The sequence below is a fragment of the Equus caballus genome, chromosome X (genome assembly GCF_041296265.1).
Source record: "Equus caballus isolate H_3958 breed thoroughbred chromosome X, TB-T2T, whole genome shotgun sequence".
NCBI classification, from domain to species: Eukaryota; Metazoa; Chordata; class Mammalia; order Perissodactyla; family Equidae; genus Equus; species Equus caballus.
Genome location: NC_091715.1, coordinates 102,177,013 through 102,249,101, shown reverse-complemented (window position 1 = coordinate 102,249,101; position 72,089 = coordinate 102,177,013). Strand labels below are relative to the sequence as shown.

General features: G+C 39.4%; 2 protein-coding genes and 1 long non-coding RNA gene across 8 annotated transcripts; 1 reads left to right on the top strand and 2 right to left on the bottom strand.

Annotated features, from left to right (window-relative positions):
* The first annotated feature begins 16,144 nt into the window (after nucleotides 1-16,144).
* LOC111771524 (uncharacterized) lies at nucleotides 16,145-26,141 on the top strand. Its single transcript, XR_011435039.1, has 3 exons — nucleotides 16,145-16,280; nucleotides 16,746-16,869; nucleotides 25,871-26,141. It is a non-coding gene; the product is annotated as an uncharacterized lncRNA (long non-coding RNA).
* A 13,551-nt stretch (nucleotides 26,142-39,692) lies between these two features.
* BEX3 (brain expressed X-linked 3) lies at nucleotides 39,693-41,552 on the bottom strand. Of its 4 annotated transcripts, none has more exons than XM_023633644.2 (3): nucleotides 41,113-41,373; nucleotides 40,638-40,722; nucleotides 39,693-40,305 (listed from the first exon to the last, which is right to left on the bottom strand). In XM_023633644.2, the coding sequence occupies exon 3, from the start codon at nucleotides 40,272-40,274 to the stop codon at nucleotides 39,936-39,938; it is 339 nt and encodes a 112-aa protein (XP_023489412.1). In that variant the 5' UTR covers nucleotides 40,275-40,305; nucleotides 40,638-40,722; nucleotides 41,113-41,373; the 3' UTR covers nucleotides 39,693-39,935. The 4 variants fall into 4 exon arrangements, with proteins under 4 accessions (XP_023489412.1, XP_070114478.1, XP_023489413.1 ...); XM_070258377.1 differs by having other exon boundaries at nucleotides 39,693-40,256; nucleotides 41,113-41,186; XM_023633645.2 differs by lacking the exon at nucleotides 40,638-40,722 and having other exon boundaries at nucleotides 41,113-41,402.
* A 14,787-nt stretch (nucleotides 41,553-56,339) lies between these two features.
* On the bottom strand, nucleotides 56,340-58,961 carry TCEAL9 (transcription elongation factor A like 9). 3 transcript variants are annotated; one of them, XM_005614377.4, is made up of 5 exons: nucleotides 58,845-58,961; nucleotides 57,969-58,100; nucleotides 57,609-57,859; nucleotides 57,418-57,483; nucleotides 56,374-57,069 (listed from the first exon to the last, which is right to left on the bottom strand). In XM_005614377.4, the coding sequence occupies exon 5, from the start codon at nucleotides 57,010-57,012 to the stop codon at nucleotides 56,698-56,700; it is 315 nt and encodes a 104-aa protein (XP_005614434.1). In that variant the 5' UTR covers nucleotides 57,013-57,069; nucleotides 57,418-57,483; nucleotides 57,609-57,859; nucleotides 57,969-58,100; nucleotides 58,845-58,961; the 3' UTR covers nucleotides 56,374-56,697. The 3 variants fall into 3 exon arrangements, with proteins under 3 accessions (NP_001296343.1, XP_005614434.1, XP_023488991.1); XM_023633223.2 differs by lacking the exon at nucleotides 57,609-57,859; NM_001309414.1 differs by lacking the exons at nucleotides 57,609-57,859; nucleotides 58,845-58,961 and having other exon boundaries at nucleotides 56,340-57,069; nucleotides 57,969-58,017.
* Between the last annotated feature and the right edge of the window lie 13,128 nt (nucleotides 58,962-72,089).

The following is a 72,089-nucleotide window of genomic DNA, read 5'->3' as shown; positions in this document are numbered from 1 at the left end:
TTCCTGTGGAGGGGATTTGATGCTATCCAGTAAAATTACATAGGTATTATAGGTATTTATTCTTGGAACCAGGAATCACTCTTCTAAGAATCTATCTCACAGAAACAATGCAAAAAGACAAAAAGGCATAAGCACAAAACCATCCCTGGCAGAACAATTCATATCAGCAGAAGACTAGAAACATGACAGATGTCGACCCATAAGGGACTGGTTGAATAATCTAAGCTACATCTACATCCTAGAGTACCATGCAGCTATAAAAGCAATGAGGACTCCCTCTCTGTACTGCTATGGAGTGATCTCCAGGATACACTGTTTAGTGAAAACGAAGGTGTAGAAAAGTATGTAGAGCTGCTTCTGTCCAATACAGTAGCCATTAGCCAGACATAGCATTTAAATTTAATAAATGAAATTTAAATAAAATTGTAAACTCAGTTCCTCACTAGGATTCACCATATTTCATTCTGGACGGTGTAGATACAAAACATTTTCATTTCCACAGAAATTTCTATTGGACTGCATTGATGTAGAATATGCCACATTTTACCTATGAACAGAGGTGAAGACTAATATACATGTTATATTTGCTAATATTTTAAAAACTAGAGGGATAAACAAAAACTGATAAAAATGATTACCTATAAGGTGATGGAGGAACAGCCCAGGATGGAAGCCAATGATGTATATATTCTCTTAAAAATATATCTATATATAATATAATTTTAAAAAATCTCTTAAAACAGTGTTTTTGGTTTCTGGTCTGGCATGTAAGAAGTTGGAAGTTGACATACTATTCTAATAAGTTTAAAAGCCGAATAACCTGAAAAAAATCAACAACTCTTCTTAGATCCATAAGAGAAGTGAGGTCCTAAATATCAACCTAAAATTCTGTACCCTGTGAAATTATCCTTCAAAGGAGAAATAAAGACTTTCTCAGAAAAACAAAAATTGAGGGAATTCGTTGCCAGTAGATGTGCCTTGCAAGAAATGTTAGAAGTTTTTTAGAGACAAGGAAAACGATATAGGCCGAAAACTCAGATCTACATAAAGAAAGGAAAAGCACTGGAAAGGAATAAGTGAAGGAAAAATAAAAACTTTTATTTTTTTAATTCTTAACTGATCTAACAAGTAACAATTTGTTCAAAATAATAACAGCAGGACTGTATTTGACTATCCACATTTATGTATATACTTATGTATAAGTGAAATAAATGACAGCAATGATACAGGGATAAGAGGGAGGAATTAGGATCACTTGGTTATTATAAAGTACTTGCATTACCCATGAAGCTGTATAATGTTATTTGAAAGTGGTATACTGCAAACTCTAGGGCAACCATTTTAAAAAGTATAATGGATATGCTAAGAAAGGAGAGAAAGTGGAATAATATAAAGCGTTCAATTAAAAGCACAAAATGCAGAAAAAGAGTGGGAAAAAATAGAAATAGAGAACAAGGGCAATAAATAGAAAATAGTAACAAATATGGTAGATATTAATCCAACTATACCAATAATCACTTTGAACATCAAAAGTCTAAATGGGAAGGTGGTCAAAAGATACAAATTTCCAATTATAAGATAAATAAGTACTAGGGATGTAATGTAAAAATTGATGACTATAGCTAACACTACACTATGACATATAGGAAAGTTGTTAAGAGAGTAAATCCTAAGATTTCTCATCACAAAGAGAAATTTTTTTCCCTTCATTCTTTTCTTTTTATTGTATCTATATGAGAAGATGTATATTAGCTGAAACTATTGTGGTAATCATTTCACAATATATGTAAATCAAACCATCATGCTGTATGCCTTAAACTTATATAATGATGTCAATTATTTCTCAATAAAACTGGGAAAAAAAGATTTATCCTTTATCTTTACCTTCAGGGGAATCATTGTATAAATGTGGATATCTTTCAGTATGGCTCTCCACTTTCAAGGGTCAAATCTCTTCCAGTTTTTGTCTGCTTATGATCATTCTTCAGAATAGTCAGTTTTTTTATTATTTCCAGAGTTTATAGTTGTTATCTGTGAAGTTAGTCTAATAAAAGCACTAAAACAGTATAACCAAAACAAACTAAAAGGTCTAAATGTACCAATTAAAAGACAGATATTATCAGAGTGGTCCAAAAAGCAAGACCCAACAATATGTTATCTACAAGAAATCTACTTTAAATATAATGACACATACAGATTAAAAGTAAATAGATGGAGAAAGATATACCATGCTAACACTAGTTAAAAGAAAGTGAGAGTAGCTATATTAATTTTAGACAGAGCGGACTTCAGAGTAAGGAAAGTTATCAGCGATAAAAAGGGCATTACATAGTGACAAAGGGATCCGTTCTCTAAGAAGACACAATGAGTCTTAATGTATATGTGCTTAACAACAGAGTGTCAAAATTTGTGGGGCAAAAACTGATAGAACTGCATGTAGATATAGACGAATTCACTATTATATTTGGACATTTCAAGAGCCCTCTATCAAAAATTGACATATTTGGCAGGCAGAAAATTAATAAAGCAATAGTTGAACTTAACAGCACCATCAATCAACTGAATATAATGGACATCTATAGACTACTTAATCCAACAACAGCAGAATATACATTCTTCTCAAGCTCACATGGAACATTCCTTAAGATAGATCACATTCTGGGCCATAAAACACATTGAGCAAATTTAAAAGAATAGAAATCACACAATGCCTGCTTTCAGACCACAATGGAATTAAACTAGGAATCAATAACAGAAAGATAGCTGGAAAATACCAAATACTTGGAGATTAAATAACACATGAGTCAAAGAAGAAATCTGAAGATAAATTTAAAAGTATTTTGAACTAATGAAAATGAGAACTTATCAAAATTTGTGGGATGCAGTGAAATCAGTGCTTAGAGAAAAATTTATAGTGGTCAACGCATATATTAGAAAAGAATAAAGAACTAAAATCAATAATCTAAGTTTCTACTTTAGAAAACCAGAAAAAAAGGAGAGCAAATTAAACCCAAAGTAAGTAGAAGAAAAGAAATAATAAAACTCAGAGCAGAAATCAATAAAATTGAAACAAGAAATCAATAGAAAAAAACAATGAAACCAAAAGCTGATTCTTTGAAAAGATCGATAAAATTGATAAGCCTCTAGCCTGGCTCACTAAGAAAATATAAAAGAGGACACAAATTACTAATATCAGAAATGAGAAAGGGACAACACTACAAATCCCATGGACATTAAAATGATAATAAAGGACTACTATGAACATCTCTATAACCACAAATTTGATAACCTAGGTGAAACAGACCAATTCCTGAAAGACACAATCTGCCAAAACTCACACAACAAATGGACAATCAGAGTAGGCATATATCTATTAAAGAAATTGAATCAATAATTAATAACCTTCCAAAACAGAAAGCATAAGGCCCAGATGGGTATGCTGGTGAATTCTACCAAACATTTAAGGAATAAATTATACAACTTCTCTACAAACTCTTTCAGAAGATAGAAGCAGAGGGAATATTTCCTAATTCATTCTATGAGGCCAGTATTACCCTAATACCAAAACCACACGGAGACATCACAAGAAAAGAAATCTACAGACCAATGTCTCCCATGAACACAGATGTAAAAATCCTCAACAAAATATTAGCAAATCAAATCCAACAATGTATAAAAAAATCATTCACCATGATTAAGTGAGATTTATACCAGCTATGCAAGGCTGGTTCAAAATTCAGTTAATGTAATCCATTACACCAATAAGCTAAAAAATAAAAATTACACAATCATAGCAAGAGATGCAGAAAAAGCATTTGACAAAATCCAACTCCCACTCATGATGAAAACTCTCAGTAAACTAGGAATAGAGGGGAACTGCCTCAAATTGATAAAAAAAAATCTACAAAAAACTTACAGGTAACTTCATACTTAATGGTGAGAAGCTTGAAGCTTTCCCATTAAGATGAAGAATGAGACAAGGATGTCCCCTTTTACCACTACTTGTCAGCATTATACTGAAAGTCCTAGCTAATGCAATAAGACAAGAAAAGGAAATAAAAGGTATACATATTGGGAAGGAAGAAACAAAACTGTCTTTCTTCACAGATGACATGATTGTCTATGGAGAAAATCTAAAAGAATCAATAAAAAACTCCTGGAACTAACAAGCAATTATAGCACGGTTGCAAGAAACAATGTAAATATACAAAAGTCAACAGCTTTCCTATATACCAGCAATCAACAAGTGGAATTTAAAATTAAAAACACAATAACATTTATATTAGCACCCTCTAAAGTGAAATCTTGAAGTATTTTTAATGAAACATGAAGTATAAATCTAACGAAATATGTGCAAGATCTATATGAAGAAAACTACAAAACTCTGATTAATGAAATCAAACAAGAACCAAATAAATGGAGAAAAATGTCATGTTCATGGACAGGAAGGCTCAATATTGTCAAGATGTCAGTTCTTCCCAACTTAATCTATAGATTCAATGCAATCCAAATAAAAATCTCAGGAAGTAATTTTGTGGGTACAAAAAACTGATTCTAAAATTGATATGGAGAGGCAAAAGACTCAGAATAGCTAACACTATATTTGAGGAGAAGAACAAAGTTGTAGGACTGACACTACCAGACTTCAAGACTTACTATAAACCTATAGTAATCAAGACAATGTGTATTGGTGAAAGTATAGTCAAACAGATAGATGGAACAAAATAGAGAGCCCAGAGATAGACCTACATAAATATAGTCAACTGTTCTTTGAAAAAGGAGGAAAGACAATACAATGGAGCAAAGATAATCTCTTCAACAAAAGGTGCTGGAAAACTGCACATCTGCATGCAAGAGAATGAATTTAGACCTTACACTCTTCACAAAAATTAACTCAAAATGGATCTTAGAGCTAAATACAAAGAAGGTAACATAGGAAAAAATCTAGATGACCTTGGGTATGGCAATGAATTTTTAGATACAATACCAAAAGCATGATCCATATAAGAAATAACTCATAAGCTGGACTTCATTAAAATAAAAATCTTCTGCTCTATAAAAGAAAATGTCAAGAGAATGAGAAGACAAGCCATGGACTAGAATAAAACATTTGCAGAAGACACATCTGATAAAGGACTGTTATCTAAAAATACAAAAAGAGTTCTTAAAATACAACAATAAGAAAACAAACAACTCGATTAAAAAATGGGCCAAAGACCTTAACAGACATCTCACCAAAGAAGATACACAGATAGGAAGTAAGCAAATGAAAAGATGCTGCCCGTCATGTATCATTACAGAAATGCAAATTAAAATAACAACGAGATACCACCATACACCTGTTAGAATGACCAAAATCCAGAACACTGATAACACCAAATGCTGGAAAGGATGTTGAGTAACAGGAACTCTCATTCATTGCTGGCGGGAATGCAAAATCGTATTGGAAGACAGTCTGGCAGCTTCTTAAAATCTAAACATCCTCTTACCATGTGATCCAGCAGTCACATTGTTTCGTATGTACCAAAAGGAGCCGAAGACTTGTTTGCACACAAAAAACCTCCACGAGGATGTTTATAGCAGCTTTATTCATAATTGCCAAAACCTGGAAGCAACCAAGATGTCCTTCCGTAGGTGACTGAATAAATAAACTGTGATACATCCAGACAATGGAATATTACTCAGCGCTAAAAAGAAACGAGCTATCAAGCCATGAAGACATGGAGGAACCTTAAATGCATATTATTAAATGAAATAAGCCAATATGAAAAGGCTACATACTGTATGATTCCAACTATATTATATGACATTTTAGAAAAGGCAAAACTATGGAGACAATAAAAACATCAGTGGTTGCCAAGGGTTATAGTAGGAGGGATGAACTGGTGGAGCACAAAGTTTTAGGGCAGTGAAACTACTCTGTATAATACTATAACGGTAGACACATGTCATTACACATTTTTCCAAACCCATAAAATGTACAACACCAAGAACAAACCCTGATGTAAACTATAGACTTTGGGTGATAATAATGTGCTAATATAGGTTCTTCAAGTATAACAAGTTTATCACTCTGGTGGGGGATGTTGATAATGCGAGAGGCTATGCATGTGTGGGGTAGAGGGTATATGGAAAATCTCTATACCTTCTGCTCAATTTTTCTGTGCCTAAAACTGCTGTAAAAAATAAAGCCTTAAAAATAATAAAATATATATGATATATATTTGCTGGCTCCATGCGGTAAAAAGGTCAAGAAACAATGGCCATTCAAGTAGCAATGAGCACTTCTAGTACCCTGATTGAATCCTCTGAGATGATTTCCCACTGAAAGGAACCAGGCTTCCTTGGAGAAATGGCTGATTCCAGGTGTGGGGTAGAAATCGTATCAGATAAGTCTGGACAAAACTATCATACCAGAAAGCATGTCAAAAAGACTCAGAAGCCAAGCTGATGGAATTCCCACTGCCCAAACATAGAACATTTTGAACATCAAAATGATTAATGACTGCAATGGATTAAAAAATATCAGGGGCCAGCCCCAGGGCCGAGTGGTTAAGTTCGCACGTTCCACTTTGGCGGCCCAGGGTTTCGCTGGTTTGGATCCTAGGTGTGGACATGACACCGCTCATCAAGCCATGCTGAGGTGGTGTCCCACATGCCACAACTAGAAGGACCCACAACTAAAAAGATATGCAACTATGTACTGGGGGGCTTTGGGGAGAAAAAGGAAAAAAAATAAAATCTTTAAAAAATATCAAATATAAACATCTATGAGTTCATGATGACACTCCAACAAAAAGCAAAACCAAACCAAACCAATTCACTGCTCACCTTTGGAGGATCCTAGTGAAACAAACCATTATTTTGAAAAGTGGAAATACTGCAAAAGAATTACACATTCATCTTTCCCTTCCTGTGTGAACCAAGTTCAGCATAACCTAAAAGTTGATGAGGTTAAGTTTCTTTTATAGAAGAATTTCAGCTAATGAATACAGAAGAAATCAGAATTAGAACATTACTATTTTGCAACCTTTAATGAAATGCAGACCCAGGCAATGATCTTCAGAGATTGCATAAAACCTGAGGTGAAAAGATCATGGGAAACTTTATAATCGCTGGATCAGGCTGAGAACACTTGAACTCAGTGATCAATCTTAACATCACAAGAGGAGAAACAACTAGACACAATGAGCCCAATGGTGTAATACCATAGGAATAAACACCACCACATCTAAGGCACTTTTGCCAAAAACCCTGAATCTGAACAAGCCTCTGAACCTAATTATCAACTTAAAGGCAATATGAGGGGCCAGAGGAATAGAATAAATGACATAAGCTGATACAATCAGCAAAATCCAAAATTCAAACTCCACAGGACAAAGATCCAGTTTCTTCAGCAAATAAATTGGAAGGTTAAAAAAAGGATGGACCTTCTTTAGATTAAAAGAGACTAAACACTTCATAGAGAGTTGAAGAGAAATTAAAACAGTAAAGTTAAAATTAAAACCACAATGATATACCACTACATGCCCACCAGAACAACAAAATGAAAAAGATGGAAAATACAAAGTGTTGGCAAGTTGGAGAAACTGAACTCTCACCCTGTTGGTGGGAACACAGATTGGAACAACCACTTTGAAAAACTGCTTGACAGTGTCCATTGAACTCAACACATACTCTATGACTTAGAAATGTCACTCTTTAGTATACGTTGAAGAGAAATGAAAATAAATGTCCATTGAAAGATATGTGGAAGAATGTTCATAATAAGTCAAAAACTTAAAAATACGTAAATACCCAAAATGGCTACATATACTGTGAAATATTCACATAACGTAATACCATACACCAATGAGAATTACAATCTACAACTGTAGACAACGATAAGGTAAATCACACACACCTTATGTTGACTGAAAGGAGCCAGAAACAAAAAGTACATGCTGCGTGACTGCAGAAATTTTTCTTCTAACCTCTCAATAGAGTCTAGGGAAGGAGAGGATAATCAACACCTTATTTCTTTTTATTTGAAGATGCTAGCATCTTCTTCTATTACCTGAAGAGTAACCTCAGAGAAGGACGAATCCTCTGAGTCCTTGAAAAGTGATTCACTATACACAGGAACAAGGCTAGTGCCATGTGTGACGGACAGGCAACTGGGTGTGAGACAGGAGACACTCCTGGCCCCAGGGGCAGACCTAACCCACGAACTCTGGGTGACCTCGGGTAAGTCACCACACCTCCTCTGGCCTCACCTATCAAAGGGGGGTCAGACCAGCCCTGCTCCCCAACCAACAAAAACTGGAGCACAGAGCGATGTGATTCCCATCTGAAAAGCACTGAGTTCATAAAAGGGAAAAGAATCCACCATGGAAGTCCAAGGAATTATTTTAACAGCCAAGTTGTCTAATGTATAGTAACTATAATGATTATTCCCTTTTTCTGTTTTTATAATTATTGCCCTTGACAAAGATTCTCTCCCTGAGCAAACTCTAGCCAGACTCTTCTTTGCCATCTTCTCGACTAGGCCTCAACTCTGGCTAATAAAAGTCTTGAACAAAATACTAACATCGTTTCTAACAGCTCAAGGCCACATTCCTAAGATGACCCTAAATGTCCTTAAAGTGATTGCCTGAGAAAACTCAAGGCTGCCAGAACAATTTACTGTTTGTTCCAGCCAACACGTGAAGACAGGGCCTCTGTCTCCCAGCCTCTGTGGGAGGGTAGAAATCTAACTTCAATACGTGCCACTTAGCAAACCCAGATGGGTTTCACATAGATGAACACATCCTTCTTGCTTTTTGTAATTTTTCATTTCCCTGACTCTACTGAGCCCCTACTCACCCCCCACCCTATTCCCTCATACTCCCTTTAAAATGTCCAGTCATGTCTGTACAAACTGAAGTTGAGAACAGTTCATGCTGGACTCTTTTCCCTGTTGCAATAGTATATTACTGATTAAAATGTGTCCTTACCACTTTAACCAGTAGGGGCTGGATTTGTTCATCTTTGACACACTTTTGTTTCTATAATTATTACCTTTTAGTTTTTCTTAAATAATTACCAGCTGGTAGAGGGCCCTTGGAAAATCTCAAAGGATTTGTCTCTAACCTTGTAAAAGAGTGATGTTAAAATAATTAGGTTTATTTGATATATTATACTGTGTGGGAAGCATTGTCAAATAAGTGATGATAAACCTTCTTTAGGTTATATTTGTATGGATATATGTTATTAATATAAATATTTCAAAACTGTATGAAGTTCAGTTCCGTTGATGTCAATACCCTTGATGTTCATGATGTGTTCAGCATCATGTTATCAGTCATAATTCTGGTTATTATGTTAAAATATTGTATGTCACTGAAATAAACAAATTTCCCTGTCAATTAAAAAAAAATACCAGCTGGTAAATGGCAAAACACCTACTGAAACATAGTTTCCACCCAAAGAGATATGGATGGCCCCAATTCAACACCATGCACGAGCATAGTTCAAAACAAGTCTTTTTCTTCTTTCTAAGCGTACTGTTTAGGTGTGGGGTCTGGACAAAGACTGGATCCAACACACAGTTCTGCCACGTAAAAACTGTGTGAGTTTGAATACTTTTACTTCATCTTACAGTCACTCAATTGCCTCATGTATAAAATGGGGATTATGTAGTACTTTCTGTAGAAGACAAACATTTTAAAACAAGTATTGCTTTGTGTTTTGGTCTTTACAAGGATATATTTGAATATCCATCACTTGAATAATTTCTACTGCAGAGACATTGGGATACCTAGCTCTCCGTGATCTTAGGAAATTGAAAGAACCTCTCTGTGCTTCAGTTTCCTCTTCTGTAAAACAAGGAAAACAATCATCCCCATGTCATGGGTTGTTGTTTTGAGGATTAATCGAGTCAATACACAAAAACACTTACAACACTGATAAGCACACAGTAACAGCTCAACAAACATTAGCTGTTTTAAACAAATACAAGAGGAGATTTTTATAGTTTATAGTTTGTATGTGTGTTTAACAAAGCTTAATAGTCTTATGACTGAATCCTATTCACCAAATGATGCACGTTTTAAATCACTAACTTTCACTATAACCACTAGTGGATGACCTAACTCATTATGATGAAAACGTCTCAAAAGCACTTGGAACAACAGGTCTCAGGAAACAGCGCCACCGTTTCTGCACGTGGCGGAACAAGAAGGTGAGAGCTCATCCAGGATCCTGCCTTATCCTCACAAACCGCTCACACACAGCCACCGCAGGTCCTGCCTGCCCCACCTCCTACATGCCCTGTCCAGGGCCATCCCGTCCTCTGCACACTGCTGCAGCACTGGGCCAATCCACCCTCGTCCCTCCCCCGGACTTCTGCAAGATCCCCCTAATGGTTATCCCCACAGCTCTCCTGTCCCTCTCCAGTCCATGCTCCACAGTGGCCAGAGTCACCTTGTGAGCACATGAATCAGAGCATGTCACCCCCATACTCTACTCCTCCACCCTTAGAATAAACTCCAAACTCCTTACACAGCCCAAATGATGTGGCTCCTGTCTGCCATTTGACCTCATCTGCCACCATCTGCACTTTGTCTGCCAGGCTCCAGCCACTCTAGCTTGTCATCTGCTCCTGGAACACCTGGAGCTTTCCCACATCACAAGGCCTCTGACCAAAAGGCCTGTCCAGGCCTGGCTGACTCTTGTCGTTCAAGACTCAGTTCAAATGTCACTACCAGAGAAAGAGCTTCACTGACAACCCATCTACAATAATCTCTGTCCTTGTCATTTCTACTCTATTAATGTTTACTTTCTTCAAAGCACTCATCCCCACATGGAATTGCAATCCTTATTGATTTATTTACCTGCTCATTGCCAGTTTTCCCAAACTAGACTCAAACTCCAGGGACCCTGCCTGTCTTGTTCTCTGAGCTGTGACCTCAGTGCCTAGTTCAGTGCCTCACACATAGATCACTGACTTAATATTACATAAATGAAGGAAGTGCTACCTATCTGACATTCCAGAGAGGACAAAGATATTTAAAGCTGCATTGCAGAAGAAGTTGACAAGGAAATTACACATCAAAGGATTCAAACTTTTAAAAAGTGTTTGTTGCAAATCCATAGCAGTGCTTTTTAAACTTGGATGAGTACCAGAAACAACTGGAAATATTACTCAGAATGGAGACACCTCCCATTCCACTTCCCTGTTTTTGCTTCAGCAGACCTAGGGTGGGCCCACAAACCTGCAATTTTAACAAGCGCTTCCTGATGATTTTAATGAAGTGGTCCAAGGACCACACTTCGAGAAATCCTAACCTAAAGAGCTGATGTTTGTGTGCTATTAATTTGATGTCTACCACGCAGAGTTCATGATATCTGGGGTGTCTCTGTTAACGTAATTACTCTAAAGTTCACTGATTCTTCCTCCCACCTACGACCACGGATTGCTTTCCCACATGGGATCACACTTAAACTCCAGAGTATTCCTGGGTGGTCGGCAGCAGTGCGTACTGTTATCCTGCTGTATAGACAAGGCTGATGGAAGGGTAGTGACTTACCTAAAGTGTCCCAGTGATGGGACCCTGTTCTCCTCACTCTTGCTCCAGGAACCTGTCTGCACACGCGCCAGCACACTTGGTTCTTCTCTGTCAGCTCCTGCTTCTGAGGCTCAGAGTCCACGCCCTTCTCTGATGGTCCACTGGAAGGAGAGTCAGGGGATAAGACGGCACATGGACTGGAGTAAAGTGAGAGGAGGGGAAAGCACATGAACACGGGAAAGGGGTGAAGGTGGCCTTGTCTGTCCCCACTTGTCCACTGGAAGCTGTGCAATGATGCTTCGCCTCTTCCCCAGCTCCATCACACAGCCCCACCCACACACGCAGTGACACTGAAGCTCATACATCACAGAAATGGGGGCTTATCCCTGCTGGTTGTTACATGTCCAAATATTCTCTCTGGTAGTCATGCTATTATGTTATGTCAGAGGCATCACACTGACAGAATGAAGGAGGGAATGCTGGAATGGGGAACTAACATTTGCTGAGGGCCTACTAAATGCCACGTGCTGTAGGTTGCTATTTTCAGACTTTTTCTCTTCATTTTCTCAAAGTAATGCTCTGAGGTGGGCATCATAATTTCCTCCCTACAGAGTAGGAGAGAGTCTCAGAGAGCAAAGTACATATTCAAAGAATTCTAAAGAGGTGTCAAGTGGACATAGAAACCAACTTGAAGGGGCTTTCACTGGCCAATTCTGGGACAATTTGAGCATCAAAATAAATAATTATAGCATCAGATGGTAACCCTTTGAGCAAAATAGGAATTTAAGTCATACTGATATAAATAAAAACTATATACAAATAAGGAGAAAAAGCTCTACCTCTAGTCAAATTTCAACAAATAAACTTGCAAGAAATGAGGAAATTAGAGAAGCAATATTTGACAACTATCATAGTAAGAAATGCTTCAGGCTGGAATTACAAAACAAGGCTGAATCTGCACCAAATTCCACAGCAGTTACTGAGTCACCATGGTAACCATGCTGGCCAAGCTGGAATAAAACAACCACCACTGTGAGTCGGTTCGTATTATCTGCTAGGAAGTGAACAGGACGGACACGACCACAGTAATTAACCTCAAGTATTCCTCACAATAAACATTCCTGGCAGCTTCAGCAATACACATATAGATATATACATACTCATATATGTACATGCTCTCTCCTGCTATCTGTCTCACCACCCAAGAACCCAGGAATTCAGTGAGGTGAATTTGCTGGGGGGCAAAAAAGAAAAACCCCACAATTCAACTGGTTCAATTCTAACTACACATATAAAGTTGAAAGTTACCATAACTATTTTCTTTTAGTGATTGATTTTTCTGGAGAAGACCTGTAAAACTGTCTATGTGACGTTTTTCTCCTTAGTTTCAGTACATTGCCAATAATGTCTAAACGCTGATATAGAAACACAGTCAGATGCATTTTATGCATCAAGTAGCATTTCTTTCCTAGAGCAGCCTTTGCTTTCGACCAAAAAGATCCCCCAATGGCTATTGTTAAACATTTGGCTGCTGACAGTTTAGTGAAAACATAATAATTGGGACCTGTAATCACAAAATAATGCCATCAAAAAGTATGAAATACATATGGATAATCTGTGCACAGAGGTGCAAGTCCTGTTCACCGAACATTACAAAACACTGCTCAGTGAAATTAAAGAAGACCTAAATAAATGGAGAGACAACTGTTTTCAGGGGTTGGAAGATTCAGTATTGTTAAGATGTCACTTCTCCCCAAATTGATCTATATTCAATGCAATCCCAACAAAAATTTTAGCAAATATATATTTTTAAAAAATTGACAGGCCAATTCTGAAGTACATGTGGAAATGCAGAGGACTTAGACTATGAAAAACAACTTTAAAAAAGAAGAAGAAAGTTGGAGGATGAATACTCTCAGATTTGCAGACTCATTATAAACCTACAGTAATCAAGACAGTGTGCTATTGTAATCAAGGTAGATAAGCAGATTGAAGGAAAAGAACAAAGTGTCTAGAAATAGATGCACCCACATATATGGACAACTGATTTTCGAAAAAGGGGCAAAGGCAATTCAGTGAAGAAATGATAGTCTTATCAACAAATGGTGCTGGGACAAGTGGATATTACATACACAAATATAAACTGTGATCCATATATCAAACCATATATAAAAGTACACTCAAAATGGATCACAGACCTAAATATAAAACCTAAAGCTATCAACCTTCTAGAGAAACACAGGAGAAAATCCTTGTGACCTCAGGTTAGGTGAAGATTTCATAGATGAGTTACCAAAACTACAATTCATAAGTGAACTAATACATAAATTGGATTTCCTCTAAATTAAAATTACTGCTCTCCCTAAGACGCTGTTGAGAGAATGAAAAGACAAGGCACTGAGTGAGAGAAAAATACGTGCAAACTACATATCTGACAAAGGACCTGTATTCAGAATATAGAAAATGTATCAAAAGTCAATTAGAATAAAGTAGACACTACAATAAATAAGTGGGGGAAAATTTGAATAGACACTTCACCAAAGAAGATATAGAAACAGCAAATATGCACATGAAAATATGCTCAACATCATTAGGGAATTTTAACTTAAAACTACAATGGGATACCACTATACCCCCATGAATATGACTATAATTAAAAAGACTGATCATAGCAAGCATTGGCAAGGTTGTGGAGGACGGAACTCTCATACACTGCTGGTGGGAATGAATGGTATGATCAGTTTGGCAGTTTCTTAACAATGTTAATCTTACATCCTCTATATGATCCAGCCACTGCACTCTTAAGCATTTACTCGAGAAAAAGAAAACATATGTCCATGCAAAAACTTATAGACAAATGTTCATTGAAGCTTTAATTTAAAAAAAATTCAAACAAATTGCAGTATATCCAGATACTGGGATACTACTGATCAGTAAAACAGAAGGGACTATTGATACATGCAACAAAACGGACAAATTTAAAATAAATAGGCCAAATGAAAGAAGCCAGGCCAAAACCAAACCAACAAAAAAAACTTTATGATTCCATTTTAATAAAATTCTAGGACATGAAAACTAATCTATAGTGAGTGAAGATCAGTGGTTGCCCCAGTACACAGCAGAGGGGAGGGGTAGGGAGGCCAGGTAATAGAGAACTAAATCTGTTATGTACTGGGAAAGTAAACATAACTATATTTAAGAGTATCTGGTTATTTTAGGAGATATGACTGCGTATCATTATAAGATACTCTATTTTTGAAAATATAAATTCTTATAACTGACATTTTAAACTAACATTTGTAAAATTTCTGGTTTCTTAAAATTTTTCATTATAGAATGGATAAAAATGTGGCTACCAAGGAAGAAACTATATTACAATCTCAAATTGCTAGGAAGACTTTCTAACCAAATGCATACTTCAACACCCATCTGAGAGAAACATGGGAATCACTGAATAATCTTTACACAGTGAGAACAATTTAGGTATATTTACTCCAAATGCACGTTAAAGATCATGTTCTTTTCTCAGGCTGAACAATTCACTGCTTTCAGAGAAAAGAGGGTGTCTCCATGATGGGCCTCAAGGGTTGCTACAAAGCACGTAGCTGCTGATGGAATGACATTCCACCTGCTAAACCTCTTCTCCCATGATGAGATCAAAGTAGCTTCTCTCCTTTGAGGCTCCTTTGCGAACCTCACAGGAGCGATTCCACAACATGCTTTCGTTCAGATCTAGGAACTCACTTGGGCCGGGCCTCATATCCTACCAGGGATGTGAAGTGTCGGGGTCTCCTGAGGACGGCCGCCCTTGAATCTGGAGCAGATGGTTCAGCAGCCATCAGGATACAAATCCTTAGAACCTGCCTCCTTCAAACGCCTGATAGGAGCTCGGCCAGTGGCATGAAGAGCTGCACAGGGAGAGACAGATCCAGCAATCACTATGCTTTCCTGGAGTAACAGTGTGCCCCGCAACATGCTAGGCACTGGGTTAGTGACAATGACACTGATACAAGTGGGTAGAGATCCTAACAACTGGAACATACAATGGGCTTCTCATCAGGGTCTTTTTTTCTCTCTTTTCCTCCCCTATCCCCTAAGAACAAAGTTAAAAACAATAACAAGTGGCCGGAATTCGAACAGGCATTCACGGTCCCGCAATAACCACAGGGCCATGGGCTTGCTCATGTGTTGTCACTGAACGCTCACAGCGAGCCTGGGGGTTAAGCATTCTTACTCCGTTTGACAGAGAGGGGAGCTGGGGCCCAGTGAGAGCCAGTCCCTGTCTTACCTCCCGCGCCCCTGCCTTTAGAAGGAAAGTATCTCCAGGGCACTCTTGGGGCAGGACGCCACACTCGCTGGGACCGTCGGGACCCCAGTGCCTTTACCCACGAGCCCGCCGGGGAACCAAGTCCCAAAGCGGGAAAGAGGCGACCTGGATCTGGGTCCCTTTGTCTCCCCCACAGCCCAGTGCGGGGACTCAGCACACTCAGCTGAATCCCGAACACCTCAAGGCAGGAGTCTGCACTTCACGCCAGGCCATTTCTGTCTCTACCGTAAAGTCGTCACGGTCGCCATATTGACGTCAGGTTTCTATGGCAACCATGCCACGCAGGCTTATCCTCCACACCGGAAACCCCTCCGCATGCTCCTCCTCCCCTACGCCTTTAGCTGAACGCAAAACTTCTTCGCTCTTCAGGCTGCGGTCTGAGAAAGCAGGCTATGAGAGGCGCTAGACTGGAATCCTGGCAATTGGTGAAAATCTGCCCATGTTGTTGGAACAAAGCATGTCCCTGTCGTCAGGAATTTTGTTTGCTTTAAAGAGACAGTATGGGAGTGTTATCAGTACACAGACCCCGGGAGGTGTCCTAGGGTTCTTGGAGATGGGATAGCCTAGGAAGGTGGACGCGTAAAATCACACGCCATGCTAAGTGGCTAGCCATCTGTGGAAGAGAACTAAGAGACTGTCTATAATCATGCGACTGAATGATCTAGGAGCATGCACAAAAAATGTCATTTAAGCAATTTGGGAATTATTTCAACGAAGCAGGCCTAGAATATTATAGTTATTTAGTAGGCAGAAATTTAGTCAATTGAACCATACATTGGTTTGTCCTGAGGGAATTGTGATTATCCATTCTTGATAATTTCTTCCATTTGGAGGGGCATTCATGACCTAAACACTTCTAGCCTCTCTCTACACTCACTTCTCTATCGCAGGAATGACTTACTCAAGTAGTGAGATTGGAAGGAGAAACAAATTACAGAGCCCCGGACCTCTGCCTTCAAAACTCTTGTTGATAAGTTGCCTTTATGGAGCACCTGTTCTGCTTTGCCCTCGGAGGTGAGTCTTACAACTGGCCCACAGCTCTTCTCCCCTTTCTGTGTCTTGCTGGCTCCCAACTATTCATATGGTCTTGCTCCAAAATGCTTGAGGTTTTAAGGGGCCCACCCCCTGCTTCCAAATATATCCCTGCTCCATTTCTGAGCTCTAAACCAACTAAGAAATGTGAAAAAAGAATAAGGAGAATAATATATTGACTTTATTCTTTATAGAAGTGATATTGGAGAAAGTGGCTTAGTTCTGCAGGCGAGGCGTTTTCTATTAATGAACCCCAGAATTAATCAGAATTGTCCACTCAGCAGTGCTGTATTGGGCCTGTCACAAAGGCCACAAACTGCAATGCATATCACTCTGCTGTCTGGTGAAGGAGCCCTGTCTATGTGTGCTTGAGGAAAAAACTTCCCTTGCAAAGCTATCCCTGTATAGGAGAAAGTGTTTCAGGATGTCTTCTTTAACGAATACTTCTGAAAGTGAATAAATACTCCTTATTCTTATTGCATACTCATCAAGCAAACTTCTGAGGATATGGCTTTTCATGTGACTGATTGAACAGTTTTGAGCAACAGCCTCTTGGTGTATTACCAGGCATGATTGGTATAGAGGCTCATTTTATGGCAGGGTATTGGAATTAGATTCTAAATTCCAAGAGTAGGGTGAAAATTATATATCACAAAAATTTTCATTGGAGAGTTCTTCAAGAAGGAATTGAGGAAATGTTCAAAAATCTATACCCACACATAAATCCAAACGCAGACTAGAGCTAAAAGTGGTAACGAAGTTCTACTAAGCCTTCAAGGATAAGAGAATCTCTGTCTTATCCAATGATTACAGATCACAAAAAAAGAGGGAGAGTTCAACAAAACCGCATGTTTTGGATATCCATTTCTGCTTAACAAAATGCTCTCAAAACAATAGCTATTTATAATCTCTCAGGATTCTCTGGGCGGACTGTGCTTAACTGGGTGGTTTTCTGCTCCACGTGGAGTCTGTCACCTGGGCTGCAGTCATCTGGACGCTCCATTTGGCTGGGACATCCAGGAGAGCTCACTCACATGGATGAGGATTGGTGCTGGCCTCTTCTGGGGACTCAGCTGGGGCTGTTGATCCACCTTGTTGAGAACCTTAGTTGTAGCCCAGAGAGCCCTCCCTGTGCAGGGTTGCCAGATTAAATTTAACCCAGTTAAATTTGAATTTCAGATAAACAAATAGTAATTTTTAGTGTAAGTATGGCTCATGTAATGTTATTTTGTTTATTTGAAATTCAAATTCACCTGGGCATACTGTATTTTTATTTGCTAAATCTGGCAATTCTAGGAGATGAGCCTGTGAATCTGTAAGTTTAACAATCATTTGAGAAGGCTCTTCCAGTGAGGCAGGTGTGAGGAAAATAAGCATCAGATTGACAATGAAAACATAATGGTGATACCTGATGTTGGGGGAATGAAGGGGCAACGGACACTCACATACAATGTTGGTGCCAAATGGGCATATTTGTTTTCTGAGGCCTGTGTTATTATGGCTTAATAATTTGAATGGCCTTTGATACAGAAGCCCTATTTCTACCAACGAGGGAGTTGCAGGTGAGCATTTAGAAAAGAATGATTCTGACCTGCATCCAGGTTAAGGTGCCCTGACTGAGGGGACAGTTCAAGGAGCCACATGAGTTTCCTGCTCCAGGGAGGAAAGACAGCTATTATTTATGGACCGGATGGTTGATCTTGGCCCAGCTCTTCATTCTTCACTTAGTGGCTGGATTTAGTCTCAGGACAACCCTGGTAGTGAGGTTTCTCTATCATCTCTTCATGGATGTGTGTGACTATAAAGTATGTGCTCCTGTGCACAGAGTCAGATAGCAAAGAGGTTGCTCCCCATGCCCACTGCCAGAGCCAGGGATGGGACCTGGAAGGCTGGGAAACTTTAGTTGCTGGTGGCAGAGCTTTAGTGAAGGTATCAGGACACAGTATGCTGAGGTGCTTAATCTCTGTTCCCACTTTGTTTACCTACCTGCACCAGGGAGCCAGGCTTGGTGCCTCTTCCCCCTGCTGCAGGGGAGGTTGGTGGCAGGGCTGGAAGCAGAAGCTGTCTGAAGCCAGTATTTCTTCTGTCCTTTGTGAGAACTTAAACTTTTGAAACAATTGTGCTGCTTGCACCTAGTAGGGAAGGGAGGGCCTCTGAGGACAGAGACAGGGCAAGGAAAGGAGATTTCTCCCAGACGGAGATGAGGTTGGAAGTCTACAGGTCCCTCCTGGAGTAGGAACCTTAGTACTTCTCTGTACCAATGCTTGAGATGGCTCCATCGAGTCTGGGCATCCAGATTGCCTGTTTGGATTGCCTGTGAGACAGATTGTCCTGTTTGGGTTGAGAGATGGATGGCACGGGGTCAGGGGCCTGAAGACACAGAGCCAGCTAGGGCAATGGTAAGCTGAGCCATGTGCAGTGTGGACAGATGAGTATTGATGGCAGGGGCCTCCCCAGACTGTATGTGGAGGATAAATTCCCACAAGTGGGACTGCTTTGTCAAAGAGCATGAGTATTTAACATTTAAAATAATTATTGTCTAGTTGAAATTTAAAATCTCTTAACTAATATATATCCCAACCAACTAAAAGGTGAGAGCATGTATTTATCCAGTAAACAATAATGGGCTTCACAACATTATTAATATTTGCTAATGTGAATTCCTGTAATTGGAACGTTAGATTACTTTTCATTTTTCCCTTTTTTCAATATAAATGGCATAGTTCACATGTGCTTTTCTAAATGTAAACATAATGGTCCAATTTTATGTCTCAGAATATGGCCTGGAATAATTCTAGAGTTAGACAAGAAAACCTGACCAGTGACTTTGTATTTATGCTGCATCCTGTTTATTGAAATTATGGCGTCATGAGAACTCCATACACTTCTGGGAGAGGACAGATTGGTGCAACCTCTTTGCAGAGACATTTGACAACATCTATGAGAGAAGAACGTGAGGTCCTGTCAGCGCTGCACCCTTATGTCTGGACTCTAGAGTCCCAGGCAGGTGTGAAAGCATGCTCATGGTAGCAGGGCTAAAAATAGCAAAACAGTCCCAAAGTCACCTTATTAGGGAAGTCTTAGAAACACTATTTTCAGAGAATAAATTTCAATGTTATACATAAATATATTACTTATAGTCAGAGATAAAAATATGTAAATCACTTAGGTGTTTTGTTTGTGTTTCATGACTAAACAACAAATTCTGGATGGAGGATCCCTCTGGAAGTGAGGCAATCAGAGAATTTCACAGGGGCATTTACTTTCTCTGATGTTTTCCTTCATAACCTTGGTTGTGTACATGTTTGCCTATTATAATATTTACTATACTTTTTTAAAAGTCTGAAATATAACATATTTGACATGAATAAAGCTCTAATGGACTTTATCTCTAATTAGCAAGTAACCCATTGTCTATTTTGAAAATGTACAAAATGTATCCAAATACCAATGTCTATATATTCATAACTTTCAACCCCACGATGCACTAGTAACAACTGTTATCTTGGTAGTGTATTTTCTCCAGTTAGCATCTACACCCAAACTCCGTGGCTGAAAGCTACACCCATTTATTAACTCACGGATCTGTGGGTCAGAAGTCTAGTACAGCATGATTGTGTTCTCTGCTCAGGGTTTCATGAGACTGGAATCAAGGTGTCAGTGTAGGCTGGATTGAGGTCTCATCTGCAGGTTCTGGGGAAAATCTTCCAAGATCGTTCTTGCTGCTTGCAGAATTTCCACGATCATTCTTGTTCCTCATGGCTGTTGGACTGTGGCCCTCATTTCCTTGATGGCTGTCAGCTCCGGGTTCTCTCAGCTCCTAGAGGCTACTCTAATTCCTTGCCATATGGACCCCTCCCTTTTTGAACTAGCAACAGTGCATTGATTCCTTCTTGTACTTAGAATCTCTGATGTCCCCTCCTGTGGACAGCTGGAGAAAATTCTCTGCTTTTAAATGGCTTGCCTGATTAGGTCAGGCCCACCCAGATAATCTGCATTTTGCCATATAAGCTAACATAATCATGAATGTGATATGTCTTCGTATTCATTGATTCTACCCACACTCAAAGGGGGTGGGATTATACAAGGATGAGGATCATTGGAGGTCATTTTAGAATTCTACCTACCACGTGGAGTTTCAGACCAAAAAAGAAGTCATGCAACCTTCAACTATTGATGTCAAGATTTAAACTGAGTTTTCTGACCCAAAGCTCAGGCCACTGCTATAGAGCATCATAGTGTTAGGGCTGAGGCCAGCACATGAGGAATGACTCTCCTAAGGTTCTGTAGTCAGGGATGTGTCTGGTCTCCTGATTCCAGTCTTCTGTCCAGCATCCACAATATTTTGCTCTATACTGTCTCTCCTACCTTGGAATCAGTGGGAAACTGCTCTTCCTCCAGTGTCAAACTAGATGATAAACTAAGGGGACAGGAAAGCATATGCTTTAACAGGAGATGATACGGTGATTTTTTTCTCTTTCCCTAACTTCCACAGGTAACTCATCCCATTACTCAGAACTGGCACCAAAGCAAATACATTATGGGGATATTGCTACATTTCCAGATGCTTTCTATGGCACTTATGCTCTTTGGTTTAGGTCAGTGTCATCTCCTCTCTGGGAGGGAGGAGGCTGGTGGGCCAGGACTGATAGGTGTTGAAGTCCTACCGTGTCCCATATGTACCTTACAGGTCTTCTCATTTACACCTCAGGGCAGACTGTGAGAAAGGTATCATGAGTTCCACGTCACAGATAACCAAGCTCAGCCTCATGGAGACTAAGACCCTCACCAGAAAATGGCAGGTTGGATGAGGTTCTGACTCTTGCCCTCCCCACAGTATAACCATCAGCTTCCCATTTAGAAGGTGATAGTTTTATACTTCCCCGGCATTGTCTCCTCATGAGTACATACTCAACAACCTCTTTTGTTCAGGAAGAGAGGTGATTAAATCTTTCCCCTTGGGCCAAGAAGCCTAGCTGTGGGGTCACATGAATTGACTGGTCCCTGAGGTCTCTCCCACACCCAGTGATCCCATTCCACTGACATCAGGCACAGGCATGTGACTAGATGTGGCCAATGAAATGTAAGAGGAAATGGAGTGTGCCCCTTCCAAGCAGAAGTGTTAAGACTCATTGAGAGTTTCCACCAGTACTCTTTTTCCCTCTGCTTCAGCAATGTCCCAGATTTCTTGTGAGGTAGTTTAACTTGTTTAATCCTCCAGTAACACTAGAATATGAGAATTTAAATGATGATAGGAATGCTTGGGAAAAGGGAAGCTAAATGGCTTATATGCTTATACCCAAATTTGGCCTACTAGATGATCAATTCAAGTCTTATGCCCTAAAACTGAGTCAGTAGCCAGGAGAAAGTACGTGTCTTACTTAACATCATGTAGAAAATAGTCAGGGACCAATGTTTTCTTCCTTTTGCTCCATTGCTTTCTCCAGAAGACTCATCATCATGCCTTCTACTTCTCTTGGAATTTGTGTTCACTGTGCCACAAGATGAACTCAGATACCAAGTTAGTAGGCACTCCTGATGTGAACTCTCCAGGAGCACCCCAAAAGAGGTCAGTAAAGGTACACTGATTCCATGGAAACAGTGTAACAACTTTTCCCCTATCCCACTTCCATTAGATAAGTCTACAACACAGAAGTGGCACCAACTCTTATACACAATGTGAGTCTGTGTGTGTTTAATTTTCCCTCCTGTCATCATATTTCCAGAAGCTCTTTAGAACATAGTTATGCCTTTTAGGGCTATGTAGTTTAGCTTAAAGTAATCTTGGAAGCAGAAGTTAGGAAGTGGAGTGGGAAGGAAACTAACACTTCAGGGGCCTGCTCCTGGTCAGACACTGTGTTAGGAACTTTACATACTGTTTCTCTAGGTTTTTAGAACTGTTCTGTAAGTTAGATATTAGTATTCCCTGTTCTAACTCATTCCTCCCCCAAGGAATGCTCTACTAAGCCTCATAGAAGTTAAATACAGGGGCTGGCCCCGTGGCCAGGTGGTTAAGTTTGCACACTCCTCTTCGGCAGTCCAGGGTTTCACTGGTTTGGATCCTGGCCAGAGACATAGCACCACTCATCAGGCCACGCTGACGTGGCATCCCACATGGCACAACCAGAAGGACCTATAGCTAGAATATACAACTATGTACTGGGGGGCTTTGGGGAGAGAAAGAAGAAAAAAAGATTGGCAACAGATGTTAGCTCAGGTGCCAATCTTAAAAGAAAAAAAGCAGTTAAATACATTTTCCAAGGACACATGCCTGATAAGAGGCAGCATGGTTATGGTAATCCAGGGTTGTTGAACTTCAAGGTTGGATTTTACCCTGAATCTATGCACATAGAGTGGGTAGTAACACTTACCTTGCTCTAGAGCAGGTTTTCTCAACCTCAGCACTATTGACATTTTGGGTCAGAGAGCTCTTTGTTGTGAGGGCTGTTCTGTGCATTGTAGTGTGATGTTTAGCCTCTACCCAACAGGTTTAAGTAGCACCCCTAGTTGTGACTACCAAAAATATCTCAAGACATTTCCACATGTCTCCTGGAGATGGGGAATCATGCTGGCTTTGGCCTTACATGGGAAAGTATTTCCCTTCTAGAAACTCAAGATGTTTTTCTGGATGGAAATGACTTTATTCTCTGGTCCAGACCTAGCTGGCTGAGAAAGAAGGCTGGTATGATCCTCTTTGACAGGTGAGGCCACATGTTGTGAGGTAACTTACCCAAGGTCATCGCAGAGTTGGGAGGTGAGGTCTGCCACCAGGATCCAGGGAGATCTTTTGGCTGGTACTGCAGGGTCTTGTCCAAAATGCAGAGAACTAGCTTTTGATCCAATGTAGCACCTCACCTTTCAAGGGTTCAATGGAAAAATGCTTCGCTGAACTTATCTGCAGGGAGAAGTAATGGAACATGACAGCAGGTGGAACAAGAGGAAACAGGGCAATGATTTTCTTCCTTTTCCCCAACTCTGCCAGGGGAAGAGAGCAGAAAATAGCAGATTTCCAGGGGCTTCTGTCTTTGTCCCCTTTCCTAACCATTTGCCCCCACCCTTTTTGACAGTAGAGGAATGTGGACAGAAGTCAGGAATCTGGGGTTCCCTGAGAGGGAAGCAGAAAGATGGAAAGTGCCTGATAACCAGTATGGTGCATCAGGAAACACAGGTACTGGAGCCCATGCCCTGGGAGTTGGTTCCTCCACCAAGCTCTCAGTCTCCCCCTGTTTCTGTTTGCAGTGCCATCACTCTAACACATAGCAATGAAGCTCACACATAACACAAATACATATTTCCTAAGGCAGGTTAAGAGGGGTGAAGTAAGTGACTTACCCATGAGACGTGAACATCACAGAGTTACTGTTTGGGACCTGGTATTGGGACCTGGGGAGATGATCTGTCTGTCTTGTTCCAGTGTCCTGTCTAGCAGACAGAGTATCTCACCCTTCAGGAGCTCAAAGGAAACACTCTTCTCTCATGTAAAACAAAGGAGTAAGATAAGGGGACAGGAAAACATGGGGAATAGGGCATGGGGCAGTGTGACTTCATTCTCTTACCCAAAACTCCACTCATGGGATACGTGACTCCATTGAATGGAAATGGTGTAATCACCTTCTCCCCTTCCCCCAGCCCCATCAGGGCACTCATTCCACCACAGAGAAATGACATTGACTCACGGTCAAAATATAAACGTGTGTGTATTTTCCTTCTTCTCTCTACATGCTCTCCGGATCATGCTGCCCCTCAAATGTATTCACATCTGTAGTTCACTCCAGCCCCCTCCACTGCTAGTGGGGCAAGGCTCTGCTGGATTCCTGACTCTGGCAAGTCCATCCTCAGAAAGTGGGAGTCCCTCTTCCTTTCCCTTCAAATGTACTGCTCAGCCTCTGTCTTCACGGGCCCACTGAGGCTGGAAGGAAAAGGGCCGTGGCCCCCTGTCAGACAGTGCTGTGCAGTTCCTGCATTCCCAGGCCGTGGATGCCTGCTGATGAGCATCTTTGTGAGCCCAGTGGATCAGTCCAGGAGAGCAGGGAGGTAGCAGGGTCCTCCTCTGGGAGAGAGCTGCTTCTGGGAAAGAGTTGGAACTCATGGGTTCTGTTTGGTCCAGCAGTTTTAGACATGGAGAGAGTTACTCAGAAAGTAAGGCAGTTCGTGGGGTAGATTGTTTTAAAGGAATTAATCTAAGTCTCCTGGCAAAGTAGGGGAGCTGCCTCTGTTGGGGGCCAGGTAGAGTGCTTCTGAAAAATCCCCCTGGCACCCCAGGAGCAATTGGGAAGGAAGATAGAGGGGCCTTGGATGAGTCCTCTCCTCGAAGTTCCTGGGGGAAGAGGAACCCCATGTCCAGCACAATCCACTCAAAGCAAGAGTAAGGATTTATGGTGCAGCCCAGAAGGAGATAACTGCATGCGGTAAAGCAGTGACTGCACACTTTTAATGAAAGCTGTGGCATTTCTCTTCCCTCCTGATGTGCTGGCAGAAAAGAATCACAGGTCATTTTTTAGTACAAAATGAGGAGCGCCAAATAAATCAGCCAGTGAATAAAGTTCCTAGGAAAACTAGCAGTAGCTCCTCCACCCAAGGCTGAACTGGAAGCCAGGTGTCTGAGGAGCAGCTCTGAATGCTAGCTTCTTAATCAAGGTTCCGGAGGGAACACCATGGACAGGTAGTAATGAGGCCACTCCGTTGCCAGGTCAACAGACATTGACCTCCTCTGGTTGGACTCCTTTCAACCTCTGGCCCAAATCTCCTGTTACTGTGAACTTTGAGTGAAACAGGAGACAACAACCTGGAGGGTTTGTGGCTGTGGGAAGTCTCCTCTGTCAATGCTTCAAAATGATGAATTCCCTGCTGGTGGCAGAGTGAAGAGAAGGCCTTTTTTGAGTGAGAAATCTGTCCAGCATAATGAGTGGTTGGTCAGACATGATTCCCTATCACTGTTTCAGGTTGCAGCTAATCCTTTCTCTTCTGCTCCTCATCACATTAGCATCACGCTTGGCGTTTCAAACGTGGAAACAGCTTCGGACAACTTAACTCCAGGAGACGCAGCCTCTCTAAGATGAAAGATTCTCAAACTCAGTTGACGTCTGCAACCAACTTTCAGAAGAAAAGAACAAAGAACAAACTGAAAGAGGGAAGATCGTGTAGTCCATTGCCATTGCCTTTCGGTATTGAATAGCTGCCTCCGGCTTTGCTCACAGAACCGTGGATCTCCACACCATCTGGCATACGAGCAGAAAATACAAAGATACAGCGAATTTCCTTGTCTCTGCCTCTGCATATTTTTGTCACAATCTTCCTAGAAGTTTCTCGTCTTGTACAGGTGTTGTAAGTAACCTTTACTGTAAATATCCTTTACTATGTGACAGGGATTGTGTTAAGAGCTCTCCTTGCATCATCTAATCCTCAGCACAAGCCTATGAGGTAGGCACCACTCCTATGCCTGTTTTACCAAAGAGGAAATGGAGGCTGAAGGGGCTTGTCCGCAGCACCAGCTAATTATAAGTGGCAAGACTGGGACTCAAACCCAGACCAAATGACCCCCAGACACACACTCTCAACTCCTAGGATGTTCCCTGGTGGGCAGGGAGTGTGATAGCTCGCTGTAGTCCTGGGGGTACAGCTTGGGGAAATGGAATGATGGTCACCTCAGTGTTTTCTTAGCTTAACACGAACTCCTTTAAGGCTGTAGCCTGGTGCAGAGGCAAGACAGCCAAACCTCTTAACATTTCTAAGTAGCCTGATGACACAGTTGCATAGAGTAGAGGGATTCTTTACACATCACAAATAACGTTCTTGTATTTTTATTTTTTAAGATATTCTTTGAAACACATTTCCTTGCAAGTTCACTTGGAAGTTGTTTAAAAGATAACAAAATGTAGGTTCTTTGGGATTTTCTATGCAGGCAATCATGTCATTTGCCAATAGGGACAGTTTTATTTTTTCTTTTCCAATTTGTATGCCTTTCATTTCATTTTCTTGCCATCCTGCAATGTCTAGAACTTCCAGCACTATGTTGAATAAGAGTGAAGAGAGCAGACATCCTTATCTTGCTCCCTATCTTAGAGGGAAAGCACTCAGTCTTTCACCATTTAATACAGTGTTATCTGTGGGTCATTTGTCCATACTCTGTATAAAGTGGAGGAAGTTTCCCTCTATTCCTACATTATTGAGGGTTTTTTTTTTTATCCTGAAAGGGTTTATATTTCTGCACCAATTAAAATGATAATATTATTTTTTTACTTGGTGGATTACCTTGGTTGGTTTTTCAGTGTTGAATCAGCCTTGCGTCCCTGGAATAAACCCCACTTGGCCATGATATGAACATGTCTACACTCCACATATTTTGATAGACTGTGTTCTCATGATTATTACTCAGGTCAAAAATATTTTATAATTCCCTTTGTGAAGTCTTCATTGATCTTTGGATTATTTATAATCATGTTTGAATTTCAAATATTGGAGGATTTTCTGATATCTTCCTGTTATTTGTTACTAATTTAATTCAGTTGCCAGCAGTGACCATATTCTGTATGATTTTAATCCTCTTATATATTTTTTAAACTTGTTTATACTTAGAATATGGTTGAATGTTAATGAATGTTCCATGTTCACTTGAGAATAATATTTATTCTGCTGTTGTTGGTCGAATTGTTCCACAAATTTCAGTTAGGTCGAGTTACTTAATAGTGTTGTTCAGGTTTTGTTTTTTTAATTGATATGCTTTATTTTTTAGAGCGGTTTTAGGTTTAAAAGAAATAGTAAATTGAAAGTACAGAGAGTTCCCATATATATCCCTCCCCCCAACAATTTCCCCTATTGTTAACATCTTGCATTAGCTTGCTACCTTTTTTAAAATTGTGAGCCATTATTAATACATTAACTAAAGTCCATAGTTTATATTAGGGTTCACTCTTTGTATTGTACATTCTGTGAGTTTTGACAAATGCATAGTGACATGTATCCACCATTATAGTATCTTACAGAATAATTTCACTGTCCTAAAAATCCCCTGTGCTCTGCCTGTTCATCCTTGCCTTCTTCCCTCTGAACCCCTGACAACCACTGATCTTTTTACTGTCTCCATAATTTTGCCTTTTCCAGAATGTCATACAGTTGGAATCATATAGTATGTAGCCTTTTCAGATTGGCTTCTGTCACTTAGCAATATGCATTTAAGTTTCGTCCATGTCTTTTTGTGGCTTGGTAGCTCATATATTTTTATTGCTGAATAATATTCCATTTATGGATGAACCACAGTTTGTTTATCCATTCACCCTTTGAAGGACATCTTGGTTGCTTCCATGTTTTGGCAAGTACAAAACTGCTATAAACTTTTGTGTGCAGACGTTCATGTGTTAACGTTCAGGTTTTTATATCCTTACTAAATTTTTGTCTAACTTGCTCCATTAATTATTGAGTGAGGAGCATTGAAATCTACAACTATAATTGCAGATTTGTCGATTTCTCTTTTCAGTGTTGTCAGGATTTGCTTCAATCATAATGAAGCAATATTATTGGGTACAACATATTTAGAATTTCCGTGACCTCTTGATAAATTAATTCTTCTATCATTATAAAAATGTCTTTCTTCTTCTTTAGTAATCTTGCTTGTTCTGAAGTATTCTTGTCTAATATTAATATAACCACTCTGCCTTTCTTATGATTATTGTTTTCCTTGGTATATACTTTTCTACCCATTGAGTTTAGCCTATATGTGTCTTTATACCTAAAGTCAGTTTCCTGTGCAGAATATATATTTGGGTCTTGCTTTTTCATCCAGTCAGGCAATCTAGCCTTTTAAATGGAGTATTCATTACGCTTATGTTTAATGTAATTTTCACCAGAATTTGGTTCAAATTTTCCATTTTGTTATTTGTTTTCTATTTGATTGTGTCTCTTGTTTGCATTTTTTCCTCTTTTCCTGCCTTCATCTGAATTACTTGAACATTTTCAGTAATTTATGTTTTCTCCTCTGTTTGCTTGTTGGTACACTTTGTTTTATTTTTACTAGTTTCTCTGAATTTTACATACTATATTTTTAACTTATTGCTATCTACTTCCAAATAATAATTTAGCACTTCACATATAAATATAAGAATCTTACAACAATCATATTCCATTTTCTTCTCCCTTTTGTGTTATTTTTGTCATATACTTTATTGGTACATATCATATACATTCCATAATATATTTATCTTATTTTAGTTTTAAAAGTAATCTGTCTAAAATATTGAAAATGGAAAAAAAAGTGTATTTACTTACATATTTACCATATATGGTGTTCTTTATTCCTTTGCACAGATTCAAGGTTCCATCTGGCCTCATTTTCCTTCAGTCTGTAGTATATTTTAAAAAAAAATATTTCTTGTATTTCTGGTCTACTGGCAACAAACCATTGCAGGCTTTCTTGAATACTAAAGTATTTAATCATTATTCTGAAGGCTGTTTACATAGAATATCAAATTCTAGTTTGACAGTTTTGTATTCTTAGCACTTCAAATATGTCTTTCCATTGTAACCTGGTTTGCACTGTTTATGATAAGTAATCGATGCATTGTGATTTTTACCTGTGTTTTCCTTTATGTCTTGTGTCATTTCTCCAGCTGCTTTTGTGATTTTCTCTTTATTATTAGTTTTCAGATATTTTGTCATTATGTACTTTGGTGTGGTCTTACTTCTGTTTATCCTGCTTGGCTTCATTAGTCTTCTTGAATCTTTGTGATTTTAGTTTTCCTTAAATTTGGAAAATTTTCTTTCATTATTTTTCAAATACTTTTTCTATTCCCTAATTATAGATATAGTAGATATCCTGATATTGTTCCACAGATCACTAAGGTAGCTCTTGATATTTTCTATTTCTATGCCAGCCAACTCAATGATCTTTTCTTTTGCAGTGTCTAATTTGTGGTTAATATCAAACAAAATTTTCATTGAGAAATTGGATTTTTTTAAATCTCTAAAAGCTTCATTTGCCATCCTTTATATCTGCCATGTCACTTTTCATTATATTAATATTTTCCTTTAAATTCTTGGGTATATTTATAACAGCTGTTTTAAGTCTTTAGATGTTAATTTCACCTTGGATGCTGCTGTAATTTCTGGGTCTGTTCCTACTGACTATTTTTTTTCTCTTGATTATTGATCACATTTTCCTAACATTTTTGTATTGCTAGTAATTTTTTATTAGATGCTGGACATTGTGAATGTTTTGTGGTTGAATATTTGGATCATGTTTTGTTCCCTTAAAGGGTGCTGGATTTCATTTTGGCAGGCAGATCATCTTCTCTTTTGCTTACCTTTAGACTGTATCAGGCATGTTTACAGTAGGTTTTACTCTAGGGTTATTTTATTACTAATCCTAAAATAGTTTCCTTCTGAGAACTGAATGCCTTCACTGTTCAAGGAGGACTCTACAATTTGGCTGATGAAAACGGAATGATTTCCCACCTGTGCAAGCTGTGGAAATTTTTCAACTTTAGCTCCCCAGTTATTCAATAGTTGTTGCTTGCTGGGTTTACATATGTGAATAAGGACAAATATGCTAATTATTTTGTAGAATCTTCACTATCCTTACTGATATTTTTCTGATAATACTATTAGTTACTCAGAACCTTATAGTATTCTTTCTCAATACGATTGTGTATTTTTTTGACTTGTCCTTTTATTCTGATTTTTATTTTTTACTTTATTGGTGCATATAAAGGATTATGATACCATCCTGATGTATTGATATTTTTTCTTTATTACATGTCCCTCTTTATCTATATAAATACCCATTGCCTTGAATTATACCTTGTTTGATATTTAAAAAACAGTACCAGCTTTCTTATAGACACATTTGCATAATATACTGCTTAACATTCTCTTAGGTTCACCCTTTCTCTGCTCTTTATTTGATGTGAATCTCATAGAACTATTTTATAGTTTTACTTTTACTTCGAATACTGAGGTACAGAGTGGAGATTTAGACCCAACTAGAAGCAACAGTTTCCAACACCTTAACTCTTAGAGCCTGAGCTATATTGCTTCCCTAATATTGCAAGTTCTCTCTCTTCTCTGTCTCCATATTCTCTTTGGCTGATCCCATCCACTTCTGAAGTTGTCACTACAGTCTCAGTGATGAGGGCACTCAATTCAACATCTCTAGCCCAGACTGCTCTCTAGCCCTACAGACTTTTGTCCAGTTCTCTAGTGAAACTCTCCTTCTGAATGTCTCAAGGGTACTTCAGTCTCAACAGGTCCAAAATTTGTTCCCCCATTAATCAACATTCACCCTGTTTCTCTGCCCCAGGATTCCTGCTCAGTGATGCTCAAGCTGCAGCATTGGCTCTGGTCACAAGGTGGCCCTTTACTCTAAACTTTTTAAGGCTCTCCAGTAGCCATCCAAGTTTTGTTAAAGGAGAAAAATCCATCATCGTTACTTAAAACAAGTTCGGAAATATTTACTGCAGAATACCTATTCATTTTTGAAAATGTGTGTGGATCAAAAACATTGAAGGAAATTACTTGGCACATTTCTCTCTCGTGGAATGTGTGTTCATATAACAAATGTCTGTCTTCTCCCAATGCTGAGAGGTGTCTTAATTTTCTACTGGATAGCTTTTCTCTGTGTTCCAGCTTCTGCTTCTTTGTAGTTTCTGCTCCCTCCTAACTTCATCTTTTCATAACTTGGACTTATTATGATGACCACTCAAGTCCTTAATATCAAGGACTCCACATTTTTTTCCTTCGTTTTTTTCCTTGATGATTCCCACCATAAATTGCCTGATTATCTCCATTATGCCCAGTTTTATTCAACATGAAAGAAAACACAATTCCTTTTAGAAGAAACATTAGGGTTGGGATTTGCCACTACTAAAATATCTAAAAAGTCAACACAATTTAAAAATTATATTTCAGAAAATAGGTAGCTGTCTCCAGCTGTTCCAAATATAATTTTAATAGATTTGTTATTTATTTTATTGAGAGGCTGAGAGCACTGATTCTGGAGCCCAACAGTTTTGGCTATATCCAAGTTTTGCAACTTACCAGGTGTACAACCTCAGGTAATTTGCTTAACCTCTATGTGCCTCAATTTCCTCCTATGTAAAGTGGGGACATTGATAGTATACCCCTCACAGCTTTGTTTTGGGGAATAGATTGATTAGTACCTATAAATAGCTTAGACCACTAGAATATGTTGTGCACCAAAAGTATGTTATGAATATTGCTATTATTGCTATTATTTTCCGCATATTTCAAATTGACATATATATTCAGAATTGCTTTAATGGCCATGATATTGGAAGTGTGCAAAAATTTAAAATATGAAAACCTGACATTGAAGTAAATAACAACAGAAAAATCACCTTTAATCACAAATTTATTGCCAAATGTTATCAGTAATGAGTTTTATCAACACAAATAATTCATAGTCAATCTATAAATCAGAATTGGGGTGAGTTTATTATATGAGCCTGTTTTGAGGACTATAGCCCTAGAGAATGCTTCCACCAAGGAAAGAAACTCTCCAAAGAAGTGGTATACAGAGTGGTTATATACCATCTTGAAACAAGGAACATACATCACATATGATAGGAATGTCTCTTTTACTCCTGTCACAAGATGCTTTGCTAGCACAGTAGGTCAGTGGTCACAAGGTGAGCACAGCAAACCAGTGGTCAGCAGGTCATTGGTCACGAGATGAGCACAGTAGGTCAGTAATTAACCGTTAGTTTCTGGGAAGAAATGCCTATCTATAAAGATAATGCTGATATAAAGGGAAAGCAAATTCCCTATCTATAAGGGCATCATTCTCAGCTTTGGGATGTTGTATATGTTTAAAGCAGATGTATAATGCTTGCATGCTTGACAGGCCACATCAGGCCTTTCTGGAAAAACAAGGTCAGGCCAAATTAGTTTTAAACCAAATGGCTTCCTCATATACACTAGTATTTTTTACTGATTTTCATTTATTCATCAGTTTCTTTAGGTCTTTGTATATGCACATGCCCATATTTATTTATATACCTTATTCTTGATTATTAGACTACAGCATCTGTAACATGCATCATTGATTAAGAAACACTTTTTTGAGAAAAATAAAACCAATGACATAAAATCTACGCATCTATTTTATGATGTATCCCAACGTGAGACATGTTCAAAGATTTTTAAACATAGATCCTAACACAGAATATGGCAATTTAGGTCATGTGATATGTGCATTGCCAGGATCTCTGACATTTTGATGTATTTCCTTGACGTCTTTTCCTAGGCATGTTTATGTTCAATATAATTGTGTTTCCCCTGCAATACCAGTGGTTCTTCAGTGTTAGTGTGCATTAGAATTTCTCGGGGGAGCATGATAATCATGCGTGTTTTGGGGCCCAGTTGGAAGTGTGTTTGATTCACGGAATCTGAGGAAGGGGTGCCAAAGTCTGCACTGTTAGCAAGAGAAACAGGAGATTCTGAAGCAAGTAGTCAGTGTGGCATACTTCAAAAATCACTGATACAAACTGACAATGACTTCCTGTTAAACCAAAACTTTAGTGACTCCTCTGCGCCTTCTTTTCGACTAGGCTTTGTCCTTGGTCCTGGCCTTGGCCTGCTATGCCCAGTTTTAGCAAGGAATCCTCGTTAGCCAATTTACCAAAAATCCCTCCAACCTTGATATCCAAACAAGCTTGATATCAAATCAAGTTCCTCTCCCCCCACCTTGATATGTAACCAAGTTCCTCTTTGTAATTTTCCATCCTCTCCCTCACTCTTCCCATTGGCTGTAAATTCCCAGCTGTCCTTGTTGTATTTGGAGTTGAGTTCAATCTCTCTCCCCTAATGCAATAGTCTTGAATCAAGTCTTCCTTGCTGTTTTTAACAAGTATCTGGTACATTTTTTCTTTTACAACACAATGCAAAATTTTTATTCATGTTTTAATTTGCTGTGTCATCCTGCCCCTGCTAGGCTCCTTGGGAAATGCAAGTCTTTGCCTCTAGAGAAATGAAGTGACTTGCCTGTTATTCTATTTTTTTTTTTTTAAGACTGGCACCTGAGCTAACAACTGTTGCCAATCCTTTTTTTTTTCTTTCTGCTTTATCTATCTCCCCAAATGCCTCCCCCAGCACATAGTTGTATATCTTAGTTGTGGGTCCTTCTAGTTGTGCCATGTGGGATGCCTCCTCAACGTGGCCTGACGAGTGGTGCCATGTCCGCACCCAGGATCCGAACCCGAACCCGTGAAACCCTGGGCCGCCGAAGTGAAGCGCATGAACTTAACCACTCGGCCACAGGGCAGGCCCCTTGCCTGTTATTCTTAAGTCAGAGGTAGAACTGGGCTAAGGACTTGAAGACCCCCACAGAATCATAAGGGCACATTAAACGTTTATTCAAGATATACCAGGATTTCTGCTCCTGACTAGGACAGAGTAACAGAGACTGGAATTATCTTCCAATCTGAAACAACTAAAAAAGTGGATGAAATCTATGAACCAACTGTTCTAAAGACACTGGACATTGGGCAGCAGAGGTCAGTGATCCCTGAGACACTGGGAACAAATGAGGTTATTCCTATGATTGCCCCAGCTCACTTCCTGGTGAAAGTTTTCAGGCCATAGTGCAGTGGGTGGGAATCCAGGAAGAGCCCAGTGGTATCCCATAGTTTAGGATGAGGAGTTGGGAATCTGGGGAGGCCAAGGTGGCTAGAATTTGCAGGACAGAGTACCACAAAGGAAACAGTTCACAGAGAAAGAATTTCAGAGCTCTACAGAGGGTCCCCCTTGAATATTTAGCTGAGTACTGATCATTACATGCCTGTCAGGAAACTACCCAAAACCAGGAAAAGAACCACCCAAAAGGATTAAGGAAACAATTTCTCAAGTTCACACATGTTTGGGAATAGTGTATGTTCCTACTAGCCAGACTTGAAGACCTGATAATTCACAGGACATCAGATACAGTACTCAGAAGGGTTTTTCATCATTAGTGGGGTACAGTTAACTCTAAACTAAACATTACTGTGCTCCTACCTTACAAAGGTTAAAATAAAGAACCTAAAAGTTCCGACTGTTTACAAGTGACTTAACTGTGTCCCAGAATAAAAATATATTTGAAGGATACAAAAATATCTAGCACTCAGTAGGTAAAACTCACAATGTCTGGCCTCCAATCAACAATGACCAGGCCTGCAAAGAAGCGTGAAAATCTAACCCATCATTAGGAGATAAATCAATCAATCAAAACTGACCAACAAATGACAAAGATGATAGAATGAGACAAGGACATTAAAACAGATATTATAACTGCATTACATATGCTCAAGAAGCTAGAGGAAAGATTGAACATGTTTAGTATAGAGATGGAATATAAAAAATATAAAAAGACCCAAATAGAACATCTAGAGATAAAAACTACAATGTCTGAAATGAAAAATATGGTAGATGGGGTTAATGGCAGATTAGACATTGCAGAAGATTAATGATGCTGAAGACAAAGAAATAGAAACATTTCAAAGTGAAACACAGAAAAAAACTGAAAGAAATGAACAGAGCACTACTGAGTTGTGAGACAACCATATTGGTAATCACTTTAAATGAAAATGACCTAAGCCCTCTAATTGCATACAGAGATGGTCAGAGTGGATAAAAAGCAAGACTCAGGCCCTGATATCTGAATTTATGGAGAAGAGAGGGCTGGTTGCACACACAAAAAAGCACAAACACAAAGAGAAAAAGGCTTTTTTTTGCTAAAAATATACAATGTACCATGGTCCAAGCATCACTAAAATAGTACCCGCCTAAGCTAGTACAACTCCAAGTCGGGTAGAAAGTCTTTATGCACACCTCTGTAAGAGACAAACTGGGACACTGGCACATTAAGGTGTCTAGAGAAATCTAGTAGTGCTGAGCGGGGTGGGGTGGGGTGTGGATCACCACAGCAGAAGAATGGAATTGACTTGTGACGTACAGTTTGGATGCTACTTCCAACAACTGAGGGGAATCTGAAGAACTTGGGTCATGCACGTGCAGATGAACATACAGATCAAAAGCTCTTTACCTCTTGGCTCTCACAGCAGCCCAGGAAATTATTATCACCATTTTACTAATGAACGGAGTAAAATGAACTAAGCATTGTCATGGTAATATCTACTAAGTTTATATTACTAGCTAAAGAATTCAGAAGTAATTTGAAATTCATTATTCTTGATTGTTGCTTTTTCACTAAGTTTTCGTTAAGCTTTTACTGTCTTTGAGTTGATTGACACATTTAGTTTGCTTCCTCTCTTAAAATATCAAACTTTAATATAATTAGAGATTAAGCAATACTTATTAAATTAGGGAAAATAGATAAAAACAAAATTAATTTATACTCATGTTATCTTAGTAAAGGAAACAGGATATTGAAAGTAAGATTTTAAAATTTCCTTCTTGATACAGTTTCTCTTCTGTTCCAAAGTAACCACAAGAATAAAAACCACTTTAGAATGCATATTTTACAATCAGAAACACAACAAAGTTCTTTTCTTTTGTGGGAAAATGATTATTTTTTAATTGGCATACATCTGAAGATTTCTCTCTTCATGTGAAATTCAAAGTTTATTTTTACTAAATAGAAAATCTTTTCCATCAGCTACAAGGGAAGGAGTAAATTTCCAAACAGGTTAATTTTAACTTTTAAAACAATTTTGAGGTAAAATTAAAAATACAAATAAATATTATCAAGACTTTTGAATTTACAAGGATGCCTTATTTATTTGGTAAGGTATACTGATATCACTTAGAAAGCATGCTGATTGGTACACATGAGATAGCAACTACATTACATGCTATCTGCTTGAGAAGTTAAAAATGGAATCTTTCTAAATAAAATCAGTGTTCTTATCATATATGTGAGGTGAGGAAAGGAGACAGAATCAACATGGGACTTTGTCTATTTCATTCATGTAATCTAGTCCTTTTCCTACTTATGGGACAACCTTTTTTCAGTGAGGAAGATTGGCCCTGAGTTAATACCTGTTGTCAATCTTGCTCTTTTTGCTTGAAGAAGAGTGGCCCTGAGCTAAAATCTGTGAGTCTTTCTCTATTTTGTATGTTGGATGTGGCCACAGCATGGCTTGATGAGCAGTGTAGGTCCACGCCTGGGATCTGAAACTGTGAGCCCTCGGGTGCCAAAGTGAAGCATGTAGAACTTAACTACTGTGCCCTGTGCCAGCCCCAAAGGGACAACTTTTAAGTTTCATAAATAAATAGTTCTGTCCTGTTCTATTAAATAAATGTATTCACTTAATGTTCCCAAATTTGCCAACTGAGAGTGGACCTGCTAAAATGTGATAACTGTTTTTTTCACAGTTTTGAAAAACAGGAGCTAAGCGAAAGTTGGTCAAATGTGATCCAATTAGCTTGATGAATGGAGAGGAAAGATAAAAAATAAACATAACAAGCAAAAATGTGTCTCGTTGGCAGGGGCTTTGAAAGAGGCAGTATTTATCTTAAGAGGCTCTAAGCCTGGCTTTATCATGACTAAATATAGGATGATGATTAAAAACCTTTAGAAGTATTTTCATTTGGATGATTATAGTTTTGTTTATATTCTTCCTTATATCTTTTACATAATCCAAATATGTATAATCACCTTGTATTACATAATTATAAAAAGTATTACATTTTAAAATATTCCTCATAGAAACTTTTAAAACAGGAAAGTGTAAAGAAATAAACCACCCACAAACTCAATAATGTTAATTGTTGTTATGTATTATTTTAGATAAATTACAATTGTTAAAAATTAATAATTAAAATAATAAAAGAAAATTAAATGCATTGTTATTAAATATCTACTATATCAGGCACTATGCTAGAAACGGAGCTCTAGGATGATCAAGAGAACATCATTGTTGTAAAAGGGCAGAGGCTTGCATAGAAATGATAATGCCTAATTTATTTAATAATTTTATAATTATTATAAATTTATTATTAATAGATTCATGATAATGCATTAATTTAATATGTATTTAGAAAGATAAAAATAGTACTGGTTTAAATATAAACATACATTGATTGTTTAGTGCAGTCCAATTTTAGAAATATTGTCTTTTGGACAGGTATATTCATTGTGGAATCAAATAAGTAAGGTAATTTAGATCACGTTTGTAAAATGGTGTGCTCGCTGTCAGTGTTTCTTTCTGCCTCAGCTGTCAGAACTCAGATGCATCAGAATCACCTGAGGAACTGTTAAAACAGTGGTTCCTGATCAGGTGATCATGGGGTGACCACGGGGGCTGGGAGTGGGAAGGGCACCAAGTGTCAGCATTTTTAACCTTTTCCCTAGGTGCTGATGATGCAAGTAAGGGGTCTGTGTTTATGTAAACACTGGTGCATACAAGCTTTAAAGAAAAAAAGAGTACAGGTTTTGGTTTAGAGACTTCTTGCTATGTTCCTTTGGAAATAAAAATACTTTCCAGTTAAGTAGTTACTTGCCTTAGGCAACGTAATTAAGGACAGTTAGGAACAGTACTGAGCTGGGTTCTGAATTCCATTATAGTTAATAATCAATCAAAATAATTAATAATTAAATATCTATCATGTCAGGCACTACACTAGAAACCCAGCTCCAGGATGATTTAGACAAAATCATTGTCTCACATAAAAATGATAATGCCAAATATTTAATGTAGCTTTTACGAACTTACAAAGTAGTTTCATGTTTCAGGTGTGGAAGGGATAGAAATGGCAAAGGAGTGTTTCAGTTTTAAAATGTGTCCCCCTAATGTAACTTACATGTCTTCTGGCTAAGTCTGTTAAACTGGTTGGGCAGGCCTGTCCAGATGGTTTTGAGAAAATCCCTGCGAAGGATAGAAACACAGGCAAAACAAAGCTTTCAGCCTGTTTGTGTTTTGGAGGTTTGAAGCAGTGCATTCTGGGCACACCACGGTGAGACATTTAGATGTATCTCCTGAGCTAGGCCCCAGTGGATTCATGTCTCAGTTCTTTGAAGAGGAGCATAAAAATAAAACCAAAAAGGGCTATCTTGTTAAGAACCAATGTAAGACCAAGAACCACAGGAATGGTACTCACTTGGATAAAGATAACTGTAAAGTGGGGACAAAGGCATTCTTCACACTTCTATGGAGGTCAAAAGGGTGATTTAGCTTACAAGGAACCCCAGAGAAATCAGATTTTTGTCACCTTGAAGACTCTAGCACATCAGCAACAGAACAGAAACAGGACCCAGCAGAAGGGAAAGTATGCCCAACTGACATGGCAGTAATCAGGGGAGGCGTATTGGAAATATCAGAGGAATAACAAGGTGGAATCCACTTATTTTTGCCCTCTGGACTTGTGAGCGTGGGTGAAAACTCCCTTTAGTCCTTCCCAAGTGCCTGACAGAGGCCAGGGTCCTATTAAATGCTGGGGAGTTGCATGGGAGGTAGCCCAACACAGTTCCACAACTCATCTATTCTACTCAGCAGCTCCGTAAGGCAAGCATTAGCCCCCATTTCACAGAAGAAAAGACTGACTCTTTAAAGAAATGTATCTGTAATAAAGGGTTTATTTTTCCAGTTAAGACTGGAAGATACTTAAAGTTCACTCTTTAAGTTTGTTGAACCGGTAATTATCATGTACCTGAACTACGTTCAGACTTACCAAGAAATTGTTTTCATTGCTTCTAAAACTCCAGATAATAAAAGGAAAAAAGTCACATGTTATCCAACCAGAGAAATGTACCCCAATTAACACCCTGGGATATTTGATTTCAGATTTTTGGGAGGTCCACATACATACATACACACACATATATATATATATATATAAATGAAACAATAATGTATAGATTGCTTTTTAAGTGCTTTATTAACTTTACATTTTTCCATGCAAATGGGTGAAACTTTACTGATGACAGAAACTTAGACTGGGTGCCAAGGCAATCTCCAATTAGAAGCTGGTAACACAGAACCCATCGGACACATGGAAATTACATAAGGTTCACAGCAAACGATCAGTAAAGGCATAAGAGGAAAATGCAAAGAAAACAATAGTGGGAATCACAGTATTAATCTCATGGAAAATGGCAGGAGTTAAGGCATAAGGCAAAATTCATCATGATGGTCATGGTGATTAGAGAGCTCCCCCATAAGGATACGCAGACAATTCCTCAACTGCAGCTCCCTAAGTTTTCTCCTGATTTCTCTCATCTCCTCCATGAACATTTCCATATCATCTCCATCTCCACCCATCCCATCATTGACCTGCCTATTGGGTATGGCCCATCGGAAATTAGGGGCAAGTCGGCGAGCCTGTCCCCGTCTGTTATTTCCTGCAGGCTGGTGGCCTTCGCCCCCTGCCAAAGGGCGGTCTTCCTCTCCATTCTGCATGGGCTGCTCCATTTCTTCGTTTTCCTGGTGGATATTGGCCATGATGAGACTTTTTTTTTTTCTGGTTGTTTTTCTTTGAACACAAGTAAGACAAAGGCAAGGAGAGAGACTGAATGCTTGGTACAATGATCAGCAGGATTCAGAGCCCTGATAGGAAAGGCTTTTTAAAATTTCATGTTTTCCCCACCTTCGGAGCTTCTTGCGCCCTCTAGGGGGCCTCCAATTCGAGCCCCTCCCTCCGGCTCTCTCCTTTTCCCTCCCCCACCAAAGCCCACCATTTTTCCTTTCCCAGGATTCTTTCCCAGAGCGCAGCAAACACCAAGATGGAGGACGGGGGACGGGGAAGTTGAGCGGGGGTCTCACACTGGGCTCTGCCCCCACCCCCACCACTGTGCCCGCACCGACCTGGGCCTATCCTTGCCGTCTCCTCCTCCTCCCGATTCTCGCCCCAAGTGAGCCGCCGCGACACTTGACACTTGGACCCGCAGATCTGCAGAGGGACGGAGTGGAGAGAGCGGGGACTGCTGCCAAGCGCTCGGCGCCAACCCGCCGCCGCCCGGCCCCTTCCCAGCCAGGGCCCCCGGCCCCCGGCCGCCTCCGCCCCACGTCTCTCGTCCCCAGCCCCCAACTCCCCGACCCGGGCGTTCACCATTTTCCTGCAGGAACTCGGGGGTGATTTCCCATCGCTCTTAGTTGCTCTGCCACCCTCCCTGGAACCCTGCCGCCCCTGCACCCACACCCCAGGGGGCCACTAGTTCTGTTCCCAAGCATGCCGGGTGTGGAGAAAGCAGGCCAGGATTCGCTGCGTTGATTCCCCGCCGGCCTCCGGGGTTGGCCGTCCGCTGCCGCTCTGGCCTCGGCGCGCGCCCGGGGCCCTTACCTGCTCCGCTTCCCCGGGCCCGATGCCAGCCCGCCGTGCGCAGGGCAGCGGGGAGCTGGTACCCAGACGGGAGTGACGACTGCTCGGAAGGCTGCGTCGCTCTGCAGCTCCCGGTCACGTGAGGGCCCCGCGTCACTGCCGAGCTCGCCCCCCAACTCCGGCGGCCAGTGCTGCAGGAACGCGCCCCCGCCTCCTGCACACGCACAAGCACAGACAAGCCTCTGCCTCTGCCTGTTAGCGCGTGGGGCCCCAGCGCGCAGCGCCCTGTCACTCATCTCGGTGTTCTCCAATCTGAAGGCCCACAAGAAGCATCACCTCCCTGCGGTTGGAGTTTGCACTTCTCTGGTTACCAAGGAGGGTCTGCTACACCCTCCACCCTCCCGCTCCCGCCCCAGGCCTTGGCTTTGGCCTTTCTGCTTTCTCTCCTCTCGTCGCTGTCTACAAGCTCCGCCACAACCCCCCACCCCCACTCCCTGCACTTGCACAGCCACCGTTGCCCACCATATCCCCTGAACTCATACTCTTCTAGGAAATTTAGAATGAGAGCTGGGGTGGGGAGGGAGCAGGGGACTTGTCAGAAGAGAGGTAAGAAGATAGAGAGGGCAGTATATATCCTTCCTAATAATTTTTATTTCCTTCTTTAAGAAATCATGCCTCAAAAAATTAAAAATTACAAGATTTCATTTTTGAAAGAAATGTTTCATCGCGCAGAATAAAAAAGCTTCGTTGTTTGATTATGTTCACCTGTGCCACACAGAAAATATTTTCCCTGGGTTCCACACATCGACATCACTTTTGAAACATACTAGCTTGTTTCAAAATTTTATTTTCAAAAAGGGAAGGCATCTTGCTGAACACAGTTGGTGTTTTCAACATGATCTGTACAGTAAATCTGTAGGGAGAAATCCAGTTGTCAGATCTTGGCCATTTTGTGTACATTTATGTGATGTTTTTGATACCACAGTCTTTGGAGAAAAAGAGCCTTTTTATTCCCTGCTTTCCTTTCCAAACCTTCCAGAGCACCCCTACAAATATCACCTTAGAACAGTCTCATAAGTATAGAATATGAAGAAATCAGTTCCAAAGCCATCTGCCTTTTGATGTGAATGTTTCAAAAAATAATAGAAATAAGCAGGGAGTATGTGAAGCTCCGAAACTTGAGACTGAAACTCATCTTGAGTGTAAATGTTCCTTCCTCCAAACTGAAATAAAATATTATCACAGCTAGAAAATAAAAATGTCTTTGGGAAAGTGACATTATTATAAAAAAATTTTTAGTACGTGTTGGTTGTGATAAAGAAACCAAAAGAATTATATGCACTGAGGCTAGACAGGCCAGACAAATGCTTACTGCCTCTAGTTTTGGCTCCAAACTGCTATGTAATCTCCTACACTGCTAAACTAGCTGGGACATTGAATAAAGGAAGAGGACATGCCTAGTGCGTATACAGTTTGAGGTTTTGGAACTATGTAAAATTTTATATATATATATATATATATATATATATATATATATATATATATACTTTTAGGAATATATAGATATGTTAATATATAGCTCCAAAAGGTCAAATTACAAAATCACACCCAATAACTGTCTTTAAAAGGAATAGTAGTGATTCCTGGATTCTGTCTCACAGTTAACAATTCTTCATACAGATAGCTCTGTTAGTGATGTTGGCTGGAAGATTGGCAACAGATGTTAGATCAGGGCCAATCTTCCTCACACACAAAAAGAATATAGAAAATTATGCCTACTCTAGTTTCCCTGTAAGCTATGGCCATTATAACTTTGATGTCAAGAACTTTGAAGAATGAAGAGTGGACCCCATGAAATTTTAAGGGTATTACTGTAAGAGTTTGAACATTTGAGAGAGAGTGTATTTCATTCAAGAGATCTAGTCTGAAATAATAACAGCTATGAGGCTAAGATGTCTGAATGTGAAAGCTACAAATATTCACTCACTATCTGATAGTACTCACTATCTTTTAGAGAGCCGAGGGATATTATGTTCTTTATTTCAGAGACTGCAGATGATATCTTTAGACACCAGAGACCCATGGCCACTCTTTCCTGTTGTTTAGGACTCTGGTAGAAAAGAAGTTCTGTGCTGTATAGTCTCCTAAACTGATTAATTGAGCTTGACTATGTGTAGGCCAAGGGAACTCCCTTGATCCTTCTAGCTTCAGGCCTAGGGTGGCCCCATTCCTACTTTCCCCTGACTTTGGGATGAACTTAGAGGAGTATCAGGAAATTTATGCATAAGTGTTCATAAAGGTCACTTTACCTTGCCTTACTGTTGCTAGTCCCATTTAAGTTCCATTACTAATACAGTTTTAGCATCTAGCAAGGTTCTAGTACTCAGTAGGCCCTGTTAGTTCAGGGGTTGCAACTCACATGGCCACAGGAAACATATGTGAGTTGGCTGAGCAGAAATCCAGTTAAACTGGGGAGCACGTGCTCTATCAAAATAGGACAGCCTCTGCTCACCTCTTGCCAATTATTGTCATGAGGCAATTCAGGTCCAAGGTTGCCAAATATTCCTTTTTTTTTCCCCAAGAGATATCAGAAATACAAAGGTTTATGTGAATTTTTTCCCTCCAAAAATGAGCTGCTAATTTAAAACCCTGAGGTCATTTTCTACCTTTACTTACACTTGCCTGACTCTATTTGGCTGACTTGCTAACATATTGCTTCAAGACTATTGCATACCTATCGCTATCACCTGCAGTGTGACATGTAACTCTTCCAGTTATCGATTGATAGGTAACAAATCATCCCAAAATTCACTGATGCAAACTATAACTGATATTTATGTTTACAGATTCTGTGAGTTAGAGATTCAGAAAGTGTACAGTGAGAACTACTCTTCTCTGTTCCAGGATGTCTCAGGCCTCAGCTAGGCTGGTTTGGCTGAGGGTAACTTGAAAGGCTGTAGATGACTCAAACAGCTGGGTCCTGGAACAGCTGAGACTGAGATGGCTGAAGGACAGGCTCATGTGGGACTATCAACCAGAGTTTCCACATGTAGCCTGTCCAACATGGCCATCGCAGGGCTTTAAGAGCATATGTTCCCTGTATACAAGGTGGAAGCTATATGGCCTTTAATGACCTAGGCTTCGAAGTCACATAGGATCAGTTCTGCTGTACTCCATTGGTTGAAACAGACATAGGTCCTCTTCCAAGATTCAAGGGTAGTGACTATAGACACCAACTCATTTTTTTAAAACCAGAAACTCTGGAGGTAAAGGAAGAGCCAAGCAATCTGGGGTTTAAGCAGCCCTCCAGGTGATTCGTGTGTGTGTGTGTGTGTGTATGAGGAAGCTTGGCCCTGAGCTAACATCTGTTGCCAATCTTCCTCTTTTTTTTTTTTCTCCTGAAGGCCCCCCAGTACATAGTTGTATATCCTAGTTGTAGGTTCTTCTAGTTCCTCTATGTGGGATGCCACCTCAGCATGGCTTGATGAGCGGTGCTAGGTCTGTGCCCAGGATCCGAGCCGGTGAACTCTCGGCCACCAAAGCAGAGTGTGCAAACTTAACCAGTAGGCCATGGGGCTGGCCCTAGACTCCAACTCTTGATGGGAGGAGTGACAAATAATTTGCAGCCATATTTTAAAACTGTCACACACTATACTTGTATGTACCTCTTACAATCCATTTGTTACCTTACAGCTAGACGAGGCAGTCAATATGTTAATGATACTTGTTTGATTACAATTGTTAAGTACAAGATAATTTTTGAATAGGACCTAAAATGGAATTTCCACAGCCTTGTTTCACCCATATTTTTCTTACCTTAAGGATTTCTAAGAAATTAATTTTTATAAGAGAAAAGTTTAGCATATTTGTCCACAATTATCCACCTGTGTACTGATTGAGTACTGATGTGCAAAGTCATCAGAAAGGATTGGAAATAGGAGAACAAAATAAACTGTGAGGCCAAAAGAATGGATTAGCAGGCTTATAGAACACTGGATTTTACAGTCATGTTTTCTGTGCCTTTGCCTAATTTTGAATTATAGGGTAGGATTTATGATCTCACTAGCAGTCCTAAACTTTCACAGATCATGTTTTGTCAAAACTGGAACAATCTTAGAATTATTTTTGTCCAAGAACCTATTTTACAAATTGAGACACCAAGACACAGAAAAATTAAGAGATTTTCCTAGGTTACCAAACAAGATAGTGTCAGAATTAGGAATAGAGCCACCCATGCTTTCTTGGCTAATGCTATTTACTTATTTATTTACCTTCTAGGTTTATACACATTGTATATAATATCAAAGGAGATTTATGATTTTCCAAATATTCTACAATAAATTAGGTAAATGTGAGAATAAGGAAGACATTATTTTTAAAGACTAGTAAAACTGATAATTTTTATATGTTGATAGTATAGATGATTTTTATCTATAACTAAAGAGTAAACTTTCTCTCTCTCTCTCTCTCACACACACACACCCCTCCTCCCTTCTCTTCTTCCCCCCCACTTTACACTCCTACCCCAGCTGCTGAGTCAGGGGCTACATTTCCTGTCACAAATCTGAGATTCAGACATTATTAGCATGACAGTATCTTGTGCCACATTTTACACTTAGAAACCTATGCCTGGTGACTTGGTGCCCCTGCTCCTTCCTCATCCCCTCCCATTTAGTTGTCCTCATCTTTAAGATTAAAGATGCATTTCTGATGCTGGTCATCAGGTGGTGATTATCTCTATTTCGAAATTGTCTCCAAGGAAAATGTATCCTTTTTGCAAGTAGAAAAAAAATCATTAATTATATTCCTTTTAAATTAACATTATGAAATATCACACACAGAATTATCCTAGTTTTCTTAAACATGCATAGTGATGAAAATAAAATAAAATAGCACTTAATATAAATGCTCCTATATGCCAGGCATTGTTGTATACGTATATTCGTTACTTCATTTTATCCTCCCTCAAGTCCTATGAGGTAGGTACTAATATTATCCCCCATTTTACAAATAAGAGAATTGCAGGACAGCAGGGCTAAGCAATAGATAGGAGGTGGTAGAGCAGGAATTCAAACCTATATAGTCTAGTTCCTAAGTCTATGGTCTTAACCTCTACTCAGTTTCATTTATTAATAAGTCCCAAATATATATCTCATTCAATCTTTAATTCATCGATTGTTTGAGCTTTTTCCTGTGCTAGGCACTGCCTGCCCATTCCACATCTCAATCTCAGTACCATATTTAGGAGTTCTGATTCCCAGGCTGTAGCTCTTTCCACTTAATAAAAATAAAGAAATATACTTTTAGTTCAACCATAATTTACTGAGCATCTACAATATCCCAGGCAAGGCCCTGTATATATAAAAGAGAACAAGGCAGATACAGCCTTCGTATTCTTATGGAGCTCATGGTTTAATGGGAGGAAACCAGAAGGAGAGTGTGGTAAGTACTGAAGGGGCAGTTGGAGCACTGAGTAAGAGGACTTAACCTAGTTGCCAGTGAAGTCTTCCAGGAAAAAGTAATGTCTAGGAGGTCAATTTCTGGAATGACAGTGTGAGGAGCTCTATGGACCTGCTCTGCAGTGAAACTGGTGGAAATTATCAAACAAAACAAAAGAATTTAAGGCCTCCGGAAATGGTCTTAAGGGCATATATCAAGTGAAGAAACATCTATTCAAGAAAATCTGTAAAAATTCCATAAGAAAGGTAAACGTCTGTGGTATTTGAACTTAAACCTCTCCCTCCCTCCTCACTCCCAGGTGAGGGAGGCGTAACTCCTAACTGTCAGCTAAGAACACAGGGTGTTCTCGCCTGAAGCTCCCAGCCATGGGGCTTTCTTCCTGGGAAGAGGAGGACATCAGCATTTCTCATTCTGCCTCACTACTGAGTGTAGTTGAGAGGCGGAGGCTCTCTCCTTCCAACCAGCCCCCACTGATGGAATGCAGACTGTCCTATGGGTGTGGCACCACTGAGAATACTGGGGCCCTGATCTCTCTTGGCTTGGCTTACAAGGCATGGTTCCACACTATGAGAAGCAAACTAAGAGGACCTCAGACTGCTGTTTCCTCTCTACCTCCACGGAGACATCAGCTCCTAAAGCAGGAGTGTCACTCGGAGAGAAGAGTGCCATTGTCCCCACCCCCAGATTTAGAGCCCTGGCTCAGAGATTTTGCCTGAGGAGAGAAGGAAGCCATAGCATGTATGTTCTAACATTTTCACAATGGAACTTCATTTGCAATAGTACATGGAGAAGTTCAAGCCAAGGATGCTCTAAAAATAGTGGTGGTTTTAGTGGAGGGAATTGGGAAGTGATCCATGGATTCAGTGAGGATACCAGTTAGCTCTAGGTTGGCTAGATTGTTTTAAAGAGCCAGGGAGGAAATGTCTGGAAGGAGTCCTGCCTCCTTGGGTTGGAACAAGTATCAAACACTAATCATTGAAACTATTCCTTTGAGGGAGCCTAAATTTGATTAAATTAGTCTTCAAAGCAATTGAGGGGGCCCGCCCAGTGGCACAGCGGCTAAGTTCGCACGTTCTGCTTCTCGGCGGCCCGTGGTCTGCAGGTTCGGATCCCGGGTGCGGACATGGCACCGCTTGCCAAAAGCCATGCTGTGGTAGGTGTCCCATGTATAAAGTAGAGGAAGATGGTCACGGATGTTAGCTCAGTGCCAGTCTTCCTCAGCAAAAACAGGAAGATTGGCACTAGTTAGCTCAGGGCTAATCTTCCTCAAAAAAAAAAAAAAAAAAAGCAATTGATGCCCAGGGGCATTATTGAAAATAATAGATTAATCAACTGGCAATTAAAGGAGCCTAACAGCTGGGTATGGTGAAGGCTGTGACCTTCGCAAGTGCTTCTCAGTCCTCCACCCCACCCTCAGGTGGGACAGGATGACAAGAGGAGTTTGGAGTTGGATATTTCCCTTCCTCTAGGTTGGTTAGGCTCTGATAAAACTCTAGTAAATTAGGCTCTGCTAAAATAGTTTCTCTTGATGGAAGGCTTTATTAAGAAGAATAAAATGCTCTGAGAGTATTTAAAAAATGCTACTTTTCCTCTACCCCTACCAGGGCACTAGGTTTTTCCCCAATATTCACTAGGAGAAGCTCATAGGGCTCTCAAGGTAAAACTCATAAAAGTGTAGGAGCACCCCCTAAGACTGGGCCTCTCTGCAGTTTTAACTCACAGGCTTCTCCACAGTGAACTCCCAGCAATCCATCAATTACAGTTTAGGATTTCCTACCTCAGTAATGTTTCCTGGGGAAGTTTCTGATTATGGAGTTTGCTCCAGCAAATTGTGATCCTCTGTATCTACCTGTTTGTGTCTCCTTTTTTGAGGGCAGTGGTTTGCCCTGTGACCTCAATTCTCTAATGCATGTAAGTAGAGTTATTGACTTTCAGTTTGTTCAGCTTTTTGCTTGTTAGTATGGAGTGATGACTTCCAAGTTCTTTACATGCCAGACCAAAAATTGGAAGCAAGAGAGACATTTTATAATGATAAAATAGTTAATCCATAAGGAATATATAACAATTATAAACGTATATGCACCTAACAACAGAACACAAAAATAAAGGAAGCAAAAACTGACAAAAATGAAGGGAGAAATAGATAATTCAACAATAATAGTTAGAGACTTTAATACTCTACTTTTAATAGTAAATAGACCAACTGGGCAGAAGATAAATCAGGAAACGTAAGACTTAAGAAAACCCTGCACCAACTAGACCTAATAGACATATACAATATTCCACCCAACAACAGCAGAATGCACAATTTCTCAAGTGCACATGGAACATTCTTCATGGTAGACCATGTGACAGGCCATAAAACAAATCTCAATAAATTTAAAGGGTTAGAAATAATACAAGATATGTTCTCTGAGCACAAAGGAACAAAACTTCATATCAATAACAGAAAAAAATTAAGAAACTCACATCAAAAATATAGGTAAAATAAGCAAAATAGTCTTAAATAGCCAGTGCATCAAAGAACAAATCAAAAGGGATGTCAGAAAATACTTTGAGATGAATGAAAACATGGATCAAACAGAAGGAAGGAAATAACAATGATTAGAGCAGAAATTAAGGAAATAGAGAATGGAAAGTAAGTTTGTGAAACTAAAGCTGGTTCTTTGAAAAGATCAACAATATTTACCTAGGTTTACCTAGATTGACAAGAGAGGGAGAGAGAGATAAATAAAGAGAGGAAAAGAAAACTCAAGTTACTAGAATCAGAAATGAAAAAGTGGTCATTAATACTGACCTTATAGATAAGAAAAAGGATTATAAAGGAGTAATATGAAATATTGTATGCCATTATATTAGAAAATTTATATGAAATAGACAAATTCCAAAAAAATCCCAAACTACCAAAACTATCTCAAAAAGAAATAGACAATCTGAATAGATCTATAACAAGTAAAGAGATTGAATTAGTAATAATAATAATAATAATAATAATAATAATAAAACTACTCAGAAAGAAAAGCCTAGGCCCACATGGCTTCACCGATAAATTCTACCAAAATTTAAAGAAGAATCCTTCACAAATTCTTCCAAAAATAGAAAAGAACACTTCTTCCCTCATTTTATGAGACTAGTATTACCCTAATACCAAAAATCAGACAAAGACATAACAAGAAAAAACTACAGACCAGTATCTCTATCTTTTATGAATATGGATGCAAAAATCCCCAACAAAATACTAGAAAAACAAATCCAGCAATATACAAAAACAAATTATATATCATTTATCCCAGAATGCAAGTGAGATTTATCCCAGAATGCAAGGTTGGTTTAATATCCCCAAACCAGGAACTTCCTCAGTATGATAAAAGCCGTTGTGAAAAACCCTCAGCTGATTTCATACTTAGTGGTGAAACACTGTATGCTTTACCCCTAGGATTAGGAGCAAGACAAAGATGTGTGCTCTCACCATTTCTATTCAACATTACAGTGGAAGTTCTAGTCAGGGCAATTAAGAAAGAAAAAAAAAAGGCATCCAGATTGAAAAATAAGTAGAACTATATTTAGAGAGACGTGATCTCATATATGGAAAATCTTAATCCACTGATAAACTAATAGAACTAACAAACAACTTCAGCATGGTTGTAGGATACAAGATCAATATACAAAAATCAGTTGTATTTCCATACACTTGCAATGAAGAATCTGAAAAGAAAATTAAGAAAATAATTCTATTTATAATAGCATCAAAAAGAATAACATACTTAGAAATAAATTTAATAAGAGAAGTACAAAATTTATACTCTAAAAACTGCAGAACATTATTGAAAGTAATTAAAGAGGATGCAATTGAATGGAAAAAAATCCCATGTTCATGAATTGAAAAATTCAATATTGTTAAAATGGCAACACTCCCCAAATTGATCTGTAAATTCAATGCAATTTCTTTCAGAATCCCAGATTATTTCTTTGTAGAAATTGACAAGCTGATTCTAAAATTCATATGGCATTGCAAGGGACCCTAAATAAGCAAAACAATCTTGGAAAAGAATAAACTAGGAGGATTCACATTTCCTGATTTCAAAACTTCCTACAAAGCAATGGTAATCAAGACAGTGTGATACTGCACAAAATAGACAGATAAGTCATATAGATTGAATTGAGAGTCCAGAAATAAAACCATGTGTCAGCCAAGTTTTTGAGAAAGGTGCCACGACCATTTGACGGGAAAAAATAGTCCTTTCACAAATAGTGCTGGAGCAACTAGACAGCCACTTGCAAATTAATGAAATTACACACTTATCTCATACCATATAAAAAAATTAACTAAAAATGGATCAGAGACCTAAATGTAAGAGCTAAAATGATACAACTCTTTGACAAAAACATATGGGTAAATTTTCATGACCTTGGATATGGCAAAGGATTCTTAGACATAACACCGAAAGCATGAACAACAAAAGAATAAATACATTGAACTTCATCAAAACTAAAATCTTTTGAGCTTCAAAGTATGCCATCAGGAAAGTGAAAAGATAACCCATAGAATGGGAGAAAATATACACAAATCATGTACCTGATAAGGGACTTGTATCCAGAATATATAGAAACTCTTACAATGCAATAATAAAAAGGCAAATACCCCAATTAAAATATGGGCAAATGATTTGAATAGATATTTCTCCAAGTAAGATATACAATGGCCAATACACGAAAAGATGCTCAACACCACTAGTCATCAGAGAAATGCAAATCAAAACCACAATGAGATACCACTTCACTCCTACTAAAATGGCTTAAAAAGTCAGATAATAAAATGTATTGTCAAAGAGATGGGAAATTGGAACCTTTACACACTGCTCATGGAAAGGTAAAATGGTCAGCCAGTTGAAAAACAGTATGGCAGTTCCTGAAACAATTAAGCATAGAGTTACTGTGTGACCCAGCGATTCAATTCTTAGATATCTACCCATGGGAATTAAGAACAATGTGTCTCCACAAAACCTGTACACAAATGTTCATAACGGCACTATTCAAAATAAGCAAAAGATGGAAACAGCCCAAATATCCATCAATGGATTAACAGATAAACAAAATGTGGCATATCCATACAGTAGAATATTGTTCAGCAGTACAAAGAAATGAAGAAATATATGCAACACAATAGATGAACCTTGAAAACGTACGCTAAGTGAAAGAAGCCAGTTGCAAAAGACCACATTTTATATGAGCACTATCTTATGAAATTTCCAGGATAGGGAATCTAGAGAGACTGAAAGTGGTTTAGTGTTTGCTTATCGCTGGAGCGATAGAGCCATGAGGGAGGGGTCACAGCTAAGGGTATGGTGTTTCTTTTTGACTTGAAATATTCTAAAATTGACTGTGGTGATAGTTGCACATAACTATGAATATACTAAAACCCGTTGAATTGTACACTTTAAGTGGGTGAATTGTATGATACGTGAATTAAATCTCAATAAAGCTGTTTAAAAAAAAGAAGTAACATCTATTCTGGGATGAATGAATAAATGTGTGAGGAATGGTCAAGAGAATGTTTCAGGCAGGGAGAACCAGGAGAACCAAGACCAGGACTTTAAAGGGCATGGAGCTTCGAGGAAATGATGGGAATTGATTCAGCACAGCAGCACTGCTGTTGTTGTTGCTATTTATTAAATACTAACTGCTGCAAGGCATAGATTAGGGACAAGGGCTTTGACTTTAGACAGGCATTTCATTTAACAGCTGGGGGACCTTGGCCAGAACACTTAATCTAAGCTTCATGTTCCTTTTCTCTTAAATAGCACATTAATGATGTAACATCTGGAAAAGGACTCAGAGTTCATGGAAGGGAAGAAGGACTGTGTAAGTCCAAGAAACTATTTTGACAGTTACAATGCAAGGATAATGGAATTATCCATTAGGAGAAATTTTAAAAAAATAATTATTTCTTAAACAACCAGGGTTTGGAGAGGGGGGCTTCTCATACATAACAGTATCCAAAAGCAGTTATTTGATATTCTGACACCAGGGTTTTGCAAGAGCCTTAGCAAAAACAGCTGCATCACTTGATGGATAATTTAGTTGGGTATGGAGCATCTTTTCATGTACTGGTGAGCAAGAGGCCTGGTGAGATATCAAAGTGCCACTTCAAAAGACGTGATCTCTCCCTTTAGGAGCTAAAGGGATTCATCTTGATATTTGTGGGTATGTGTACATATCTACATGTACGCATATATATTATACTATACCTCCTGTCCTTAATTTTTCTTTTAATAATGCACAGTGATCATGCAGTATATATGGATTTAACTCATTCTTTTAAATAGATTATTTACCCAAACTCTACTGAAAATATTAAAGGGGGTGCAGGCAAAATATTTGAACAGATATTTCTCAAAATAAAATGTACAGGTGACCAATAAATACATGAAAGGATGCTCCATACCCAACTAAATTATCCATCAAATGATGCAGCTCTTTTTTCTAAGGCTCTTGCAAAATCCTGGTGTCAGAATATCAAATAACTGCTTTTGGATACTGTTATGTATGAGAGGCCCCTCTCTCTCAACCCTTACCCTACCTTGAACTTTCCTTGTAGAGAGAACAAAACAGCTTTTCTCTTAACTTTTGCCTTTTCCTTCTATAGAAGCAGTGGTGATTACCTGTGTACAGGATCTGGGGCTGACTTTCAAACACATACACTCTGCTGTCAGTTTCTCAGTGAAAATTTTTGCATAAGATAACTCCTGTCATTAGCACCCTGATAAACCCACTGGTCTTGGTCCTCTGCTTCTTTTATTTTGTGTGTCACGATAGCTATGTCTTACTGTAATTTTAAAGTTCCTCATAGACTTTACTTTTAGTTTCTGAGTTGATCTTTACATTCAGTTAATTAGTATTCGTTCAAAATCCTATGTGTTTAAGTAAAACCTAGAAAGATTTACAAATGCCCTGTTTACATTCTATAGTATAATGCATTATTTGCTATCATTAACTTGGAATTATAAATCAAAATTTGTGATGTTAGGAAACCCTTTCCATTCACATTAAGATTTATTGCACAGAGAAAAATGTTACTGGGAGAGGCCACTCACCTTGGGTCCTGAGCATCCCTGCACGTTCTTACTGAGTAGAACAAGAATGTAAGGCCCGGACACTCTACACAGGCAGGCCATTTCTCACAGTTGTGTTTGCAGCAAGTAACTTGGAGAGAGGAGGTAACTAGTGTTTTTCCCTGGACACAGATCAGATTTGCTTCTACTTACTGTGAAAGCAGTGAATTCTCCAAACTTAGGGTTTCTTTCCTGTAACACAATGCACTATGTGCAGGCATCCATAATGGGCCCTGTGTTACCTCACGGGACCTAAGGATCATGGGAAACTGATACAAACTAGTATGAAGCTCTGGCTACTGCTTTTTTTTTTTTTTTTTAAGATTTTATTGTTTTCCTTTTTCTCCCCAAAGCCCCCCGGTACATAGTTGTATATTCTTCGTTGTGGGTCCTTCTAGTTGTGGCATGTGGGACGCTGCCTCAGCGTGGTTTGATGAGCAGTGCCATGTCCGCGCCCAGGATTCGAACCGACGAAACACTGGGCCGCCTGCAGCAGAGTGAGCGAACTTAACCACTCGGCCACGGGGCCAGCCCCTCTGGCTACTGCTTTTGCCTTGAGTAATAATGTCCTTTGTCTCTGACCCAGGATTCTAGTGTCTTCTGCCATTAAACAGATTAACTTGTTAACTTCTAAGTAGGGTAAAATCTCAGACTGCATGGTTCTTGACAGGTGTTTCCAGATATCATCCCTAAATCGATTGTGCTAGGGTAAAGTTTCCCATTAGGATGATTTTTGCCCTATCTGTGTACCACCTATGCTATTGTGTTCTACTTCATGTTTGTCTTCAAACTGACTCACTTATTTAATTTGAATACTTTTTTGAAAAGGAAACATTATAACATTACCCTAAATCTAAACTATCATCATTTCCCTTAAATGGAGAGTATTTATTAATACACATTCAAATAAATACATGGATATTACAACTTAAAATATTTGTGTATTATCTAAAATCATCTCCACCTACCACCAGGACCTTCTACTTTAACCCCAAGTTATCTGATTATATCCAGAGTAGTCATAGCTGGGACAAAGACTATCACAACCAGTGTTTCTAGTTAGTGAATTTTGAGGTCTTATCTTCTTCCCTATAAAAAGTTCCCATCAAGCCCCCTTGTGAAGGAAAAAAGGGGGAAAGGAAGTCTAGTGCTCTGATCTGCAATAAGGACAGTCAATATCTTCTAAGTAAGTATGTCCAGGACAGCCCAGCCATCAGCCTAGGAGGGTGTGGTGCCTGCTGCAGGCTGGAGAAGAGAAACCAAAGGCAGACTCATCCTGGAGAGGAGTGTGGCTTAGATGAGCCCTTCCACATCTTGCCCCAGTGCCACCCCTCAGAGCGCCAGGGGTCTGGATTCATCCTGTCTTGTAAAACTGCCACAGTGAGCCCCTGGCCAGACCCTCATCTCACTCTAGCTGGAATCTAGCCCAACCAGCATCTATCAGGCTGTTGCACCCTTGAAGAATAGCCTGAAGACATGAATTGCTCCAAAAAGAGCATCATAGAAGAAAAATAAAATAACACACAACTGGCACAACTGTGAGCCATATACACATATACAGATACATATTTAGATTTGGATGTGGATATAGATACACAGTAAGTCTTACAGAGCACTTTCATGTTTCCAGGTAAGGATGAGAGTATCCCCAAATCTGACTTGAACCTCTCTTTAAAATTTACACAGGTCTAGGTGTATCTGTTGAACTGGTGAGGAGGGCTTGCCATGGGTCTTCTGGGAGAGATCACTCACCCTAAGGAAATAAGAGTCAGAAAGACAAAACCATAATCTTTAGACTCAGAGAAGAAACTCTGACTAAAGCATAACATCTGTCACTTTGACTTGTCTTCTGGTCCAACCCCTAAACAGACCCATTGTGTCTGAGTCTTATGGGGAAGAGGGGGCACGTGATTAAAATCCCAAAGTTGCCAAGTTATCTATAAGATATCATGGCCCGAGTAGCCCTGCATAAATGTCCATCCAAATCCAAGAGATGGAGATTCTCCCCACTTCTGTAGAGGTCAGTCTCGGGATTCAGGCCACCAGGGGTTCCAAAGAAATATGTTGGGCTTCACTAATTGAGAATTCTAGCACATCATCAGTGGTAGGGGCCTGAAAGGTACAGGGCCTGGATGAAGGGGCAGGAATACCCAGCATACTTGGTAGTACCAAGGGGAGGGAGATGGGATGTTGGGCAGGCACAGCAGGAGAGGAACATAAATGTGGCACCTACCAGTTGCCTGGATTTGTTCTTAAGCACAGGTAAGAACTACTTTCTCTACCCTCCCAAATAGCTGAAACAAATCCCTCAGGAGTTAGGATCCTGCATGGGCAGATGGGGAAAAAAACTGTCAAATATAGCTCAGTCATTACCTTATTTGGTCCTTACAAGATTCCTTAAGATTGTATTGTTATTATCTCTATTTTACAGATGAGAAAAGATGTCAAATCTATTCTTCTATCTAAGTGGCAGTAATTTGGAGTTCATATTTGCTTCTAAAATTCTGTCAACAAATATTAAGTGCCCCAGTGCCTTTAGAAATAAACTGATAAGTGCTGTTGGTTACTTCTTTTTTGTTATAAAACTTTTATTATTTTAACAATAATGTGTGTACATTATAGGAATAAGGAAAAATACAAATAAGCAGAATAAAAAAATCACTCAAAATCCTACTCCTGACTGTATTTTTTGTCTTTCATCCTTCATGTGTTTTCTGTGCATATATGTAATATACAAATGTAATATTCCCTTTCAAAAATACGATATTCACAAATTACTTGGTAACCTTTTTTCATTTTATATCCTATCAAGAACCTCTTTTTGTAAAAATGAGTAAAGCTCTCCTATTAAAAGGCAGAGATTTGTAGATTGGTTCAAAATGTGATAGAGAAGCAGATAACAAGAGATGCATCTAAAACCACTAACAGCAACAAGTTAAAGGTATAAAGATGGACAAAGGTGTATCAGGAAAATGCAAATCAAAAGAAAGCTATATGGCAATGTTATATCAGAAAAAGTAAAGATCAAGGTAAACTACATTAAATAGGGGTAAGGATGGTTTCGATTAACCTTCCAACGCATCACTATAAGTTTGTTTCTTACTCTCCTTATCTCGTCTATTTCATTTACTTCTCTAAACATATCTTCCTTGCTTAAATGCCTGTTGTGTATATCTTCTTTAAATTCCTGGAGAGATTGAATCAGCCTTTCTCTAAAAGTTCCTTCTGTTTTCTCCTCCTCCTCTGGCTCTTCCTCCTCCTCTGGCTTTTCCTCAGGCTTTGGCTCTTCCTCAGTCTTTGGTTCACTCTCATTTTCTGGTCTTCCTTCAATTTTTTGACAGGGTTTCATCTTGTGTCTGTCTCTCTTCCTTCCTTTCTGCTTATTCCCCTTTAAAGGCAATTACTTCTAGGAAGCAAAAAGGAGACAGTAAGTGAGGTCTCAGCATTTGCTTTTTTTGATTCAGAGCTATTATCAAATATCTTCCATCTGGGAGACTCAATCAGCAATCAGGGCTTCCCTGAGCTTGCGGCTCTTACCCCCACTTTCCACCTCCTCACCTCTCTCTTGTCCCTTCCTCCAGCCTTTTTCAAGGCCCTACTCAACCATTTCTCCCGCACAGGGCGTAACACAAGACCCTCTTAGAGCAGAGTAGGCTGGGATAAGGTGAGAGAGAGGAAAGGTGGGGCCCACAACTTCTGTCCCGCCCTCGTCCACTTCAACCCCAACGGTGTTTATAATATTCCCCTCACCTACCTGTACTGATGTGGTCAGTTTCTTCCTCACCTTTTTCAGCTTTGTGCAGTGCTATGAACGACAGACCTGCGGACAAACGGGAAACGGGAGGGGGAAGGGGTGGGGGAGAGGTTGGGGGTGGGGCGAGCGCTTGGTAGGTAGCCACGTACCTTTTTCCTCATTAAGATTCTCGGTTGTGGAAACTTTCTCACCTTTTGTTTACCCCAGTTCTCCCCCTCTCCACAATGCAAGACAGCTCGAATTTCCCATCACACAGGGAGTAGGAAAAGCAGATTATTTCCAAACTATCTCTAAGACTGAGGCGGGGGTTGGGGGGGAGGGTAGGCGTTGGGAAAGCTGTCTGAGGCAGCAGAGGATGATGATTTTTAAACTATCACAGGTCTCTTTGTCCTTCTCCCGGGACCCCTAGTTCCTTTCCCAAGGGTCATTATTTCCTGCAGACCTGGAGGTGGGAGGTAGAGAGATGGACTTGACCAGGACTCCCTCAAGTCTCTGCCCTATATCACCCCCCACTCTAGAAATCCCTGGGCAGCACCTATTTTGACACCAACCTGCAAAATTTCAGCAACTTGACTCCTTCTCTTTCCCCTGGCCTCAGGCCCCACCGTACGCGCTGCTGAAGGAAGCTGGTACCCAGACGGGAACAAGGACCAGACTAGCAGGACTTCTGCACACGTCGACTCCTGGTCACGTGAGATCTACGTCACCAGTGAGCTCGGGTCCCCAATTTCCACTCCCACCAAAAGCGCGGCAGAAATGGGCCCGCCCTCTGCCTCCTCCCCCCTTACACATTTGGTCCTGTCAGTCTTTTTTGTTGTTGCCTATTCCAGGGGAAAAGATGTGATTTGCCTTTCTCTGATTACTAGGGAGGGGCTGCATCTTTTTCTGAAGCTACTAAACTTTCTACTTTCAAGAATTCTCTTCCTGCCTTCCTTTCCCAGGATTAAGAACTCCTACAACCTCCACCCCTCCCCCAGCCTCGGTTTCATCTGCAGCCTGGTCCTTGGCTGTTGTGGAGCACGGTTGGTTTGGCAGCGGGTTGTAAAGAAAAAAATAGAGCCTGGGAGAGGAGTGAGATTTTTGAATGTAGTTTTAACTTTATTCTTAATACTTTTATATATTTTTAAGTAACTTATATGAGTTAATACACCTACAGTCCTGAGAATAGTGCGTGACAAGTTCATTATTGTGTACAATCTATTATTATAATTATATTAGGATTTGATTTGGGGAAAAAGATTCAAAATGAAGAAAAAAAAGTAATGTTTGACTCCAGAGTCCTGGTGGTGGTATTTTCAGGAAGCTATGCTGCCTGCAGAATCATCAATTGTCAGGTACACATTGTGAGCCCGAGTCTCCTCATCTGAAAGAAGGGAATAATAATACACACCTCATAGTGATATCGAACCTGAAGTGAGTTCACTCACCTGTTGTACAGCAAGCCAATCTCTGACACCAGGTGTAGTGGAAGAAAGTAGGAATTTTATTATTGCATAGCGCTGAGCAAGGAGAGAGGGCAGCTAACGCTGAAATCCCAAAATCCCTGAAAAGCTAAAAGGAAGGGTTTTTATTTGGGGTTTTAGGCAGGGGAGGGGGAGCATATGGCCTTGCTGGGCGGAGCTTTCCCACCAGCCTGTCTTTGGCCTTGAGATGACTTGCAGAGAGGAGGGAGCCCGTGACCTTGCTGGTCAGCAGCTTTCCCACCAGCCTGTATCTCTTTGTGGGGAGGAGATGATGAAGCCAGGTGCTTGTCCTTGGCGGTGTCTGTCTCCATGGAGGACAGTGTATTCCGGAGCCAGGAAGCCAGGGAGTAAGGAGGGAATGAGTGTTTTGGTTTTAACCCCATATATGCTGGCTTTAATGTAGGGAAACTGATATCAGGGTCGGTATCAATAGAACTGACTTTTGGGAATTTTAAATGATAACACTTGTTTCATATAAAATCTTCAACAGGTATTGGTTACCCTTCAACCTCACCTCAGTCTTTGGTAAAAGTCACAAATTTGCCAATAAAAATGGTATAGCTCTTCAGAGGTAACATTTGAAAAATAATAGGAGGAGACATAAACATGTATTTTTCTTTTGTTTGAGTTTTGGTGCCCTTTTGTGAAGCAGAATAAAGAGCTCAGTGGATTATGGGGAAAGAAAAAACCCTCACCCCGTGTCGTTTTGCTTCACTTGCTCTTCTGTTACATTATTCTGTCTTCTGGGAAGCATGTGTATTTGAGCGCCAGAATGGTTTGGGGTTGGCTGAACAGAACACTGGTGTGAGAGACAGGCGACAGTAGTTCCAGTGCCAGACCTAGACCTGACTGTGTGACCTTTAGTAAGCTACTCTCCCTGTACTGGCCTTACCTCTAAAACAAGAGATCACAGGCAAGCTCTCAGAATTTTAGAAAGAAGTGTGTGTATAGTAAAACATTTGAATATATTGGCCTTAGGAAGATTGAAACATCCTGAATGGCAGCTGCTTTTTTCCAGCTTGATGGAAATGGTTCTAGACATCCTTAGAATGTCCTGAAAAGGGAAATGTGCTTTACTAGTTTATTTCATTTTATATTCCCCAAAACTGCAAGGAAGATATTTTCATTTCCATTTTATATATGAAAAAAAATAAACAGAGTTTAAGCAATATGCCCAAAGACATTACCTCCTGCAGCAAGGTTATGTTCCTCCTGGGTTCTCTGGAGATAAGCAGGCCAGAGGTCAGAGGCCTAGCAGGCTGCATCCTTCTAACAGAATGTAACTGAACCAGTTATTTATGAAGATGAAAAACTCCCAGAAGTGGAAAAGATAGATCATTTTTTCCAAAACAGGACAAAAGTAAGACACTTACTACATTCCACAGGAATTAATCTATTGACCATGCAAAATGTTGATTTGTTTTAGAAAACTTTAGGTTTCAAATTTTCAAACTAATTAGGCTGGTTTTTTTAAAGCTATTTGGGAAGTATTAGAAACATTCTCTAGTTGATAAATATAAATATGACCAAGCTACGGAGGATTTCCTATTTAGTAGAAAATCTTATTTTTTATTGTAAATTACTTTTCTCCCCAAAGAATATGTCTTAAAGGTTGTGAACAATTAGCATGTTTAAAAAATTTACTCTTTCCTTTGTATCAGATGGAAAATGTTTTCTATGTGATATATGTTAGCCAAATAACAAGGTACCTCAATGAAAAGAGAAATCTTGGGATAAATTCTATTCTCTTCCTCCCCCCAAGGTGTAAGTATTATATTTCTGTAATGTAAAATCAAAGCATTTTAAGTTTAAAAGTTGGAACAGAAAAGTACATAAAAGAAAGCTAACGTTTCACTTTCCACTCCCAGCCTCCGTTCCTGATACTTAGCTTTCTGGCCATTTAGGCAGGGCCTCAGGGGAAAAATAATAACTACAGGGAGAGGAGGTAGGGAGATGGAGCAGGTTGAGGGTGGTTAGAACCTGGGAAAGGGCTAATTCTACAAGAATTGTAAGTGGACAATAACTGCAAGAGAAAATGCTGCCTCTCCTTGATAATTAGAGAAAGCCAAATACTACATCTGGTCTCCTGAAATGCCAAGGTGGAAAAAGAGACATTCCAGATCCAGGGTGACAGGAGGAGGAGGGGTTGAGGGTTTCTGCTGCCCTGCTTGAGTAGGAGGGAGGATTGGGAGCCTGAACTCTTCTGTGATGTGGCAGTTACAGGACGGGAGTGTACCTGGGCTCAAGTCCCTTTCCACCCGTCTTTTGTATCCTCTGAGTAATGATTCCTGTCGCAGAGGAAGAAAAGCTTATGGTCAAGGATTAAGGGAAAAACAACTGTTCTGGAAAGCTGTCGGTCTGTGTTCCAACTGGAGAAGCCTGTGGTAACGCTGGCATCAGGATGGCTGGCGGCTGAGGGCAGAACCATCAAGTGGGCCAGGGTCCGTGTTCTTCACACCCTTTCCTTACCCAAAGTCCGTTTTGGGTGGCCTGGGGGCAAGCGGTATATGAATATTGGTACATGGGTATATGCTGGAAAGCTTTCCACTCATACAACCCGCGCTCCCCGTGTCCCATGCCCATCTCGGTGCAAAACATTTTGGTAGTAAGGGTGTGGAAACGAATCACAGGAGAAGAAAACAGAGATGGAGGCTATAAGTCCTATTTAAATAGTTCCTCCTCTACTACCATTGTGGGTATTTAAAAGACGAGGAGTACCAGAGGCTGAGGATGGCTTGGGAGAAAGAGAGGATAAGGAGGGACAAAGTTGGGTGATAGGAGACGCCGGACGGGTCTGGGAAGGGGCCGGGCGGTGGCGGGTCGGCACTAAGTTCTTGGCGGCAGCAGTTCCGGCTTCCCCGACCCTAGCCGTCTGCAAGTCTGAGGGTCAGTGGGTTCAGGGCCACGGATCTCGCTGCGGGAATGCGAAGTAGGAGAGAGCAAGGATAGACGTAGGTCAGTGCGAGGGACAGTGGTGGGGGGCGGAAACAAGGTTCCCCTGGGTATTCTCTCTTTTGGTGCCTGCGTAGGCCTGGGGAAGGATCTAAAGGAAAAATGGGGAGCTTTAGAGGAGGGAGGAGAGAGGAGCGAGCGAGAGGGAGGAGCTCCGGCTGGAGGCCCCCTAGAGGGTGCACGAGTCCTCTTTGGTGAGAAAAATAGAATTGAAAAAACCCGTTGATATCTGAATCTTCAAAGGTGCATAGTAGGGCCTCTGTCCTCGGTGCTGATCTTTCCACCAAGCATTCAGCCCTTCGCTTGCCTTTTGTCTCCTAGGAGTAATGGAGTCCAAAGTGGAATAAGCCGGGGAAAAAAAATCTCAACGTGGAAAACGTCCTCCAGGAAAAAAGAAAAAGGAAAAAGAAGGAGGGGATCAAGACCCTGTGTAGAATGGAGAGGAAGCTCGCCATATGGCAGAGAATGAAGCCAGGAGCCCAAAGACAATATTAGGGGGGGTTGGGCTCCATTTTCCCAGAATTTTAGAGGAGGTGTGCTCAACAGGTTTGTCAATAACATTAACATGATAGATGGAGATTCAGATGATATAGAATGATTCATGGAATCGATTAGAGAGTTAAACTCAGGGCGATGAAGTTAAGTCCACATGGCCTTAATGAGGACTGTCCACATTATCACCACCAGGATGAGTTTTTCCTTATGCCTTGAAAACAGGGTTTTTTCTGAGGTTAATATTTTTTAATGCTGTTTTCTGTTTCTTTGCCTTTTCTCAACGTAATTTTGCTGATTCAGTTGCTTCAAAACTTTTAGTATTGCCAGCTTCTATTTGAATATTGCATTCTGACCAAAGCAACAAGTCTTTCTTTGTCAGAGGTGTTTCACTCATTTGAATAGAACGATATTCGTTATGTATTTTAAATTGAAAACAAATACAGAGCAGTGTGTAAATTTATCATTGTTTCATTTTAAATCACATATGTTTGCATATATTAACTTATTATTAACAGAATCTTAAAGTATGTATATTAAAATGCAAGTGTTTATCTTTATATGGGATAATTAGGAATGGATTAAATTTTTTCTCTTTAATAACTCTATTTCCCCCAAATTGTATGTATTACTTGTTTCCCTGAATATAACAAAAGCAATCAAAGTAATGTGTCAATCAGCTTTTTAAAAAAGTATCATTTAATAAAAACTTATTAAAACAACAAAATGCATTTCAAGTTATTTTTTAGAATTTCTTTTTTAGCAACATAACCCTAGTGTTTATTACCATAGCATTACTTTAAAGGGTCACCCTTGCCATCTGTGGAAAGGGAATACTATTGCCTCCTAGGACTGCTGAATGAATCAGATGAGGTACTGAATGGGTGAACTGTGTTGGCTTGGACCCTACCCTACTCCCCTGCCCATTCAGAGCCCCACAACCCAGAAATATTCAGGGAGGACTGAGAGATCTCTAACTTGTGCCTAGAGACAAGTTCAAGCAGCTGAGAATTGGGTGCCACCCTCCTCTGGCTACTGCATGTCTTCTAGACACTGCTGTCACTTCTCCTTCATCTTTTTCCTTCTTCTGACAGCAGTTGATGTGTTGGAGTCGCCAAGGTGACTAAGCCCCACTAATTTCTGAGATCACTGTTACACTTATGGAAGTGAGTACCACACAAATGTGCCTCAGTAACTGATATCTTAACCACGGTCTTAGAGAAAGCAGGCCTTTTTTATTTTACTTGTGGGTCCTCTCCTCTCCAGAGACTCAGACATGATTCCATTTGGGTGGAGAGTTCTGGGTCAAGACGTGAATATGAGACTTCATTAATAAAGTAAATGATTAATAAAATAAAATGATGAACAATTGGAGTCAGCCACTTATTATCTTAATTATAATAGACTATGTTGTTTTTCTATATATTTTAGCAGTGGAAATTTATAAGAATAAACTCCAGATGGTGACAACATTAGCTTTTTATGCCTGCCCTGTTCTTGCCAGAGGTGACTTCTCTCTCAGGGCACCCCACAGTCTCTCATAGAAAAAATTCTGGGCAGACCCATCCACCAGGGCAAGACAAACATGAAATACATAAATTTGATCAAAAGTGCATAACACCCCCAAAACTGATCTTGTCCCTATATGAAAGAGTTTAAAATATTTTATAAGATAAAAAAATTCCATGAAAGTGTTAGCAATTACTCCTCTGCAAAACTGTGCCATTCTCATAGCAAATACAGTTTCTTTATCAACCTTATATTCCTAGTGCCTATGACTATGTTTGACACATTGTAAGTGTTGAATAAATGTTCAATATGGCCATTATGACTCTGTGGATATCCTCAAGTCCTTACCCCAGTTCTCCTCTTGACTAAAAACAGCAGGCAAGTATTTCATTTCTTTAGAGCCAAAGACTTGCATTTCCTAAAGAGCCTAGTAGGGGCCAGATTGCACGCCAAATTAAAACATGAATAAAATTTAGCACGATTTTCAAAGTGTGTCACACAGACTGCCTGCTTCAGAATCTCCTGTTTCCCTTGCTAACAATGTAGACTTTGGTACCCCTCCATAGATTCCATGAATCAAACACACTTCCAACTGGGCCCCAAAACATACATTATTGTCATGCTCCCCTGAGAGATTCCGATGTGTACCAACACTGAAAATCCTATGAATATCAGTGGAGCGTTGTCTGATATAGCATCAGAAGGTGAGGGAATGGTGCAAAAAGATGGGGCAGGGTTCTTCTCTGCTGTACACAGCGTCATTAGGAGTCGGAATGGACTTGATGGCACTAACAACAACTAACACTGGAGAACCACTGGTAGTGCAGTGGAAACTCAATTATGTTGAGTACTGTCTTAGTCCATTTGGGCTGCAATAACAAAAATACCATAGACTGGGTGGCTTAAATAACAAATTCATTTCTCACATTTCTGGAGGCTGGGAAGTCCAAGATCAAGTAGCTGGCAGATTTGGCGTCAGGAGAGGGCCCCCTTCCTGTTTCATAGATTGCCTTCACCTTACTTTGGCCTCACATGGTCGAAAGGGCAAGGGAGCCTACTGGAGCCTCTTTTGTAGTGGCACTAATCCCGTTCACGAGGGCTCCACTCTCAGGACCTAATCACCTCCCAAAGGCCCAGATTCCAATTACCACCACAAGGAGGCTTAGGTTTCAACATACAAATTTTGAGGAGACACAAATATGCAGTTTATGTAAAGTATAAATATGCCTAGAAAAAGAATGCAAGGAAGTACACCAAAATATCAGAGATCTTAAAAATGCATATACTGTATGACCTAAATTGTCTTATTCTATGTTAGGGTTTATTTTTAAAAATTATTCAACATTTCTCACATTGGGATACATCATAAAATAGATGTGTAGATTTTATGTGATGGTTTTATTTTTTCTCAAAAAAGTCTTTCTGAATCAATGGTGTATGTTGTTGATGCTATAATCTAACAATCAAGAAAGTAAAGTGTATAAATATATATGTGAATGTGCATGCACAAGTAGAAAAAAGTATCAAGAATTCACCGCTGATGACATTTTGGAATGGATGTGTGAATAAAAGTGAGTTTTCTGTTGTTATTTACTTCAATGTCATGTTTTTATATTTTAATTTTTTGTACACTTCCAATCTTATTGCCATTAAAACAATTCTGAATATATATATATATATATAGTGGGGGACCAGAATTGGCCACCCCAAAACGTGTCTCTTTGGCTTGATTGTTTTTAAGGATAAAAGACCCTGAAAGAAACTTTGATTTTCCCCCAACTGCCTAAAAGAATTCAAGATAAAAGGCCTGTCCCAGGACAGGCCATCACCGTAGATAATTCTGGGTATGGTAGTCTGGGAGGGTCCTTGCTAAGCCCATTTTGATCAAAGTTCTCTCTCTCTCCCTCATCACATTGTCTATAGGTAGCCCAGCAAACATTTGTTTATCAAACATTTGTTTTTCCATCTCCATGTGAATTACTTTCCTCCCCTTTGAAATCCTAAACCACTACCCCCAACATACTCATTTGTCTTTAGCTGAAGATGGTATTTAAGGTGGTGGCATTTGTCATTTTGGTGAGTGCCTCAGTTTTCCTGGGCTTCTCCTGTGTATACATGTTATGAAACCTTGATTTTCTCATGTTATTCTGTCTCATTAATTCTTAGACCAACCAGAAGAACCTAGAGGGTAGAGGAATAATTCTTCCTCCCCTACAATGTCATCATGTTAGCTTGGAAAATGCAGAAAATAATGGTAATGATAACAATTCTCATGACATATTTTTAGTGTTTACCATGTTCCTGACAGGGTTCTAAGCTATTTACAGGTTCTAATCAATCTATTCCTCAAAAGAAACCTGTGAGGACTATATTATCAATGTACCCACTTTACACAGAAAGAAATTGAGGCACACAGAGGTTAAGCAAATTACCTGAGGTTGTACAGCTAGTAAGTTGTAAAACCAGGATATAGCCAAAACTTTGGGCTCCAGAATCAGTGTTCTCAGCCTCTCAGTAAAGCAAATAATAAATCGATTAAAACCTTAATTGGAACACCTAGAGACAGGTACCTGTTTTCTTAATATAATTTTGAAATTACATTATTTTTCTGGGTATTTTAGTAGTGACAAGTCCAAATCTGGATGTTTCCTCTAAGAGGAATTATCTTTTCTCTTACATTGGATAAAACTCCATTGCATAATGGAGATAATTATGCAATTGGTGCTGAGACTCAACAAGGAAAAAAGCAAAGGAGAAAAGATCCCTGACATTAGGGACTTGAGAGGTCATAATAAGTACAAGTTATGAAAAGAAGAAATTAGGAGGGAGCAGAAAACTACAAAGAGCTAGAAGCTAGGACACAGAGAAAAGCTATCCAGTAGAAAATTAGGACACCTCTTACCGATGGGAGAAGATAGATATTTGTTATATGAATGCATATTTCATGAGAGAGAAATGTGCCAGGTAAATTCCTTAAATGATTTTGATCCATACACATTTTCAAAAACGAATAGGTATTGGGGCTGCCCCAGTGACGCAGCGGTTAAGTTTGTGCATTCTGCTTTGGCGGCCCGGGGTTTACCAGTTTGCATCCTGGGTGTGGACCTACAGCACCACTTATCAAGTCATGCTGTGGCAGGCGTCCCACATATAAAATAGAGGAAGATGGGCACGGGTGATAGCTCAGAGCTGATCTTCCTCAGCAAAAGGAGGAGGATTGGCAGTCGATGTTAGCTAAGGGCTAATTTTCCTCAAAAAAACCCACAAACGAATAGGTACTGTGCAGTAAATAATATCTCCTAACTTGTTTTAAAAAATAATGATGGATTTATTTTTCTCCTTTAACAAAACTTGGCTATCTATTGGAGAAACTTAAAAAGTAGAGTAAAGGGCCACCTTGTGATCAGAGCCAGTGTTGCAGCTTGAGCATCACTGAGAGGGAATCCTGGGGGCAGAGAAACAGGGTTAATGTTGATTAATGGGGGAACAAATTTTGGGCCTGTTGAAATCAAGGTACCCTTGGGACATTCAGGAGGAGTGTTTCACTAGTGAATTGGGCAAAAGTCTATAAGACCAGAGAACAGTCTGGGCTAGAGATGTCGAATTGGGTGTCCTCATCACTAAGACTGTAGTGACAACTTCAGAAGTGGATGGGATCAGCCAAGGAGAACATGGAAACTGAGAAGAGAGAGAACTTGCAATATTAGGGAAGCAATACAGCTCAGGCTCTAAGAGTTAAGGTGTTGGAAACTGTTGCTTCTAGTTGGGTCTAAATGTCCACTCTGTCCCTCAGTATTCCAAGAAAAAGTAAAACTATATGATGGTTATATAAGATTCACATTGAATATAGAACAGAGAAAGGGTGAACCTAAGAGTATGTTGAGAGGTATAGTATACAAATTGTATCTATAAGAAATCTGGTATTGCTTTTTCAATATAGAGCAAGGTATAATTCAGGGCAATGAGCCTTTATATGGATAAAGAGGGACACGTAATAAAGAAAAAATATCAATACACGAGGATGGTATCATAATCGTTTACATGCACCAAAAGACATAAAGCAAAAAAGAAAAATCAGAATAAAAGGACAAGTAAAAGAAATCCATAATCATAGTGAGAAAGAATATTGTAAGTCTCTTGGTAATTAATAATATAGTCTGAAAAAAAATCAGTAAGGATATCAAAATTTTACTCATGATAGCCGCAGGATAGCTCAACTGCTAAGAGTTCAGGTATTGGAAACAAATTCATACTCTGCATCCTACTAGCCTGTGACCATCACTTTTTCTTTTACATCATAAACTCCCTTCTGAAACCAATGAGAACTAGACACTTTCTCTTCAGCACATGCATACACCTTGAAGGAATGGATACATCCGTTTCCCCACACATGTGTGTACATGATTTCGAATACAAGTTTAGGGTGTCCACAAGTTTCCTCTATTAAGATCTTGCAGTCTAATTCAATCAGTAGGAACACAGAACAGGAGGGTCAAATAGAAAACAAATAGTAAGATGAGAGACATAAACACAAATATATCAATAATTAGAGTGATTTAAATAAGCTAAATACTTCAAATCAGACAGGATAAATATAGTAATTCATATGCTACTTAAAGAGAGACACCTTAAATGTAAGGACACAGGAAGATTAAAAGTCGAAGTGTGGAAGAAATACATACATGTATGCTATAAACAAAGGAAAGTAGGTGTTGCTATATAAATATCCAACAAGGTAGACCGCAAGGCAAGAAATAGTACTAGAGATAAAGAGGTATGTTTTATAGTGATAAAATGGTCAATCTAATAGGAAGGTACTAAAATTCTAAATCTGTATGCTTCTAGTAACACTGCTTCAAAATATACAATGCAAAAAATATCAGAAATAAAAAGAAAAATAGAGAAATCTAAAGTCATTGTGGGACATGTAAATATACCTCCCTAAATAATTGATAGATGAATTGGAAAAAAAATAAGTAGAAATATTGAAGACTTAAGCAACAAGACCAATACATTTGATCTAATTTACATATATAGAGCAATACAACCTACAAATACAGAATATAAATTCTTTTCAACAACAAATGAGACATTTGCCAAAATTGATCTTCTACTAGGTCCATTAACCAAGTATTCACAAATTTCAAAGTATTGAAATAATTCAGAATACGTTCTCTGAGGATAGATGAATAAAGGTAAGAATTAATAAACAAATAGATAACAGAAAATATCAAAGTGTTTGGAAATTAAGTAATACATTTCTCAATAATTCATGGGTAAAAAGAGAATGAAAACCAAATTTAACATTATCTTTGAGTGATAATGAAAACACAATATGTGAGAAGCTATGGCATGCAGCTCTCTGTGCTTAGTAAGGTATTCTATACCCTTAAATGCATATATTAGAAAGGAAGAAAGGCTGAAAAATATTAACGACCTAAGTTGGCTTGTCAATAACTTTTTGGAAAAACACTGAATATAAATCCACACAATTCTTAAGGCAGAAAATAATTAAGAATAGGAATTAATCAAAGAGAAATGAAACAGACAAACTTGATTCTATGTAAAGAGTAATAAGATCTAGACCCTCTAACAAAAAAGATCAAGAAAAATCAGAGAAGACACAAAATAAATATCAGAGATAGAAGAGAGAACAGCAGTACACATTATATAGATTTTTAAAAGACAATTAAAAATCATATGAACAACTTCATACCAGTAAATTAAAAAATTTAGATTAAATGCATGAGCTTATAAAAAACCTCAACTCACCAAAAGAGAGAAAAGAAGAAATAGAAAATCTGAACAGTCTTATACCTATTAAATGAATTGAATTTCAATTAAAATTGTGACATAATGTCCACTTTGGGGATGACAGCAAGAGGAGCAGTAGTGACCCACTTGACAGCTAAACAAGCAGACAAAAAGTGTAAAAAACCACAACCATTTGATGTCTCTAGAAATTGTCCTAAGGGAAAACACAGCAAATGAAGAAACACTTATTCAAGAAAAGTCTACTAAAACTTGGTAAAAATAGCAAAGGTTTCTGACATTTGAACCAGGACCTGCTCCCTCTTTCCTCTCCACCCTCAGCTCAGCTTAACAGAAACTCTACTCTGGACAGGTATGACCAAGAAGGCAGGGTTCCCTTACCCTTCAGTTCCCAACCAAGGCTTACAATATCTCACTGGGAGTGCAGGCTACTAGCATTTTTTATCCCCTCCAAATCAAAGTTGAAGAGGCTAAATCCTTGGTGAGTGTGGCCAAGAGGTCATGGGTTCCTTTCTTCTAACCAGTCACTATGCATAGGACAAAGTCTCTACCTAACAGTGGCAGGCCAAAAATATAGGGACCCTGATTGCCCTCACCCCAGTTTTCTCTTAGAGCAGAATCTCCACACCAGAAGAAGCAAACTGCAAAAACCAGAGGCTACTGCTCTGCCTAGAGTAATAGCTCCGAGTCTTTGCCCAGGGAGAGAAGCAGTCCATAAAAACAGAGAGCTCCTACGCTTTCCCCAAAAGAGCTGACAATTTTAAACACAGCCTGGAGAAGATCAAGCTTAAGCGTACACTAGAAAACAATAGCTTCCCTTAATTAAGAGCCCTGAGTTAAACTAGTCAGCTAGTATGCCAATGAAAATCAGAGAGAGAGAGTTAGTAAAAAAAAAAAAAGAATGTCTGCTGAGGGTCAGAACAAGCTTCAAAGACTGGCCTCCAAAACCAACCCTGACAGAATTTAATTGGATCAGACTGTTGAGCATTTTATGCCCCAGGGCTTTATTGAAAACAACAGAGCAATCACCCTATAATTAGTGGAGCCTAACAGGCCAAATGTAATACCAAATGAAGCAGACAGCTTAACGCAGAGATCAGAGAAAGAGACAATAAAAAAGAGAGTGTTGGTAAAAACCACTGTAATTGCAAGATGCCTGTGCATGTGCCTAAGTTTGCACTCTCTGAGGAGTGACACCAAAAGGTTCACACAGTCAGGGAAATAGGCCTCACTAACATAGCCTAGCCAAGTCACAAAACAAACAAGCAAACAACAACCAAAACAAGGAGTGGAGAAGGGGGTAGGTGAATCAGTATCCCAAGATGCTAAAATGTACAGATTTCAACAAAAATTACAATATATGCTTTCAAAGAAAAATTGCTTTGGACAGAATTAAGTATGAAATGAAGACTTTATTCCTTGAGATTGAACTCAAACTCTGAATACAACAGGGACAGCAGGGGATTTATAATCAACAAGCAGTGAGAGAGAGTCACTGGACTGAAAATTACTGAGAGGAACTTGATTAGATATCAAGGATAGGGGAAGAAGAACTTAACTGAATTTCAACAGTGGAAAGGTTCTTGCTAAACTGACTTAGCAGAATTCTTGCTAAAACTGGGCTCAACAGGATTCTTTGCTAAAACTGTTCTTGACAGTCCAAAGACAGGGCTTAATCAAGAAGAGGGCTCAAAAGAGTTTGCTTAAACTTTGATCAAGAAAGGGGTCCTTGTCAATGCAAAGAAATAAGAATATGAGACCCATACATAGGAAAGAGAAGGCAAAACAAACTACCTGTGCGAGGGACCAGATGTCAGATTGAACATACGAACACTTCACATGAAAAGATGTTCAGCATCACTAATTATTAGGGAAAAGTGAGTCAAAACTACAATGAGATATCTCATGTCTGTCAGAATGGCCATTACTAAAAAGACAAGAAACAACAAGTGCTAGAGAGGATGTGGAGAAAAGGGAACCCTCATACACTGCTAGTGGGAATGTAAATTGGTGCAGTCACCGTGGGAAACAGTATGCAAATTCCTCAAAAAATTAAAAATAGAACTACCATATGATCCAGCTATTCCACTTGTGAATATTTATCCAAAGAACATGAAAACACCAATTTGAAAAGATATATGCACCCCTATGGTCATTGCAGCATTATTCACAATAGCCAAGACTTGGAAACACCCTAAGTGCCCATGGACAGATGAAAGGATAAAGAAGATGTGTGTGTGTGTATATATATGTGTGTGTGTGTATACATATAAACATATATATTCAGACTTGTACTTGGACTTGAGTTCAATCTCAAGGAATAAATTCCTTGTTTCATATTTAGCTCTGTCCAGAGCAGTTTTTCTTTGACAGCATATTTTGTAATTTTTGTTGAAATCTGTACAGTTTAGGTAATATATTTTAGCATCTTTGGATACTAAGTCACCTCCTCCCTTCTCCACTCCTTGTTTTGGCTGTTGTCAA

Coding starts and splice junctions, on each gene's coding strand:
- BEX3 (XM_023633645.2), bottom strand. CDS start 41,387: ATGAGTGACAGGGCGCTGCGCGCTGGGGCCCCACGCGCTAACAGGCAG. Junction 40,306..41,112: donor GGCCCGGGGAAGCGGAGCAG/GTAAGGGCCCCG, acceptor TTGTGTTCAAAG/AAAAACAACCAGAAAAAAAA.
- TCEAL9 (XM_005614377.4), bottom strand. CDS start 57,012: ATGAAACCCTGTCAAAAAATTGAAGGAAGACCAGAAAATGAGAGTGAA.